Source organism: Carassius gibelio, chromosome A13 (assembly GCF_023724105.1).
Source record: "Carassius gibelio isolate Cgi1373 ecotype wild population from Czech Republic chromosome A13, carGib1.2-hapl.c, whole genome shotgun sequence".
Taxonomy (NCBI): Eukaryota; Metazoa; Chordata; class Actinopteri; order Cypriniformes; family Cyprinidae; genus Carassius; species Carassius gibelio.
Genome location: NC_068383.1, coordinates 11418508 through 11490596, shown reverse-complemented (window position 1 = coordinate 11490596; position 72089 = coordinate 11418508). Strand labels below are relative to the sequence as shown.

Here is a 72089-nt window from a genome sequence, read left to right as displayed (position 1 = left end):
CCTTCAAGACACCTATTATGCCTGATTCAGTGGGGCAGAAAGCACAAGAGCCTTTTCTGCAGTCATGTGGCCACAGTGGCATTATACACAGTTGAGTATTAGATATTTTGTGAATCATATAAACAGTGCAGAGGACTGTAAGGCTGCCTGGAGAGGTTTTGATAATTGGGAGTTATATAAGTGCCCAAATCCTCAGCGGGGGTTTGGAAGAATTTTCCCCTCCCCCTTTCTTTCCTCCTATTATGTATTTTTGAAAAGCCAAGACGGCCTCACAGTGGAGGTGACAAATCCTTTGACATAAACTGTTGTGTAAAGGTTAGGGGCAAAGCAAAGTCCTCAGGAAGAACGCTGCTAATTGCCTCGTCCGATTAGAATTTTTTTTTTTTTCGTTTTTTTTTTTTTTGTGGTCTGTGTTTTACAAATGAAATTGCCGCTTGTGTTCACTGCTGAGCCTTGTTTGGTACTTAATACTATTGTATCCACGCTGAATGGTTCACTCACTGATGTTGTTGTCAACATCCACAGACGAGGTATGTGCCGGTTGGGTGCCAGCAGGGAGAATGGAGATTTTATTAATCAGTGATGGGCAAACTGCAGCACGGTCAGCTGTCAGGAGGGGTTGTGTGGGGGGGCTTCCTTCAGGAAGCAGACAAAACACTCTTATTTTTCAAGATACTGTTGCTACAACATGGTACTCAGGAGCTTTTGTGTTTGAAATGCGGATATACGCTCTGTCTCCCTTGTGAGTTAATGCATGAACTGTTAGCAAGACCTTGCTCTTGCAATATGTGATAATGAGATTCAGATAGGTAAAGAATGCGGGTGTAATTTAGGACAGTTTTGTTATGTTCATAATGTCTCACTGGAGACGGAAGCCCCTGGTAGACATTTGAAAAACTTTTTGCATGAATCAAAATGTACTTTTCTAAAGTTCTAAAGAGCTGAGGTGGTATATTAATTGAAAACAAATTTGGCTTTTGTTGTCTGTACTTTTGTCCTATAGAGCTACTTTTAAAACATTCAGTGTATATTCTTAAAAATATAAAATATTTTAATTTTTTTGTTATTTATATTTTATTTAAACATATCTATCTATCTGTTTGTCTGTCTAGTATATAAAATATAAAAAATATTCTAAAATAAAAATGAATTTAATTTTTAATAGATTTTAAACTTAATATATACTTTTAAAATATGTAGTAAGGTTAACATTTATATTTTTAAATATTCAGTGTAATAAGATTTGAATAAATTATGTTGTAAAATGATTATGTGAGTGTGTGTTAATATAATATAATATAATATAATATAATATAATATAATAATTTTCCTTTAATGTTCACTGTCTTGTCTTGTTGATTTTCATTTCCCCTTTTCTTCATCCCCCTTCGGTTGTGGCCCCAATTATAAACAACAAGAATTTTTCCCAAAGCGGGTGCATCCTCCTGCCCTGTACAGCTGGCCGGTGTGAAGCTCTGCTCTGTAGCTGTCTATCCCCCTGCCACCCAGCTGTGAGAGAGGAGAGTGGCTGGAAAAGGACGGCAGGCCGAGGCACTCAGGCATGACCCTGACCATGTCAGGCCGTGTGTGCCGGGGGCATAGAACTGAGTGCCTCCAGCAGTGTGTTTTACCAAGCCCACAAACAGGGATTTAGTTGCCAGCAGAAACCTCTCCACCTTCTTTCATATACAGCCCTGAGAGATCTGGTTATCTCTCACACAGCTTTGCATCTCTAGCCTTTGGGATGTGACCGACAGCAACAACAGAGCCTGTTTTAAGTCCAGTATCTCTCTAACCAAGTTTTTTTTTTTTTTTTTCTTTTTTTACATTGACCGTTGAACATTTTTAGTACTTTACTCATCCACATGTCGTTTCAAACCTGTCTTTTGAACACAAATGGATTTTTATCTAATTTAAATGCAGGTCTTTTCTATACAACAGAAGTTCATAACACTAATCGTCAAATTACACAAAGGGCAAAAAACACCAAAAAAAGTGGTCAATATGACACATTTCACTATATTTTGAAACTTCTTAAGATGGCTCAGTGTGAGGAAAGCATTGGATTTAAGCCATTATTCACTAATTAATATCCTCTTTGTCCTCTCTGAAGTCACTGGCTGTATTAAGGGTTAAATACAGCAGTCTTTACACACCTTCCACACCAGATAGCGTAGAAGTTTTTAGTCATTGTCCATTTTAATTATCTGCGATTTGTGCAGTTTTCACTCAAAAATGAAAACACTGTCATCATTTACTCACTCTCAAGTTGTTCCAAACGTGTATGCTCTGTTGAACACAAAATAAGATATTTTGAAGAATGTTGGTAACCAAGCAGTTGCTGGTAGCCATTGACTTCCATAATATTTTTTGGTTGCACTTTATTTTACAGTACGTGTACTAACATGTACTTATAGTGTACTTACAGTGTATTTATCTAAGAAAATTCTGGTAATACAAGGTAACTACATGGGGTAGGGTTAGGTTTAGGGGTAGGTTCAGGGTTAGTACCTAGTTATTACATAGTTATTGTTATAATTATAATAAGTACATAGTATGTACATGAGGAACAGGACTGTAAAATAAAGTGCTACCTATTTTTTCATACTTTAGATGTCAGTGACTACTAGCCTGAGGATGAGAAAATGATAACACGGTATTCAATTTTCTATGAACTATCCTTTTAAGACTTGGATTCCATTTTGATACACGATTGAAGCATAACCGGTGCCTAACTTGCTGGTTTTCATATAACTTCTTTGGTTTTTGTAATAATACATCTTGGTAATAATTTAGTGAGTTTTATGAGGTTTATGAGGTTTTTTCTCTGTAGACTTGTCTCTGCGGGTGGTTTGTATCACCCGTCTTTGCTTGGCATGCTGGAGAGGAGGCCAGCCTGGGGCAGAGGCTACTGGTTAAGCATTTTCATGGTGGATTTGAAATCAGATTAGATATGGGTCCGCTCAATTGACTTAATGGATTTTAAGAGACTAGATCCTATTAATAACAGCGCCGCCCCTGAGGCCACTCTGCCACCAGTATCACGATAATCTAGCATGCAAATTAAATCCTACCTCAATATGCTTGTCTATTTAATGTAGTCTGTTACTTCCCCTTTATTTGTTTCGATGTAATATTGTTTCAGATAAGGGGCCCTGTAGCTTTAGCCAACCCAAGGAGCAGCAGTAATTGCTCAGGAAAATGAAGTGTGTTTTTTGGCTCAAGACGCCGAAGGACGAGCCCTGATCATCATGTAGGAGCCAGTCATATTCTGTCATTTCTCTTTCTTAGATCGACTCTCATTTTCCTTCTATTCACCACCGTCTCTCAGTGGGGATTAGGAAACGCCAACCACTTAGGACTCTAATACAAGCAAGTGCCACTGTTTGCTCTGTAACTGATCTTATCCTGTTTTTTTCTCCTTCTTCTCCTTTCTCACTCTCTCTGTCTCCCCCGTCTCGCTCTCTCTCTCTCTCTCTCTCTTTCTCCTTTTTTAACTAATGAGTGTACTTTGCCTTATTTCTTGTTAATCTCCGCCTTGTTAGGAGTCAAAGGTACACAGCCTCACATGTGGCATATACGTTAATCGGCTTTGGTCTTAATGATGATGGAGATTATACAGCGTATAGAGCTTTGACTTTCAGTCTTTGGGTGGTGTCCCAGACTCACCTGCCTGGGGTTTGAGCTGCAGACACATACTCTGATCAGAAATTAAAGTTTAACTCGGCTGGAGGAGGAAAATCCCCAGAAATGGTAGAATAAATGGCTGCACATTATCTTCCTCTTAGTGAAATGCCTGGTTTGTGCGCAATTTATTTGCTCCTTATGGCTGGGAAATTATTTCTCATGTTTTATCTGCATCACAAAGTAAGGGGTTGGTTTTTCCTAAAACACCGTTTTAAGATTTTATCCATTACATTGAATAAAGCAGTAAAAGTTAAATGAGTTGAATTGGTTCTTTAAAAATAAATGCTTAATGACTTTCATTTTGAGGTGTAATCGAACCATGTTCCTTTTGTCATTAGCCATTAGTAGAAAGTGACTGTGATAACACGTTTTGCCAATTAAGTTCTTAGAGACGTAGATGAGCTACAAAGAACTTCAGATACATTTCAGGTATTGACAGATTGAAACTGAATAATCACAGCTCCTGCACTGGTTAAAAAAAGGAAAATAATAATTATTTTCCTGTTTCCCAGATATCAACATCCGGCAAAATAAAAATAAAGAACCACCTTTCAAACAAAGGTATGCTCGAGAGTGTGCACCTCATTTCAAGCACAATTAACTTGAAATGGAGTGCTGTAGGATCAATAGTCCCCAGTTGATCCAAGGGGGCTGTCACTCTGTGGAAATGGCACACGTATGGTAATACCCCAGCTTAACAACAACTTAGAGGATTTACTGTTGCCGTTTTCAGACCAACATGAATAGCAAACAGTCGTCCACCCCCTGGGAGCCATTTTGTTTTATCCCAGCTTCAATTAATCTTTCTGGGGGAGGATACCATTTAAAATAAATAACAGGGGGAGCTAAGGAGGATGTGTTGAGGAACTGAACAGTAAAGTATGCTAATTATGAAAATGAAAACCTTTTTTATGTAAATGAAATACTTTTCTTTTAAGCTGTACTGTGCGTCCTAGTAAGAGAACGAGAGAGATTTTTCCATTGTTATGCAAGAAATAATTATTTGTAGCCTAAAGCCCTCCTCAGCATAGGGAATATTTATACCCAGGTCAGCTTATGATAATGTTTGTATATAATATTGTAGTCTTGCACTTTCCGGTCGCATTGCTTAACAAGATCCTGAATGTTCAGCAATTTAATAGCGAACAGTATTCAAAGCATTTTAAAGGTGCATTCAGTAGTTTGTCGCTAATTGAGAGAGTTTTACACATTAAGAAATAAACTGTATATTTGTGAAGACTGAATGATGTACACTCATTTGAGACTCTTGGAGAGTTCTGTAAAAAGTGTTTTAATTGTAGGTCACTCCTAAGTGTAATATTTCATGCTGAAATTACATGACACACTACATGTTGGAGAGAATCTTGATGCTTATTGATTGCCGCATAGATCCATTATTAGCATAGTGTTGTTTAGTAATGGAGCATAACTCCTGAGAAAGAAAAGCATGCTTAACCACGATAAATGGCGGTGTAGAGTCTAACACCTTTGTGGTACTACTACGTAAAGTATGATTAGAACAATGATGCTAATGCTAACTAAAGACCTACTGAATGCACTTTTAAGGTATCATACAACTGCCTCAAGTGCAAGCATAATTAAGATACCTTTTAAGATTTTAAACTGTGTAATTACATGTTTCCTATAGAAATGACATTCCCAGAATGCATTGTGACAAGCTCAGTCAAAAAAAGTTAAACCAGGATGAGATGACAGAAATCTACATCTATACCCAACCAATAACCTGCCAACACAAGAAAGCTTTTATAAAACTTTTTTAAAAAGCAGCTTATTTCCCATTATTGACATTGAAACACAAACATTTGTGTATCTGACTCTGATTATTCCATTTATTATGTGAAAAAAACTCTAAAAAACAGTACATGCATGTATTTACTGAAGAGCATTCCTAATCATTTTTGAGGTTCCATTTTGCTTAGTATGTCTCAAAAGGCAGCAGTGCAATTCACTGGGTTTTGTATAGGAGCATTGCGTAACCCAGACTGATTCTGTGTGATCTTGAAGCCAGCCCAATTCCAGTACTGAGCTGTGCTGATGAGTGCAAAAGCAGACAGGCATATAAAGAGGGAATATCACCCTGGATGATGAGAGAGCTGAGGTCAATTCCAAATTGATTTCCTTCAAGTGCTGAATTGATGCATTCCATTTGATCATGAAACTTTGCCATTGCGATTGAAAATCTGCTTCAGGGGCTTATTAGAATTGACTATGGTGTGTCGAAGTGCTCTCAAACCAGGTGTGCTATTGAGCCACGTAGTGTGTATGATCGGCTATCAGCCAATGTGCCTAACTACGCTGTCACTTGGTTTTAAAGTCATTATGTTGATATTGAGGTACTTTAAGGAGCTCAATCTAGACTGAACCAGCGAAAGTGCAGTTTTCCCTCTGTGTTTACCTGAGGCTGAAGGCCACTCTGATCTGAGGCAATTCCCTGTCTTCTTTCCCTGGGAGTATGTTAAACCAAATCTGAATTGCTACTATGATTTCCTCAGTAGCCCCTGATGGAAAGCAAGTGATGTTGGTAAAGAAATGAATAAATGAGGAGTGGTTCATCTCTGGGGCCAGTTCTCCGAGCCCTTGCCTTTCTCATGTAAATCAGAAGACCGGGAGTGGGTTAGGAGGACAATTCCCAAGCTGCCACTTGGGTGAAATGCAACTTCCACACAATGAGGAATTTATTTGGAAGATTCAGTTTTAATTTAAAAGGAGTCAGCGACTCGAGGGAACAGTTGTGGCGTATGTGCGTTAAAGACAACTAGGGCAGCCACTACCGGTTTCTCCCTAGTGCACCACCTCCAGTCCATCTATTGTGTACATGTGCACATATACAGTAATACATCTGAGGTTTTTCAGGAGAGGGAATTCATAAGGATGAAGAAGTGCATCGGTTTTGCTTATTATGTTTAAAAAAAATCATCTCCAGCTCCCTATGAGGCAAAAAAAGGGAAAAAATTGCTCCACTAGAGGAAGTACCTTGAAATTGACAGCTGTTATCTTGCTCCATTGTGCGGCACCATCTGCTGCTGATGCCAGACAACAAAAAGGGTTAATATTCTATGATGTTTTCTGTTGGCACTGCCACCACAACCAGTCAAAGTGTTGTGTTCTGTGCCAGCAGATTGTTTCAACCAATAGAATACAACTTCTATTACCTGCATGCTACTGTTGAGGATGTGGTTCACTTAAAGGGTAAGGAATGCTTGGGATGGTGCCAGAAATATACCTGAAGGTGCTATTTAGATGTCAAACATTATATTATTGGGTCTTTGCATTGGGGAACTATGTTTGAAATCTTTAATATTTGTAATATGAGTTACACAGAAAGTTATCAGCCTATCAGTGTTTATTGGGCGCAGATACACATATATTAAAACAATGGCACACAAGCTCTCTTTTTGATAATTTACAGAGAGGATGGAGCCTGCTGACATTAATAGGCTTCCTGTAGCTTAATAAGCAGTGGTGAAATAACACTAAATGTCCCCAGATAGTTTGATAGACAGGAACGGAGACTCAGAACAGCAGGTAGTTATTATACAGTGTTCTAGAGAGGGACATATTGGAGACCTCGGGTCCCACGTCAAACCCATTACAATACAGGGAATCACTTAGAGAGGGCTGAGGCCAAAGTCAAAGCCTTCAGTGTGTAATCATTTGTACTGTTTTGACTCAGAAATTGGCAATGTAAACCCAAATTGTGAAAGAACTCCAAGACAAAGTTGAGCAGAACTTTTCTTTGAGCAGAAAAAAAAACACACATATGGACACTCATTTGCCCAAAGGTTTAATGTTTGACAAAATGCTAACAAATATGTCCATAAATATGTGGTTTAGCTGGAAGACAGGCTTTTTTTAACGAGTTGCTCATTTAGCATTCTGGGGGACTGTTCACAAAATGGTCCAACATAGAAAGTGAGCAGCAGGGGGTAAATTGGAGCTCAGAGATGAATTATCATATAATCAAAATTCCAGACTGCGCCAAAAACAAAATACACAACATAGAGCGGATCACATTGCTGTTTCATTGCTCTGTTCCTCACTTTTAGATTGTAAGTTAATTTTTTTCTCCTATTTGTTGTATTTATTTACATATAAAATCTGAGGAGTGATTTGCACTCAGAATTGCTGATTTTCAGTAATCATGTTAAAGTTATTGTTCTCGTAGCACTGTTGCTATGTTACAATTGAGTGAATTCAAATCCAGACATTACAACCAACAATAGCTTTGTTTTAATTTTTTTATCATTGGTCTCACTTTCATGTTGTCAGTGTGCATGTGTACAGTTAGACCTTTACAGAGGTCGATAAACCTAGAAATGAAAATAAATAAATAATAATAATTATGGTTAGGCAGATATATTTAACACAGTAAAATATAATGTAATCCCACATTACCACATTATTTCTAGTTTCTCTTTAATCACAAATTAATGTTTAATCAAAACCAGATTATTTAAATGTCCATGACACACTGAAATGTTTTGCTTTAATCTTTATTTGTTTGTTATATTGTTCTCTGTTATAGATATACATGAATAATTTTCCCCTCAGTGGTTTATAGTACATGCTTGCTGTGAGCATTTTCCTTTTGTAATCAGTCTTAGAAATAGCAGACTGATATTTTAACATAGGCCAATAAATGGATCATTGTTTTGAAATATAAAGCAATATCTGTATCAGTCAAAATTTACATATAGTTTTGAAAAGTTTCTTTTTTGGTTACGTAAACACCAAAAATATTGCTGAAATATTGCTCATATTTGTCATTTGTCACTTTTCTCAGCACATCATGAAGGATGGTTTGGTGTTTTTCTGTACACTAAAGGTCGATGTACTGTAGGTTTTAGAAAATGACACACATCTCAAACAGTAAGTAATGTATTTGGCAGTCAAAGGGCATAATTAGTAGCCTACTCCTACTTTATTTAGAGAAAAGATTAGAAATGTGCAATTGGATTACCGTTTTTGATCAGTTTTCTGAATTTACATAAAAAAGCCATAGCCAAAAAGAGATAGCGAGGTTAAATTAGTCAAAAGCAGCAAGTAAATGTGTCCAGTGATGCTAAAAGAAGCGTTACCTGATAACTAAACATGATGTCCGTGTTTCTACAGAGTCTTCTTTATGCTATAGCTACTCTGCATTATGTGTGTAATTCGGCATTTGAAGTGTAAAATGTGGATTAGGTGCTTCTCTTCATGGCTGCAGGCTTCCGTTCTGGTGATAAAGAAAACAGCGGGGCTCTGGACGCATGGTGAGATGAGACTTGTGAGATGGTCAATAATCTATTACCACACATCGGCCTCCACAGAGTGACAAATGCCCATCGCTGAAATAGGACTGCAAAGGTCAGTGTTGGTCTGGTGACCTCAGCCCCAACTACAAAGAATGGAGGGGTTTTACATTTGCAGCCACAGTCTCCAGGGGCAAAGACAGACACACAAACAAAAGAGCTCAGTCTTTTGAGTCTGAAATTGGTGGAAAAATCAGAAAGGCTCAACTCATGTACATTATATACTATATATGGCACAATTAATACAGTCTGTTAACATTGATCATAAATTGTTTCTACGGGTTATATCACTTGCTATTTTTAGCATCTTGCGTCACAAGTGCACCAAGACACCATGTCAAGTTAAAAGCTTTATTCTTTTTTGCCTCCATCTGTAACATAAGAACACATCCTATATGAAGGTTTGTTATTAATAGCTGTCTGTGGACTAACAGAAACCTTTGTTTAATAATCGGAAATAATTTCAGTAAGAATTTAAAATAAGGTTCAATTCATTAATGGCTTTATGTATTAGGCATCAACATCATTTTTTTCTTTATTATTATTTCAGGCATTCACTGATCTTAGTTAAGGTATTATGAACAAATATGAATTATCAATAATTTATTTTATAAAACAGCATTGAGTTAATTTATACACCTTGCAATGTTGTTTCATGTTAGCTATTAACTAATATTATGAAACAGAACTATTGTAGAGCCTTACCATAATTGTTAATTATTATTACCCCCCCCCCCCCAAAAAAATATATAACAATAAAAGATTCATCATTAATGGCCCTCATGTTGTTCCAAACGTTTATGATTTTCTTTCTTATGTCAAACATGAAAAGAAGATATTTGTTTTAAAAAAATCAATAAGTCATTGAGCACTAAAACTGTTTGGTTACCAACATTTTTGTGTCCACAGAAAAGAGAAAATCACACAGGTTTGGAACAACATGAGGGTTAGTAAATGATGACAGATTTTAAATGTTTAGTGGGAACTTTTCCACCATTGACGAGTTGAGTTAGGAGGAGCTGTGGCAGATTTATATTGAAGGGAAATCTTTAAGGCTCAGTAACAGGTAGAACATCATTCCAGTGCTCGTGTACCAGTCAATGTATGCTACTAATTCTAATTCACAGCCACCCAAGCATCACCCACTGCCTCATCTTCTCTAAAACACACCCCCTTCTCTCACACACTTGCTCATGTCCCCTCCAGTGCTGTTCAATAAACACTACAAATACGAAATATTTGCCTGCCAATGTTGCATGTGCAACAAATCACAACTGTTGATTATAGTTAGCATCCATTTAGTTTTTTGTTTAGAATTTAACCTCAAGAAGTATGTGGTCAGTTAGGGCGAAAGAGTAATTAACTTACCAGGTAACAAACTAAGTCTTAAAAGTGAGATGATGCATGGATTGAAGAAACTAACAATATTTAACGGCAACCTGCAACTGTGAGCGAGATTAGAAAGGGTCAGTATGTTTTTAAGTGCATTTCAAAACTGTAATGTGTAATTAACATTAGTTTCAGTTCCTCAAGCTTCAGCGAACAGAATATGGTGCAAAAGTAATGACTGTTTAAATGGGTTTCCTTGCCACTTGTCAGCCATTGGTTGAGCCAGTGTTGTGTTGAGCTGGTTGGATTACAGAGGAATGTTTAAATAACATCACAGAGGCACAGTGTTTCGTTTTTGGGGAAATCAGATATTTACTATAGGCTTACTTCTATTGTTAAGAAATTATAAACTTAAAATAAAATTAAATGAGTATAAAACAGTAATATTGTGAAATTTTATAAATGCAAATAAGTATTTCTATTTTAATATATTTTACAATGTGTTTTATTCTTGTAATGTCAAAACGAAATGTTTAGCTGTCATTTCTCCAGTGTCACATGATCCTTTAGAAATCATTCTAATGTGCTGATTTGGTTCTCAGTAAACATTTATTATTACTATGTGTTGAATGAAAGTATTAATTTCTTCAAAAACTTTTTCTGACTCCAAACTTTTGAATAGTAGTTTGTGTGTATGTGCGGTGTATAATGTTCATTTTATTTTATTTGTATTTTTGGTTTTCAACCTACCCACTACAATAAAAAGGCTTTTATTTATATAAAGGTCTTATATTCTTTAGCTCATGCTACAATCTACCATTCAGCTTGTTTTTGCTTTGTATATATGGCAGGTTTATGAGGGGGTCTTTCAAAAACAGGATCTCAGCGAATGTAGTCCTATATATATATTCATTAGCTTATTTTCTTGTCCCAAAGAAACAGGCTGACAGAGGTCTTGAATCCAGGGGGCAAGTATAAAGGAATTAATCCAGTGTTTCATGTTGTTTTTTCCCTATGCTAAAGAGAGCACCTTGAGCCTGAACTTGTACTTTGATGTGTTGGGTCTCTGCATATTGGCATTGTGGCTTCCATGTAATAATGATAAAAATGGACGTGAGGCATTTAAGTAGCAAATCAATAGCAAATTAAATTTTTCGGCTCTAAGGCACACTTTCACAGTCACGTGTAATTAGCCCTGACAGTCCATCCCGGGCTGAATTAGATTGCTGCCTCTTGTCACGTAACCCCTTTTTTAAGTCTACTTTGGAAGGGGGCACGTAGATGCTTTATGGTGCATTTCAGTGCCTCACGACAAAAACAGTGGCATGGGTGTGTTGTTTATCAAAGCTTCAAGGCAAGAACATTTGTCCCAGTGTAAGGCATCCGCCAAGAGAACATTGACATCAACTATCAGCATACTGTAGACCAGTGATCCTCAAATCTGGCTCGCGAGATGCAGTTTCCTGCAGAGTTTAGCTCCGACTCCAATTAAACACACCTGCCTGTGATTTTCTAATGATCCTGAAGACACTGATTAGCAAACTCATGCGTGTTTGATTAGGGTTAGAGCTAAACTTCGCAGGAAAGTGGATCTCGCGAGCCAGATTTGAGGATCACTGCTGTAGACTCTTAATTAAAGGGAAATGGACATATAATCCCACTAAGATAGCTTGTTTATAAAAAGAATCGTCTTACATTTGGTGAAATGCATTTGTCAGAAGTTTCCGAACTGCATGTCTTTGAGATTTTAAAAAAACTGAAGAGACAGATTGTTCTCATTGTCATATCACATGACCCAGAATGATCACGATAGCTCTATATTCTCAAGGAGATCGCATTGGAAGGGCAAGTCTTGAAGACTCCACATGAATTAGGTTAATCAGAGAACACATGGCTCTTGCCTGGTGGTATTGGGGCAAAATGGGCTATAACCTGATTTAGATAAAGCATGATGACCCACAGGCACTCCTATATAATGAATAGTGTGACGACAGTGTCCTCCAAAATGCACTGCTTGCTGGAGACCATTCTTCATCTTGGAACTCCATATGAATAAACAGGGTCTGTCTAATTTATCTTTCCTTCATCTGTTTGTAGGGCATATGGTCCAGACTGTGCGATTGCTGAAGTGCTTATTCATTCAGTTGTTTTTTGTTTAATTGTACTCATTTAAATACATGGCTGTGCATTTACGATCTTCAACAAGCAACCAAAATGATCTTATTTTGTTTTTATAATCTTTATGCAGTCTATCCACCTATTGTTTTCTCTCTTTAAAGTAAAGTCGATGCTTTTTGAATTAACTGCACCTGACTGACACGACAAACAGCCTCAATGGGCTTGAAATCTGCAGACAAACCCCCTTTTAATAGACTTACACCTCATTTGGCCTCTAAAGCCCATTGAAGGGTCCCAGAGGAAGGGTGAAGGCAGGTCCCCTCAGAGACCGAAGGCCGCCTCTCACTCCTCTGTTGCAGGAGTGAAAAGGAGAGAGTCCTGATTAGAGCATGCATCCCAGCCAGAGGAGACTACAGCAGGACAATGCCGCATTTTCCCTTTCAAAACAACAGGCCAGCCCATCTGACCTCTGTCACCGCCAATGTGTGTCACTGTGAAGATGACACATGCACACACACATACAGAAACAACAGAGCAGAGGTAGGCCTCACTCAGTAGTTTTTGTATTATGGTAATGTGTTTTTTGAGTATACTTTGCACATTTTACTTTGCATTCGCTCCATGGTACAGTGTTTGATCCTTTTCTTTTTTGAAGTCTTCAGGCAGAAAGTTCAAACAAATGTCCCACAAACACTTACAGAGATCTTATTAATCGCAAATTACATTTGGCTCTGAAAATACCCCAAAATGTTAAGGGGGGGGGGGGGGGGGGGGGGGTGAAATGCTATTTCATGCATACTGAGTTTTTTTACATACCACATTTAGCTCCGTCCACACGTCACGCCTCCAGCCACTCGTGTTTTTCCGGGAAAAATCGGTACAGACTATATTTCTCTTATGAATATAATAAAACTAAAGACTTTTTGGAGTTATGAAGGATGCAGTACTACTCTATAGGTACTCAAGATTAACAGGATATTGAGTGAAAACGAGCATTTCACCCCCCCTTTAAATGAGATAAAATATCAAGTAGCTATTACAAAAAGTAGCTTTATAAAGAGACATTTTATTTGATTTAACATAAAATTTATTAGACATAAACCTTTAGGCTAAAACGGCCTAATGTAATCTATGCAGCATTATATCTCGAAAAACATCAGTATTTTTTGTTCAAACAATGAAACTCATATGTAATTAAATCAGTTTGGTTACCACCAATCTTCTTTTTCTTCTTGTTTATAACGTTGGAAACACATTCCATAAAAGTAACTGATACAGGTTTGAAATGACATGAAGGTGAGTAAATGATGAAAGAATTTTTTATTTTTGTGTGAACTATCATTATATTATTTTTATTTATTATTGTTATGTTTTTTAACAAAATTATACTCTAAATAAGAACGTAAAACTGCCTGTAGGAAGAGGTGAATGTAAAAAGTCATTGATTCATTCACTCTTTCAATTTGTTGATACTGCTGATTCATTCAGTTGGCTCTTGTTGAAAATTCGTTTTCTATGTGTCTCTCCACATCATCGTAGCATCATTTTGGGGAAGATCCGCTGAACGCAGGCAACGTTCGCTCTTCTGTGTCAGCCGCGCTGCACGGATGTGCTGTTTTCATTCAAATCAAAGCATAAAAACACATAGAAAACGTATCCTTGTGTTATGGCTGACACAGAAGAGCGTACACAGTTTGCGTTCAGCGGATATTCTCCAAAATGGCACTACGGTGATGCGCAGAGGCTCAGAGGAGACGAATTGTTGAATTTTTTTTTTCTTCACAAACAAAAAATACTTTTGTTGCTTCATAACGTTACGGTTGAACCACTGATGGCAGATGGACTATTCTGACAATGTCTTTCATACTTTTCTGGACCTTGACAGTATAATTTACTTGCAAATCTATGGGACAGTCACAGGCCTCCTGGCTTTCATCCAAAATATCTTAAATTGTGTTCCGAAGATGAACAAAGGTGAAATAACCCTTGAAGCTGAATTTCTATACAAGTAGCAGTTAGAGGAAAATGCTTTGTGGGAAAGACTGCAAGGAAAAGCCTCAGCCTGGCTTCCTCCTAAAAGCTCTTCTGTACAGATGTGTAGGGAATTCAATATCCATGGTGTGTGCAGTATATCACTGAGCTGGACAGAGATAGGAAATGCAGCTATAGCACTGCCGAAGAGGCTTTTGGGGGCTGAGAGTCTTGGAGTGTCACTCTGTATTCAGCCCCCAGCAGAATATCTGATAGAACCATGAGCTTTCATCGCTACCAAACAGAATACTAATGCACACTCTGTGTGGGCTTTAGCCACAGAAATCCACCTTAGATAAGGTTAGAACAGTTGTATTTTTTTATTTAAACCAACAACATGTAGATAAAACAAAACAACCAAAATTATAATAATAATAAAAAAAGCATTTGTACATTTATCAGACTCAACCAATGGCTGAGGCGATTGCCTCACTAACCCTGCTGATGTGCAGCAATATGGCAAGTTTCCACAAGTCAGGCCTGGGTGAAGTGGTCATTAGAAACAAACATTGTCATTTGGAATGGATCGTTACTCATCTGAGTATTGTTCTCTCGTATTAATATGGAGATGACCTTCTCAGGAGGGGGCTTTGCTTAGCTGCAAATTATGATGAATACCAATTGCTATTTATGATATGCCGCAAAATACTTATGCATCATAGTGTCATATTCAAATTGGTGCCCATAACCTTGCGATCCCTAAAAAGTCATATGTTATGAATTTGGGTTGGTGGCATTGTTTATGCTGCATTAATCATGCAAACATCTATTTGGAAAACAAATGGCTTGTGTGTTTTTGGAAATGATTCAAAAAGGTCTGGCTCTGGTATCGCTTGCTCAAAACACGCAGAGAAAAAAGAAGACGTGGCCGTGGAATGGCTCATATAGACACTTTATTTTTGATTCTATTTCCTTTAAAAAAACAATTTTGTATTGATAGAATCTGCTTCATGCTTTGCTGACACAAACGTGTAAGACAAGCTGTGTGAAAGACCCATCAGCCTGCTGTAAGTATAAAATAGAGTAAAGCCTGAAAGTATGGTGAAAAAATTGTCTCTTTAATCTACCCATCTTTTTTTAAAGGTCTGATGGCTTCCTATAAATATAAAATAGTATAAATCTTTCACTTTAGTCTAAATCAGTACTCATAGTACTCAAAGGCTCTGAAAGTGTGAAGAAAATGATTCCTATAAGGCTTAAAAAAAATGTGGACTTCATTTTACAGTGGTCTTCTCTGAATTTTTTTTTTTTTTGGATGAAGATTATTATTGCTGACATTATGCATGCTGTCGATTATGGGACGGCTTGACCTTAGTTACCTAGTTACCCATATTGAATGCAGGTCAGTAATTGAATACCCACAGCAGACGTGCTGCTATTTTTTAGCGAGCTCAGCTGCTGAATGAGCTGTACCGTCATTGCCGACCAATGAATAGGTTACAGAACGTCTGAATGAAGGTTATTCTTGGCTGGGACAAATAAAAGGATGCTGGTGATTTCATGAATCATAATGAATATGTGATGTGCACATTTTTGAGAGCTTAACCAAGCACAGCCTCGGGTTCCTTTCTCTCCGTCGCTCTGAAAGGTGACATCCAATGTTCTGATAAGGCACTTAATGTACATGAAGAGCCCTTGCATAGCTCATTTATTCATTGGCTGTTTCAAAAGCATCCTTTGTCTACACACGGGGCTTATTGTCTCCATATTAACTGGGGTTCTGTGAAGATTTGAACAGCATCTTGACTCCCCTAAGTTGAAGTGCGGCCGAGGTTAAGTGGTCTCCGTGCTCACAGCACCCATCTCCACTCCTGCGTGACAGCTGGGGACTAGGCCGTTGCTATGGTTATCGCTCCTTCTGTTGCATTGCTGTGCCCCAGACTGCTCATTTGAGACAGAAGCAGTCCACCACCCAGACTTGCAGATCCGTAAACTTCCAGACGGGCTGATTTCTTGCCATTTGCCTCCCTCTCTCTCTCTCTCTCTCTTTACTTTGCTTTTGGCATTTGGCTGTAACTGTACTTGCTTTGTTTTCACGCGTTTGCAACTTTTAATTGCACACAAATGAAAGCAATCGCATAAAGAATGGAAAGTCATTTTTGGAACACTAAAAGTAAATTCCATTCACTTGAGACATCCTTCCTCCAGTTTATATTGCTCTCTCTTACAGTGCACAGTATTGGAGATGGAAGCTTTCCAATTGATAGTGAGGCCACTGATCAGGAAAATCATTTCAAATAGTTTTCACCAGTACTCTCCCCACAGCATTGGCCTTTGTAATGGAGCAGGAATAGTGAGCGTGTTTAAGGATGTTCTGTGATGGGAATTTATTAAGATAATTATAAATGTAGGCATATATATTCTAGTGAAGTCCTATATAATAATATTGATAATTTGTATTATTAGTCTTAATACGTATAATATGTTTTAATTTGTTTTTATTATACTGTGACTTAGTGTATGATAATAATAATAATCATTTATTATTATTATTATTATTATTGCTGTAATATTTATAATAATATGTTGTTGTATTATTATTATGATGTATGTATGTTGTATTTTTGTTTTCTTTTGTGTGAATTAATTTAAATATTGTTTTGTAATGCAATATATTTTGAAATGTATTATATATTTGATTTGCATTAAAAGAACAGTGACAAATTAAGTTTGTCCTATATATATATGTACAATATTATAAACATTTCATTTTTATTTAATTTTTTAAATATTTTTTTTAGGTTCAAACTCAATGTGTGAAGTGCAAATGCATTCCACATTTTGCGTAATAAAAATCCAGTCTGGATTATGTATAGGGATCTATGAACAAATGAGTAGATATTAACTCGTTCTGGCATTTTATTTCTAGAAACACTGTTATTTCAGGGGGTACAAGAACATATGGATTAATTTTTGTCACAGCTGTCAATTTTAGCTCCAAATTAGTACATCCAACCTCTGTTTGTTGGAAACCCTGAGAGAGACGGCAGTCCTTATCTCAGAATCTTCTCAAATCACAGAGCAACACAAGCAGACAAACAAAACCATTTCCTCTAGTGAGAGGCTCGTCTCTTGCAGGGTGAACATTAACAGCTCCGTATGCAGCTGTGCTTGTAATTGTGTTTTTTCTTCAGAGAGTCGTAAAAATTAACTTCAAAGGCTTGGTTTAGTGCTTTACACTAAACGAGAAACATTCCGATCCCAATGCGCTCCTCTTTCTCAATTACAGTCGGTTCATGACTAGATACTTTTTAAACTGATAGGTTAGATGAGGGTTACTTTGATCTTAAGTCTCAAAAGTACATTCCAAACCTGTCCCACTGCAGACGTAAATAGAGCAAGTGGACATCATTCTGGCAATTTATAGGTCTTCAGTTACCCCAGATAGTCGTTGGCATGCCTAAACTCTGAGCCTGGCTCTAACTGTCAGCACCTGTTTGTTGCTGGGCCAAAGTGCCTGGGCCGTGGAGCATCTGGAAGTCCCCACAGCATTAACCTGCCTTTAGCACCTCCTCCGTCATGCTGCCGGCCGGCCTGCGTGAAGGGTAAATTCAGGCCGTGCGGCGGCAGGCCCCACTGGAGCCTCCGACCAGCAGGCTCACATTAGAGGACATTTGTTCCACAATATTGCTGCCTCCTGCTTTCCCTAGGCTGGGCTCGGCGCAGAAGGTAGAGGCAGATATTTGGGTTGTGGCCAAAGCATCTCCATAGCCACCTCGCTAGCACTGCAGGTGCAGAGCTGGGCTCCCCACTGCTAGCGCTCAGGGTCCAGAGCCCACACCGCCTGATGGAACAAATGCAGGCCGCACGCCGAATAAACTTATCTTGCTTGCATGACAACACACACCCTCGGGTTAGAGCACTGCGCTAGTTTTGCAAAGCAAGCGGGGTCAGGAGCACATCTTCAGCGCTAGGGGGAGGAGGAGGAGGAGGAGGGGTTCCTCCGCAGACAGAAGAGAGGATGAAGGATGGCGTCCTTCTTGCTTTCATATTTGGCTCCAATATGCATTTTTGATAAATGAGCAGATACAAAGTGGCTCTTTTTAAAGGAATAGTTCACCTAAAATGAATATATGGGCATTGTTTATATCCTTGTGTCATTCCAGACTTTTATGACTTTCATATGTGAAACCCAGAAGAAGATATTTTTAAATATTCCTCAGTGTTTTTGCCAATACAGTGAAAGACAGTGGGGTCCAAAATGTGTTGGCTTTGAATGTACATACTCAGGAAAAAAAGCTAGAAAAGCTGCCACTAGGGTGGTACGCTTTCAAAAGTACACCTTTGTACCTCACTTATCCCTAAAAGCTGTGTATTAGTATCTTAAATATACATATTCGTACCTAAAATGTACATATTAGTACTTTTTCAAAGGGTAATTTCTCGGTGAGAGGTTTTGTACCTTTTTTATGAGAGTGAAAAAACAACAACAACAAAAAAACTTGAAACATTCTTCAAAATATCTCTTGTGATGATTACATAATTTTAGATTACAATTTTAGATTATTTTTTGGGTGAACCAAACCTTTTAAAAGACACCTTGTTTCCAATGCTCCCCTGCCAGAAAACAAATGTGCACAAATTGTACTTCTCAAAGTATAATAGCGTGTCACTCAGGAAGTTAAGGGGTTAAAAAGAAAATGTTGTACCTTATCTGCCTATAAAATGTGCTTATTAGTACCGCAGAGTGATAATAAGTACTCCTTAAGGTGCTACTATGAACCTTTTAGTGGCAAATAAAGTACAAAGAAAGATGTGCTGCGTCAGTGACTGACAAGAAACACATTTTGTACATTTTTGTGTATGAAGTGTATTTTTTAATCATCTGAAATGATTAAAAATCACAATGGTGACTCCATCCTGTCAGGTTGCAGTGATTAAGTAGGTTTTAATGTGAGATCAATGACTCCAGTTGAAGTATAACAGTGTTGGCTTGGCATGTGTTGAGTTGAACGGCTCACTTCTCCCATGCTTTTAGAGCCCAATAAGATTTCATCAAGACCCTGATATAAGGGTGCCACAGGCATGATTGATCACCCCAAGCAGATTGACCCCCTAGTCCCGGCTGCGACCACCAGAGGCCAGCCGTGTTTGGGCGTAATGATTTGCGATGATCAGGGGTGAGGAGTTTGATGATGGATGAAGCTTTCTTAAGAGGTCAGGCGGTCACAGGAAAAAGAGCATTGACCATACGGGGTATTGACACGGGCCGGGGAGACTGAATAGCACTGTGCCGTATGTCTTTATCATAATTAAGTGGGGATACTTAACCCTGGAATGATGTGGTTCCTCTTGTCCATTGGGAGGCATGAGCAGGCCTCCTCAGGGGAAGCTCTCCCACAAAAGCCAGCCATATTGTCAAATAATATGCTAATGGCAGTGACCCCTGTTTCTGAGAGACTATTCCCACATCTGAGAGGTTACTCTCATGAACTGAGCCCACTTAATGAAGTTTAGGATGCCTTTTTATTATTTTCCATTTGGTTAATTTGTGTAATGGAAAATGAAAGCTATCAGTAAGATTTTATTTTGTTAATCATTGACTATACTGTTCTAAAGAAAGTTTAGGATCTTAATTTGATAAATTCCTCCCAGATCCATGTACAGATCTACAATTAAAACATCTCTTAAAGGGTTTCAATTAGCTCTCTCTCTTTTTTTCACAATATTTTTTATTACATATAATATCACTTTATATATATATTTAACACACACACACACACATACATATATATACATACATTCATATAGATACACAAAAACGCACAAATATATTATTTATATATTATAAATTGCATTTATACTTATTATAAATTGCATTCTTATAAATAAAATGCCAAAATAAGCCTTCAATCTGAAACAACATAAACAGCCATTCTTATCTTTTTTTATGTATCCTTGCTGTTCCAGATAATTCATTGATTTTCTCAATTCATACATCATTCATCATAGTTTCATTTCTGGTTTTTGGTTTAAAAAGTCATGCAGATAGCAACTGATATTGATACAGTCTGACTGTACGAGTTTTATGCAGCCGATGCCTAAGAAGAACCTTGGATTTGGAAGGGTCGTCGCTGGCACACACGAGTGCATGCATCAGAGAGCAAGAGTGCTCAGCCAGCTCCCCCAAAAAGCCTGTCCCTCGGTACGGGGAATTACACGACCTCTCTCAGCTCACCGTAACCTCCTCATTATACACACACCAATGAACTCGGATCATATTTTCCTGGGCAGTGGGAAAAAAATGGAAATGGGAGGGAGGGTGGTGCCATGCATTTGAACAATGCTTTGCTGATTTTTAAAATGACTCCGCGGAGAAGTTCAGATCCCGTGTTACCGTACAGACATTCCCATTTGCATTTTCAGTATTTTTAGAGTGCTTTTATGCCCCCAATTCTTAAACCACAGAGAATAGTGTAAAACTGGCTCTGATTAGGCAAAGTAAATGTTGCCATATTTTTTTTTTTTTACCAACTTTGACTTAAATCAAAGAAAATGCTTCTAAAATACTTCTATGTTTGTATTTTTACTTGGGAATATTTCTCAAAATAATATGATTATTTCTTTATTTTTTATTCTACATGTAAAATAGCTTCAAAATAATTAAGTAGTAAATGATTATTTCTTTATTTTTCATTCTTAATTGCACATATAAAGTAGCTTCAGTTTGAAAAGAATAACTGAAAATCATTCATCTATTTTATTTCAAATTTATTTTCGGGTTCTGAAAAGCGTGTTTGGTCATTTGAAAGCAAGAAGGCTCATTGTAGTGGACACTGTTTATGAGCCTCCTGTGCTGTCTCTGTCTGTGGTCTCTCTCTTTCGGTCCCTCCATTCATTTTCAAATTAACCTCCTAATAGACCTCATCTGTCCTTGGAGAGCCTATTAACTAAAGATCTGTTTTCATCTGCTGGACAACTTAGGACAGGAGAGACCCCTGCCACACAGACGTCCGCTCCCATGCAGCGAGCAGCGTCAGAAACCAAAATCGAATAAAAATAAAAGAGGTAATGAAAGGATTTCATTACATATAGTTAATTACCTCCCAGGCCTGGGCCAACCCTTTCCTGGTGAAAGAATTAGAGAAACTTAATTGCTTTATCACCCGGCCTGTGATTTCCGGCAATCAGGCGGCTTTCATTTAAGTCGGCTGCCAGGGGACAATGGGGTGAGCTCTACTCTCTACCTGCCCTGGAGCACAGCTGCACATGGGGTGGAGTAGTGCGAGCCCCAAACTGGCAAATTTAGTGTCTGTGAATTAATGAAAATCAACAGCGGCGTTTGACGACTGCCCCTGAGGTGCGTGTCAGTGGAGGACGCTGTGCTTGAGAAGGAGATGACTAGTGAAGGCCTGTTTCGGTGGTGGTGAGAAGGCAGGGAAAACCTCACACTGGTCGCCTGAGGATAAACTAAGTAACCGGGGGGAATTGGACAGCTAACAATATCCATGCAATTAACACAGTCTGTAAGAGGAGGAGGAAACCTGACAGTCTGTTGAATGTCAGTATGATTAAAAGGTATATATTAATTAATTAATTAAAGACATGTTGCTTCTTTATAATAAAAGGATTATCATGTTATGTCTATGAATATGTTTTACACTTAGGTCTAGTGGGAAATTATTTTATGTCTCTGTTACTGTCATAAATGTAAAGACATTTAAAGGTTTTCAAATGGCTTGACGAGAATGTTTTTGTTTGTATTTGCTGATGAAACAAGTCGAAAAATGTTTAGTCACTTTCTGAAATGTTACAATAGCTTTTTGTTTAGCAACTTATAGGACAGCATTATAGAATTCAACTTCATGTCTTCAGTTTCCTGTTTAGTAGCGATAAGATGTAAATACAGTCCGGCTGGTGTTATCCTGCACGTCTCCATTTATCCCTGTGGTGATATTAAGGCCAAATTTAAATACGAAATCCCTGAAAGTACATTTTTCTGACACTGCTACCTTTAGGTTCTGCATGGCTGTTTGAATCAAAGAGTGGTTATCTCTTATATTGAGCTGTTCTAACCTCTGTCCAGTCTGATTAAACACAACGCTGTGGATTTTCTTGTTATTCAGGACCAGGTTTCAGGGTCACTTACTGTCGAAAACAAAAATGCATAGGCTAGTAAAAGACATTACGCATGGTAAAACAAATATTAGTCCTTACAAAGTTTTGATTCAAGTTTATGGGTTGGCATTTCTATTAAAACTGGACTTTTGGAGTTACTGTTTTGTTTTAATTAGAATGTATTGCAATAACACTCTCTCATGATGTGCTCAGGGTGAACTGTTGTTACATTTATTGGATTTTAATTTATTTATTTGTGGGACGAGGCAAAGGGTTATAATTGTGTTTTTGTGCTCCTAGTTTACCTCCTAGTACACTATATATATATATATATATATATATATATATATATATATATATATATATATATATATATATATATATATATATATATATATATATATATATTGTGGAAAAAATATTTAAAATGTAACTGTTTTCTATTTTAATGTATGTAATTTATTCCTGTGATCGATTACTACATTCTTAAGTGTCACATGATCTTATTATATACCATACAATTTATTTTACATTTTGCATATTACATTTATTTATATAGTAGTTTATACAGTACAGATTATAATTTTATTATAATATATTACATATTTTTATTAATATAATAATAATAATAATAATTATTATTATTATTATTATCATTATCCTGTGGAATATATACATAAATATTTATTTACTAACCTTTTGAGTAGTACTAAATAAAAAAATAACAAATAGTATTCTCCTAATACAGTAATATTTTTTTCTTTCACTCTCTGTATATCTATTGCTTGTGGTTGTTTTGTTTTTTAATTCACATTTAAACAGAACTCATTACCCACTCTCTTCATTTACTATCACCTTCTTTGTCACCACACTAGATAACCATAGATTGTCAGTCCTTGATTAAAATGTTGACTTTTTTTACTCCGAATTAACCTGATTATTGTAATTGAATGTAAAAGCGTGTAGCTCAGCACAGAGCCTGATCAGTGGAGATGGATTAGGAGAGAAGGCTTTCAAATTGAATGCAGTTTTCCCCTCTCAGTCCAATAATTGTGCCGTTTACCACTACCTGAGTAAGTGACCAGTGCTATTTAGTTTCTCTAATGATGATGCACAGTGGGCTTGGGTTAGAGATAATTAAAAAAAGCTCTGCCTCTCTCTCTCTGCCTTTACTTTTGGCACATTGACAGCTGAGCACAAACAAAATATTGAGCTGTCCTCTTGGCAGCATCCTGAATGCCAGCATCAAGTTCTTCAAATGGTCTTTCGTTCTATTTCAAGAGATAAAAAAAAAACATAGGGGTCTCTGGTCTTTTACTCATGACTGACAGAAGTCTGTATATGCACTCTGGTTTTTGGCTGTGTACCTTTCACTCAAATCCCATGACAAAGTTTTCAAAGTTTTGAGTAAATTTTTTCGCTTTGCGTTGCATACAGAAAGACCAATCACAGCAGTTGGCCAGCTGACCAATCAGAGCAGAGTAAACTTACAATATGGAAGGGAAGAGTTTACAGACCTTAACGGGATACTCCATCTCAAAATGAAAATTTTGTCATCAATCACTTACCCCCACTCGGAACACAATTTAAGATATTTTGGATTACAACTGGGATTGTCCCATATAGACAGCCAAGTAAATTACAGTGTCATGGTCAAGAAAAGTATGAAAGACATACATAGGCGTAAGGGTACGTAGTTTGCGTTCAGCTGATGACAGATGGACTATTCTGACGATGTCTTTCATACTTTTCTGGACCTTGACAGTGTCATTTTCTTGCTAGTCAATGGGACAGTAACAAGCCTCCCGGTTTTCATCCAAAATATCTTAAATTGTGTTCCGAAGATGATATTATGCAGCATAATAATGTGATAATGAGATGAATTTTAGGAGATTGTCTTCCAACAGTAGCGACAAACTACACTCATAAAAATAAAGATCCTAAAACGGGGATTTTCACAGCAATACCATAGAACCATTTTTGTTCCCCAAAGAACCTTTTAGTGAACAGTTCTTAAAATAATAATTGTATTTATAGTGTGAAAAACAATTTGATGAACCTTTTTCCTCTCTTAAAAACCCTTTGTTCATCAGAAAGATTTCTTGGATGTTAAAGTTTCTTCATGAAACTATAGAAGCCAATAAAGATCCTTTATTTTCAGAAGTGAATAGGAAGAAGAGAAGAATCTCCTTTCCTGATGACCCTTCTGAAATCTCTCTCAATCTTTTCCTTCTGTCTCAGCAAGTGTTTTGCTATTCCACACGTGACCACAGGCTAAATGACATCAAGCCTCATTATATTCATCACATGCCACATTTGTAACCTGTTAGACGAGTAAATTGTGCTAAAATCAGCTGATGCCCCATCCCTATACCCACTCTCACAGAGATGTTCTCTGTTCTGAGAAGAGCAGCACAGGGTTAATTGGATGGCTTTGGCCCTGTTATATTCTCTGCCGTTTCTGCCATGATGCCATATCTTACACATTTCAAAGCCTGACATGAGAATACATTGCATCTGGATGAAAACTGCAGTTCACTGATCTTCTTTGCAGCAAAATGTAGAATATGACATTTATTTGTGAGAGGGTGGTCGGAGGTGCTGAACCTGATCTGTAGTAAACAGATAACATGAACGGATGAGTCTGTTTAATGAACTCATTTGGATTCCAGCAGAAATGACTTTTTAACCTGCTTTCTCTGGAGTTCTTCTCAGTGAGGGATACATCTGCTGCTATCATGTCTTCTTGTTGTTTTAACCTATAGCATTTTGTGTTTTGCTGTTAATAGTCTTTGTGTCAAGAGAAGGCCATAATTAAAATAGACTAGTATAAATGCAACCGTGTTTACCAGTGTGTTATATACATAGATCAGTAAACAGCTACAAATAACACATTTTACTACACATGAAATGCACATCAGTAATGCAACACTTTGCTTAATCTTGCCTGGTTCTACAGTAAAAATCTAAACATCTTTGAAGCATCTTTAAAGTGTGTGTGTATGAAATAAAATAAAATATTATGCTACTGTAATTGATTATAATATATTCACTGAGACCCAGTCTTATCTTTGCTATTCTGCTATTTATGTAAGATAAGATAAATTTTCAGAGAATGTATCAGATTTTTCAGATATTTTTTCATACTCCACTGGAATAAAAAAAAAAAAAAAAAAAAAAAAAATTGTATATATATATATATATATATATATATATATATATATATATATATATATATATACATTTATTTATTTGTATTTTTTTTAATAAATAAATACACATTAAGTATAATAATTTGTATGTTCACTGAAAGCAAATCTTATGCTATGCTGCTTCCCAAGAAAATGCATCTTGCTCTAAGAATGTTTTGATATAATTACTGGAGCACCCGTGCGCACACACACCACACACACACACACACACACACACACACACACACACACACACAAACAAACAAACAAACAAACAAACAAACAAATAAATACATGTTGATTTGATTATTTTAATATAAAATAATAAATGTAAAATTATACAACATCAAGAATAGAATAGAATGGATGCATTATTCATTTTATTAATATTGTATGTTTATTTTAATTTTAATATTAAATTAATATCATGCCATGATAATCTCCATATTCAGGTGTGCTGGAAGCACACTGTGTTTCAGTGAGTACAGGTGGGCATAAAAGTAAGAAAGTCTTGTCATCTTGATTTTTAAATATGAAATCTCACTTAAGTTCTCCAGAGGGGAAACATGCTTCACCCATTCTCTGCTACAGCAGAAGAGAGAGAGAGCAAGAGAAATTTATGCCGCCACCAGTGCAGAGCATATGCTGGAATAATGAGGGGGGGGGGGGGGGGGGGATCTTGCGCTTATGCAAACTTCCAATTGCCAAAAAAATAATCTGTCTCAAACAAAGGAAAGACCCCTATGGTGCTGAGGTCTATGGTTTCTGTCATACCTATTCCTTTGGGGTTTCACATGACAAAATGCAGAAAGTTGTTTTGTCCCTCTTCCTGTCATGTTACACCCCTTAACCGGAGTATTTTCCCCCTCTCTTTCTCTCTCATCCTCTCTCTCTCTCTGTCTCTCATGTTGTCTTGCTGTCTGTGCTGTCAGCCCATAGCCTGGCACCTGCTCTCATGTTCCTAATTAGTCTCATTTAATTAATTATATTCTGCTGCACATCTCCTTATCTTCCTCTCGGTTTAGTCTTTTTTTTCTTCATTAACATTATGCTAAGAAATGAGCTGCCCAGCTTTGTGTGGAGAATTTAAAGAAATGTAGCCCTTGTAACACCACTTCAAATATAAGGAAGTCTAGTGACTTTTTCGACAGTAACCCTCTGTTGCATGAATTATTAAAGCACTTGGGAATAAAATGTCTTAATGTTTCTTTGTACTTTGAAACTATTAACAATACAGTATTACATTGCACAAAATATTACTTAAACATGCATTTATGAACTATGACCCACATTACTATTTTGTTTTGCAGTGGACATATATAATTATGAGAAATACATTTTTACATATGTTTTAATTTATTTATTTATTTTTCAGTCAATAATATATTTGGAGAGTTTTCTGTCGACTGCAATATAAATTAGAATAGAAGAATATTGGTAAGGGAAACAACAAATTTTTTTTTAAAACAAAAATATTTTAGCAATGAATGACATCCAGGGGGCAGTTGCATAAACTTAACCTCTATGTTAAGACAATGTCTTAAAGGGTTAGTTCACTCAAAAATGAACATTAGCCCATAAATTACGCATCTTGAAGTCATCCTAGGTGTATATGACTTTCTTTTTTCATATGAATCCAGTCAGAGTTATTTTAAAAGTTGTCTTTGATCTTTCAAGTTGTTTGATGCCACTCAGCAGGATTTGCACTGCATCGGTTCACAAGAAGTTAAATAAAAAGCACAGCCATTTAAAAAAAAGTGTCTCACATGGCGCCGGGGGGTGAACAATGGCCTTCTGTAGTGAATCAATGGTTTTTTTTGTATGACCAAAAAATCCATATTCAAAACGTAATAATCACTTTAATCTAGCTTGCATTCACTGATGTAAAACGGAAGCAGTTCCGGGCGAATGAGGTATGAGGTCAGCGTTGCGCATGTGGTGGTGATTCTCGTGAAAACCAGTGTTTGTTAACAGGAGCATAGGAAGCAAAGCTTCCTTACTTTAACTTAGTCTCCTCTCTGCTTATATCAAAATCCTTTGACATTCTTCTTTACAAATCCACATTTTGTACATCTAATTAGTAACTGTTGTTTTGTTTTGATCTCTCCGCTGTGTTTCCACGTGTGTTACTTTCACTTTGCTCATCCCCCGGAGTCATGTGAGAAACTTTTTTTCTGTTATCAAACAGCTTTAATGAACAAAGACAATTTTTTAAATAACTTCCAACTGAATTCGTCTGAAAAAAGAAAGTCATATACTCCTAGGATGATTTCAGGGTGAGTAATTTATGGCTTAATTGTTATTTTTGGGTGAACTAACCCTTCAAAGAATGAGTTTGACCAACTAGCTGTCAGCCCAGGGGTAATCAGTCTTATTTTGGCCCCAGATTGAATTGTCATTCAGCTCAAATCCATACTGATAATGCTGTATTGTTTTGTACTTCTAAGCCTTTTTTTGGTCCCTCTAAATTTTCCGTGCCAGTTTATTCATTTGTCCATTTGCCAGTCACTTAGAGTCAATCTGATATGTGCCCTCCGTCAGCAATCCCCGTGCTCAAGGCCTCAGTGCTTCGCATTTAGTTACTGACACACTCATCCGCCGGCTCTTTACCTTACCTAAGAAAACAAGTCAACTTTAAACACGGCAAGTGAGCCGCAGTCAGGAGCGCACTTCAGCAAAGACAGTTTACCTAAACACCTTCTTTCTTCTCGGTTAGTTTCTCTATTTCATTTGTCAGATTCACTCAGCCTGCATGCCGATGTTGTCTATCAGGTTTACTGAAGGAGTAATAAATAGTGTTTTTTTCAGTGGACTGGACTGTAGAGGAGCCAGAATTCAGCCGGGCCTAATGTGCTGACTTAGACTGGCGAGGTGCCTGGGTGATCACTCATCATTTGATCTGTAAGGGATTTTGGTTAAGTTCCAGTGGAGTTAGAGTTCAGACAGATCTCAAGATCAGTTGTTGAACTCCGTTGGGAAAACAATTTCTCAAGTTACTTCATTAAACTCATAAACGACTCGATCCCGTGCTGTTGTTTTCCTGATAATCTCTATGTTTTCGACTGTAATAATGTCTTCTGCATATGGTGAAGATAAACCACAAGAATTTCATGTGGTGCTTCCATATTAGACAACCGAAATAAATGTACTCCACTGTTTGGCAGATAAGTCCTCAATATTTTCATTTAAGTGATGGCTATGGAAGACCATCCAAGGTACCTGGGTTTTCATTCTGGTGGTGGAAAAAGCTTCAAATTTCACTTCCTGCTGGTTGAGATGGGGTGTTCTACAGATGCCTGAGTCCCAGCGCCTCGGGTAGAGAAAGGGCACCATCAATAATTCAGCCTCTGATCAGACCTTCCACAATGGGCAAGAACAAACTTTTGGCATGACGGCAACCACGTCACACTGGTAGTATTTCCCATGCTTCGATAGCTTTGCATTGACCATATGGACATCATAATTACCAGTGGGATGAAGCAACAGTCTCTTGATCACCAGGCCAAAAATCACACAACAACCTTAATCAGTTCGGGCTGCTTCAGATCCCATCCTGAGCTAATCTGGTGCTGTAATGATGTTTTCTGATAGGCAGGATACCATAGGTACTAATTAATTCTAATCGATTTTTGGAAATGTGCAAAATGAAAATGAAAATGTGAGTGGAGAAATTTCAGTCTGTGACCTAATTTGAATTTTTGTTTATCATGTTTTAAGCTTTAAATTGTTTAATACGTAATTACTGAAAGTCATTTGAAAGTCAAAAAGTAGGTGTTTCTTCAGTCACAACATATATGAATAATTAAATGCAATATTTGGAATTTTCTACCAAATTTTTTTAGTTTTTCTAAATTTTAAGTTTACTGTAATGACTCCTCTACCGTTCATGAATTCTGTGCAGGTGTGTAGTATGAAAGCATTCCAGGGCTCCAGATTGTGGTTAAAATATCGCCAATTTAAAAAAAATAGTTACAGTAAAATAAAATCTAGACACCAAGGTGATAGTCAGTTAAGCTTTGTGTGTGCCTATAACAAACAACACAGCACGGGGCAGGATATCCGATTCACAAACAACTGACTCTTATGATTCTTCAAACAAACTCTTGAGTTTTGGTTTGAATTAGGTACAGAGCATGAACGACTTACTCCATGAATGAATCATTATTTGGTTCTGTCCGAAAAAATAATGAATCGGCTATAAGGGAAACTTTTTTGTTTTTCAACGGACAAATATTCTTTCAAAACATTTTTAAATGGCATCATTTTAGCACAGTACTTATCAACCTAACTAATTTTTCAACTTTTTAAATCTGGCATCTCCTCATGGAATAATGAAGTTTCGCAGCGGAAGCAGTAAAAGTCATTTGGGTATTTTTCACCTACTGTTTCATGAATCCTGTGTAGTAGAGACATTCTACTCATTTGATGTGCTGCTTTTCACATACTAACATGGTATGAAAGTAAGCCTACCACTATGTTTATATATCCTGCTGTTTTCCCAGACCTGTGATTAATCATGAAATCGAAACAATCAGCATGTAGAGTAAAAGGTTCCTCCCCTCCTCCATAAAGACATTTTCAATACATATGGCAGTGGCTGTATACATATGTAATAAATCAAAGCCTGTTTTCCAATAGAAGAGTAGTTATAGTATTCAAAACGATGGGGTGGGATTCTATTCTATTAACCTGGGTGCAGTGTTAAAGGATCTGTTATGGAGAGGAAATGACAAGAAATGGGGTTGACAGGCCTGGAGTGAGACAGTTAAATGCCCCTCGCTGCTTTGGATAATTAATAAATAAAGCACCAGGGGAGCCCTGCCATGCCTTTCTCTATGACAGGGGCTGTCTCCAGTGCGCTTAAGCATTAAATGACCAATTTCTGTCAGACTAACTTCCACCACGCACTCTCTCTTTCTTTCTTTCTTTCTCCCTTCTCTCCATGGCTTCCTCCTCCGGCTCTCTCTCTCTCTCTTTTCCAAAGTAAGCTACTTTGCTCTCTTTGCACTGAGTTTTTCAGCGACTGATGGCTCTAGTTCATTTCTGCTGAATTAATTGGTCCCTGAATGAATTCTGTTGACAGGGCAATTCATCATGTGTTTGGCCTGACAGTGACTGGGTGTTGGGGAGGGGGTGGGGGTGTAGAGAGGAACACTGAGCCAAGGGGAGGTTGGGGTTAGGAGGGACGTTGGGGGTTTGGTGCTTCTTCACTTTCTCTCCTTTTTCCGTCTTTCTCCATCTCTGTCTCGCTCTCTTTCTCTACTCAGACACTTAACGGGTGAGATGAGCCTCTGCGCGGAGTCTTGAGGACTGTAAGGGGGGATTTTGTTTTGTTTTAGCCTCTCTCTCAGACGTTAAGTGTGCCCTGGGGTTGCAAACACACAAACCCCCTTAGGTAAGGCTTTCAGAAGATCTTCACTTGATTGGACGGTCAGGTCCGAGGAAATCTCTCCGCTCTAGGCAGTCTGATTTCTCATTTCCTTAAAGGCTAGGTGACATAATCTCACAGAGAAGCAGATTGCATTAGCATTTAATTACATAATGTCTCACACAATGGCCATTAGAAGTGATCATTTAGCCAATGAAAGAAATGAGATGTGGCTGCCGATGGAAAAGATTGCAGAGGGTCTCAAATCCGACGGGTTTCTGTAAGATTCCTGTGCTTATAATACAACTAAAAAACCACCCCATTGTTTGGAGCAAAGGCCAAACCTGGTAGCTCTCAGTGCCACCCACACAGCGCTTTTTACAAAGCAAAATCAATCAGTGCTTGCTCATTAGGGCGCTCACCAACTTATGTAAGCGTCTCTTGGATGGGCTCACACAGCTTGAGTAAAAATGACCTCATAATCACAGCGCAGCCATCAAGACAGCACCTGAGCGTCACAGCCACTGCGATGATGCTAGGAATAGTGCTTTTTTTATTCCCGTCACTGCCACTTTCAATAAAGAAATTTGTTAAATGCAAATTGAAACACACTGTTATCATACTGTTTATAAAGTTTTGATTTAGTATGTATATTTTATTGTATGCAATACATAGAATAAACTCAAGTAAAACAGTAAATGCTATAAAGCAAATCTTTTTAAACTGTATTATCTTACAGCTCTCTATATAAAGCTGGATATGTACAGTATAATCAGTTCAATCACGTAATGCCATATATGCTAAATAGCGAATCTATTTATATATATATTCTTCTTCAGTTGTACAGATATGGTACAAGGATCTCTTGACAAGATTCACAGCTGTTCAGATGATTACACTCACGGATGTTTTGGATAGAAGCAGGGCATGTAAAAATATAAATAAATGAAAACGAAAACTTAAATGCATGCAGTTCGGATGTAAGTACCAATAGTGTAATTTGTGTAAGGGTTTTTTTTTTTTTTTTTTTTTTATAGCCAAAGATTAGTAAACTGATTTATACACATTTTTTTTTTTCAGAAGGTGAAATTGAAATCTGGAGAAATTACTGGAAGCTTGCTTGTTCAGAAACTTTGTGGGACTGTGTTATTTTCATAAATGTTTTAAATTGCACACGCTAAGCAGCGTGGAAAATCAGTTCTTGTCATCTCACAAACTACACTTGTACCTAAGAAAGACTCCATTCCCAGAAAATTTCATAATTAGCGGTGTCCCTAATGAGGTGGATTTGATTGACGGCCCCAGGTTGGCCTTTCCCCTCCCCAGCATCAAATATGACAGCAGTGATGATGACGAGCACATAGATGGCTGACAGGACTTAACAGTGAATGCTGTCCAGTGCAACTCCTCTGGTGCTCCTTCTCTCTCCAGTGTGACACCCCATGACAGATGATGCTGTTTTCTCCCCATTCAAGCCTCAGAAAACACTAGACATTTTTCCATTTCTTATGAATAATGTGTCTACAAATCTTTATTGTATGTAGGAAATTTACATAGGACTACATGGGCACATTTGCCGTGCGATTACCAATGTGACTAATGCTTGATGAGATGCAGGCAATGTCACGCAAGCCTGATAAAGTGAATGTTTCTATGTCAGTGATCAGGTTATTCTTGTAAGACCTGAGTAATACATAGTGCCATTGAGGATTGTCAGATAATAGCACTTGCATGTGCATACATGGAGTAAGTTGCTTATTTAGGACTGAGGGTTGCATTTTACTAATTAAAGTGTATAATACTGTGAGAATTTTATTGAATGATAATTGTATTTATTAATTTCACAAGTGCATATATATATATATATATATATATATATATATATATATATATATATATATATATATATATATATATATATATATATATATATATATATATATATGCACTTGTGAAATTAATAAATAAAATAAAATATATATATATATGCATTTATATAAAGTGTAAACATATAAACATTGAAAAACTATGAACTGGTATTTAAAATTCACTTTCCAAAATTAGCTCATGTAACCTCAAATTTCAGTTAAGAATGAGACTAAACCGTCATGCAATTGTTTGTATAGTTATCTCCAGCAGAACTGAGCTCGGGCCCCTCGCAGTGTTTGAGGAGCCGAGAGGATGACAGGTGCTTTTTGTAATGCCTTGCTGATGAGAGCCAATCAGCTGATTCCATTCTGCTGCTTTTTTCCCCCATCTCCCCTGTTGTCATCTGGCATGCTAAAGTAAAGATGAGCCTGATTGACAGATGCATCCGGGTTCACAGTTTATTGGTTCCAGCAAAAGAAGCAGATATGCCAATTTAGACAGGGGAGTGACAAAAAAAGTTTCCATCTAAATGGAATAATTTTACCACTGGGAATTCTCAGCTGGGGGAAGAACAGAGGCAGGCCTTTTTTCGTTATTTTAACAAGGGCTGCATGACAAACATATACGACAGTAAGAGGCTGACAGAACAGCAGCTTTTGATGCTTCACAGGGGAGCTATGAAATAAACAATAGGCAGAAAAATTGAATTACAGCAGGGTAGGATTGTCTGCTCGGGCAGGAGGAGAGCTGCTGCAGGCAGCAGTCAGCTGCAGAGGGAACCCAATGCATCATTAAATAGTCCACACTCTGCTTTACACCCTCACTGTGACTCCTCTCTGCTTCCGTTCATACGCTTTTTCCATTCCTTGCTTACGATTTCCCTCTCTCTAAGACTCTCTTTCCTCTTGTTCTTCCTCAATTGAACTTTTAGGTTTGCTCCCCGCTGTTTCGTTCTGCCTTAACCATCTGTTTTTACACTATTTTATTGTATTTCTTTTAGTATAAAATAAATTGTATATACATTAATTGTTTAAAATCAATAATGTATGTTTAAAATATGAGTTTATCAAATAATTTGGATTATAAATTGTATATTATCAAACACATGAGAAAAATATGCATATACAATTTACTTTATATTAAATAAATATTAATAAAATATATATATATATATATATATATATATATATATATATATATATATTTGTTTATACACACATTGTTTGTTTTTTATAAATAATATCAGTTGTAATAGAATTTAAATTTTTCTATACACATTTTTGTAGTATATATATATAAATACAAATATATGTAAATAATGTAATTTTTTAAATATTCTTAATATTTTTAATTCCCTGCCATCTAGATTTTACTGTAATTTCATTTGCTTTATATTAACCAGTGTGATATGTTCATAACTAGTGTTAATACTTACAGCTCAGCGTATCCTTGAACTCTGAATGACTTTTTCACGAAAGGGTTAATAATCACTACTACGGTCAAAGGCTGACATACAAAAAAATTTATTTCTCATATGCACAAAAAAGAAGAAAAAACTAACTGGACAGACAGGTGGAATAAAGGTAATGGCTGAGGCCATATTGATTTTTGTTACATATTTTTGTCATTCTGTTTTGCCCGTAACAAATGATGTTTGTGATCCAGGACATACAGTTTTAGAGAAGAGAATTGTCTGTGATTCTGCTGCTGTGGGCTTGTTTTAAAATGAATTCTGTCAAGAAAAGATTTTCAGAATTCACAAACAAATGAGGATTGCAGTGAGTGGGTAACAATAGCTTCTTTCTAAATGAGAAAAGAGCAAAATCATTTATTTAGTTGTTTTTTGTTATTGTGTGAATTACAACTTGTCCTGTGTGTGCATAGTTATCTGTTGACTTTGATCTGGTTTCGATCTTAGAATCTGGTCCTGCAGTAAAATAACTTTAACTTGATATTGGCAATAAAAAGCTTTAGAATTATGAAGTCATGTATTGAGTGCAGGGGGCTTCAAAGTACAAAAACAATCCACGAAACCAGGCATGTGAAATGTATTTGTTCAATTCTACAGGCTTATTAGGGATCATTTAAAATGAAGGGTAAAATTGAACGCAGTAGTAAAGGAGAATACAGAATACCATTTTACTTGATTTGCATAGAGACTTCAACAGTATTAACTAGTTAAGTAAAAGTGAGCCAAAACAAAACATACAAACAGCTGCACGTGGTGATATCATCTGAAACCCAGCCACCGATGCAGGACGGGTTTCAAACATTTTGTTGTGCATCTCTGCAAAGCACAACACATTGAAGACACAAATGTAATGTCAATTTTTTTTTTTCCCTTTCATTTCTCATATCTACAAATGGAATCAGTAAATTAGTAGGATTCTGTAACGGTGAAATGTAAGTGATCTTATATACACAGAAGAACTGTTTTCACATTATACACAAATCATTCTACAAAGCAGCATTTTGTTGCAAATGACATAGGTTTAAGTTACAGAATTCACCTTTTTGTGTACATTGCTGTGGGGCTAAGATGGATCTTTTCCTTTTCGTTCACCATTACCACATACAATCAGTATTGACTACTATTGAAACATAATACTGTTTTATTGACAGATACAGCAAATAAAATATTAAATATCAAACTAAGTCTTTGGCAAACGTGGTATAAAGTACATTCACTTTACATTTCCAGGAGTGTATGTTTGGACCGTTTCCATTTCTATCCTCGGTGTCCCAAATAACATTTGGAGGAACGTTTGTTCATCCACACAGAAGGGTTACATGCATGTCTACCTCTCAGGACCATAGCCAAACCATAAAAAAAATGAAATTAAAAAAGCTGTAAGGCATTTGTTGAACTTGTTGTACAACTGACTGCTAATAATTACATTGGTACTGAGCCAGTCAGAGTCGTTCTGTCTCAGTCACCCGATACAAAAATGGTCCTTTTGAGGAAGTTTTTTAAGGAATCCACACAAAAAAATGAATATACTAGTTTCTAGCATATAGCAAATGTTTTTTGTCCCATGTTGTGGTTGCTTTGTCAATTCGAGATGACCTTTTTACTTAAATAGAACATGTAATCTGACAAACTTTCAGAGATAATTGCAATTCATTGTACTTATAAATCCAGTAATGCAAAATAGTGCAAACGAGAAAAGAGCGGCACCCATCATGATATTGGAGTTTACACATGATAAAATGGAATATCCCGAAAAGGTATGACACACAAATGCACACACAAACCATCAGCTAAACCAAAACAATAATTTAATATACGGTTTTCTTGTCAGGTCATATACAGCAACAGTTTACAACTTCTTCAGTGTCTGACCTGTTTTATCTTTTTTTTTTCTATTTTCTTTCCCCCATTTTGATTGTGTATCACAGAAAATGTTAAATCATGTTGGTAATTTCATACCACGAGTCAGAGATGGCTTCTAAGACTGTTACACTTGTCTGTTTGACAGAAGATGGAGCAATACTGCAGTTTTCTGCTCAGCTGACACGTCGCTGTTCCGTCCGTGAGAGGTAAGACACTAGTGAAATGGTGTAGGACAAGGGCAAATTACATTAAAGGCCTCAGGCAACCTTGCTTGTGTTTGATCTGTTAGTTATACTAAATACAGTATGTAAAGGAATGTATTGATTGATTTAAAGAGAGAACAAAAACAAAAAAAACAACAACACATCAATTGTTACTTCGTACTTCTTCACACGGTTCGACTTGTTTTATATTTTGTATAATATATATCATTTTGTAGAATCTTTCAAAGTCTTTTCAGGAAATAGTTCAGTCATTGTTCAGTGATTTAGAGAATGAGAGCCTTAGTGATGATGCTGCGTGAGGGGGGTATAGTCGATGTCTGGGAGGGGGTCGGGGGGGACCCACTGTTGCTTGACCCTCCTAATCCGATCTCGGCCCTGTGAAACTGAAGATTGCGTAGCCATCTTCAATCCCTCTGACCTTAACGCCATTCAGACTGGTACGATTTGGAGGCCGCGGCCATGGTCCTGCAGTTTGATTGGGTTGCCATGGTAACTAGTGGCGGTCATAGGCAGTGGCAGCAGTGGGAGGGGCGGAGCCCCGTGATGCGGCACTATAATAATAAGGGGAACCTGGAAGTTAACAGAAGAGCGGAGCGTTTGAAACCACAACAAGAGCAACACTAACGTCCACTCTTAATTTTTTTGCTTATGTAAAAGACTGTCAGACTATTCTATTAGGTCAGAAACTCCCTCGGCATGCACAAAAGCACTTGCGAAGGGCTTATGCACGTCTTAATTTTGAAATGCAGTGTGTTATGACCTCGCTAATCAAAAAGAGAAATAAAAATGTAGCTAGTTTAGTAAAGATGTATGCAAATAATGTCATTGTAAAATGTGATTATATTAATCCCACTTTAAAGCGACTAATCCCATAAGGGATAAGCAAAAAGGGTTAATACTCACTTAATAACGCGGGGTTGCTGAACCGCCAAGCTTCATTGTAAGTTGTGTACTGCGGGTGAGAGTAGGGATTTCCTGAAAAGTCGCTTCCTGAAATCAAACACAAATGACAGGTTAGCAATGAAGCAAACTGTGTATCTTAAAGGCAAATTCATGCGTTCGGGATAAATTAAGCTCAAACTGTCAGCATTTGTGGAATAAAGTTGATCACCACAAAAAATATATTTAAATAAAATAAAAGGCAAAAATCAAAGTTATGATGCAGAACTTATGTAAATATTTTTGAAGCCAATTTGATTTGAAAGAATTTAGCAATTTCTTAAAAGTACTGCATTTGAGTTTAAAGCTGTTCAAATCTTTTTTTTTTTTTTTTTTATCTCTTTAACACACAGAAAAAAAGTGGTTTAGGATTTACTTTGAAACAATTTCTGAAAAAATTGCTTGTAAATTTCTCAAATAATTTACTCCCCCTTTATCCCAAAGAAAGCAAATTAAATGTATAATTCTGAAGTGAAAAGACTGAAAAAAAAAAAATTCTTTGTAAAATCTACTCCAATAATGGTTGTTGTTTTTTTTTTTTTACAATTTCAAAACATACATTTTTACAGTGTAATTCAAATTCAAAGGAGGCACAAGTAGAAATAAATAAATAAATAAATAAAATAAATAAACTTTTACTGAATTAAAGTAATGCTACGCTTGAAACATTGCATGGTATTAGTTTAGCACATCAGAACTAAAGGAACTGGCATTGTTTCACAGCACTAGCTAGGCAGATGGCTCGCCCTGTCCTCTTTCCTACGCCCTGGTGCTTGGCCATTTTGGCTGAATTTGTTACATTAATCCTGAGCTGGGTTTTGAAGTTTCCTCTCTTTGATTCTGCTTTTGCGCTCTTAAGATTCTCTATTCTTTGGCCGCACCAAAGCCTGTCTTCAAAAACCCTCCCCGATGGATTCATTCTCACTCACACTCGGCCCTTTTTATTCCACCGAGTTCTGCTTTCAGGAAGCGGCCCTGTCCATGTCAGTGAGCAATGCTGTTGGTCCCCCACGTTTCTTTCTTTTATGAGACAATAATGGCTGGGTTTTATACGAAGCTGGTGAGGAATGGCTTTTGCTTTAACAGTGTTTGGGGTCTGTCACTAAATCTTAGTCGTTCGAGGGCCAGATGAATGGAAGTGCACACAAAACCCATGGCTCTAGGATTTAAGAGGATTTCTCAGCCTGTGTGACCAATGAAAATGAATCTTTGATGAAAACATATTTGATGTACCTGTAAAGATATGTTTGCCCAGCAAATGAATCCTGTCACTGAATTAAATTTGCCCCTGCGAACTATTCATGTTTGTGGGCTGTGGAAGCCCAAGACAGACTTGAATCTATCTGAGGCACTCAACGGTGACCGAGAGAAGAATCCCTCTCTGTGTTTGATGTAAAATATTTGTTTTCCAATTTTCGCACATTGCATGTTTGTGCTTGGACTTTGTGAGCGCTGATGTTATCCCCTGGCTCCACGTACAATTGCATTTACACTTTTGCAACTTCTCTGCAGCACCTCTCTGACTGTCTGTTTGCATACGTATGTGTGTTTGTGCTGTTTGGGGAGAGGGCACCGGTCTTGCTGCCAGATTGCATCCTGTCCTGGCAGTGAAACTCAAGTCGGGTCCCTCTGAGAGATAGTGATTTAAATATTTACAGGCCTTCCCGCCTGCTGTTTTGTGACCCTTAACTGTTTGCTGTGAACCTGAACTGCAGGTTAAGTAGAAGGGAAAAGAGATACGCTCTGCAGCACTGGAGGCAGGGTGGAGAAAGCTGTGTTTATCGATGGCCTGTGTGAGCGTCGACCGGTCAGGGAGAGCGAGGGAGGGGCATAATGAGTGCTGGAACCCGAGTGGAACTGAGAGGAATTGTCCTATTTCCCGCACTTATGTCCCTGATCACTTATTGAGAGGTGCTAATTTTCTCCTCAGCTGCCGATAAACTGAGGCTACTTCTCAGGTTATTGACGAGTCGGGATCGAGATTCACGCTGCCCGCTGTTGCCTTTGCAGTCATCCTGCAATTACGGCCCCTCATTAATCTTTTTCTCATTAATATTATGCTCCTCATTAATATTATCCTGTTTAATAAACATTAGCATCACCAGAAATGTCATGTGCAATATGCTTGTCACTTCTTTCACAACTCTCATTCTTAAAATGTTACCTGGCATTCTACACTAATATATTCAAGCAGGAAAGGAAGCTTTGGGCCAATGCTAATTGAATTTTAATGCAAAAGTGCTATCAAATGACAATTTTATTTTCTAGGCGCAGCAGTGGAAATTCAAGTTGGCTTTGCATGACCTCAGGTTTCCTGAAGATGAGCAATTGCTGAGGACTGTTCGCTGAAAATATTACGAGCTCTCTTAAAATTAACGTCCTCATAAAAATAGTAATTACACTTACCAGGGACCATTCCAGCAAGTGTAGAGGTGGGGTAGCTGCCCTGCCCAGTGGGGGGAACGTGAGGTGGGTATCCTGGTAGGGTTGTGCTCGCCATGTCTCGACCTGTAAAGAAAGTCAAAAGTTGTGAAGGCAGCTCCACACAAACACCCCAAAAAAAAAAAAAAAATTCAGTGAGCAAAATTAAATTGGTGCTGGATATATGGTTATCCTAAAATCTTTATTATAATAATAATAATGATAATAATAATAGCATTAGTAGTAGTAGTAAAACGGAAGATGAAAATCATCAAGTATTTAAGATTTATATATATATATATATATATATATATATATATATATATATATATATATATATATATATATATATATTCAGTATTTCAATAGTTTCTTTCAGATATTCTGCAAAAAAAAAAAAAAAAGCTACAGTAACCTTCACATCTTTTATTACATAAAAAATTATGATACATAGAATAAAGTGGAAACCAACCCATGCATTAAGGTGTTACACCATGCACATTAATAATAAAAATAATCTGATATTTCCTTAAAAACCCAACCTTGTAACCCTTTTCAGCTTTTTTATTGTAGAAAAAATAATAACTAGAAAACCCACATGCCAAACATACAGTAGTTACTAATCACCTCTCCTTAAATTCACAACTTGAAAAACTGATGACCTTGCAGAATCTAAAAACAACTCTCTGCTTTTTTTCTCTTCCAGATCACTCTGCCTTTTAACTTCCTCTATTACACAGAGTGGCGCTGCTGGACTGTTTTGACTGAAAGATTTGAAACTGCTCGACAGAGAGAAGCACAGAATGCCCTCGGCCTGCTGGTGGCATCACTGCTGCTAAAACAGCCCAGAACATCACGGAAGTGCAAAGCACACACTGCCTCCATATTCAGTTCTGTAATTGGAGGTGACAGCTAGCAATCCTGCTGGATGTGCTGGCGCAAACTTTACAGCACGTAGGCCTTCGTCAGTCCCGAATGGGCCCTCGCAAGGTCCTGCATCATTGTTTGAAAGGGCACCAGTGAGGGATGGGGGGGGGGGGGAGCGCTACCCCAGTCCAGTTACTAATAAGAGAACCGCCAGTCAAAGTGGCGTACTAGGATGGTAAGCAATGTGAAAATCTGTGTTTTAGTGTGATATTGTGCTTCTGGTTTAATTAATAGGAACAAAGGGCAAATTACAACTGAGTTGTTGTTTTTGGTCATTAACTAAAAATATAAAATATGAATGCATGCAGGCAAGTATGACAGACACACAATCCCACACACACATTAACAAGCATGTTAGATAAATAAAATCTAAGTATTTTAGAGTAAATTAGATTTTTTAAAACTATTAATATATTTTGAAAATGTAGTATATATACACTTTCTTTTTTATATACTCCATACCTTTCAAATGTTTTGTGTCAGTAAGCTGTTTTTTTGACAATAAATAAAAATTTAATTACATTTCTTTTCTACAAAACCTTTCTAAAAATAAGTTTCTATTTTAATCTATTTTGTAAATTGTTCATGTAAAATGTCAGTAATTTCTTTGATGACAAAGCTATATTTTCAGCAGCCATAAGTCTTCAGTGTCACAGGATCCTACAGAAATCATTTTAATATGCTGAGTTGCTGCTCAAGAAACATTTCTTATTATTATCACTGCTGAAAACAGTAGTGCTACTTAATTTCATATAATTTTTTTTTAAGATTCTTTGGTGATTAAAAAGTTAAATAGAACAGCATTTATTTGATATATTGTTTTCTACTGTAAAATAATGTTAAATACTTTCCTGTCTCTTTTAATCAATTTAATGCATATTTGCTAATTAAAAGTATTGATATAATGTCTTAATTTGTGTTGGGCATACGACCTTGGATTGCCATTGCTGCCCTGCGCCATGACGCATTTGGCTGTTTCCCCCTTTACCAGCACAGGGTACATTTTCTAATCTTTCTTTGTTATTTAATTTAATTTAATTAATTTTTTATAGGGCTGTACCTGCTATAATAGGCTGGCTGGCATACTGGACGTAGCTTGGGGCATGATGGGCATAGGCACCGTAGCAGGGGGTGGAGGCATCTACCGACACGCTGGGCTGGAGGGACAGCAGTTCTGCTAGGCCCGAGACTGCCAGTGAGGAAGGGGTGAAAGGAGCCAGGGAAGCCTCATGCGGCTCCTGCTTAACGCACATGGAGGATGAATATGACTCTGCCAGGTGAAAAAATAAAACAAAAAAAGCCACACACACACAATCAGACAATGCACAATCACTCGCACTCAGCAAAAAAAAAAAAACACAAAGATGAATCATGACAGATGGAAGTACTGAATGGAAGCGGTAAAAGAAAAAGGAAAATGAAGTGTGGCTGACAGTGTTTGGTGTTGTTGTGATGCTACATTGCGTTTAGTAGGAAAAATAGGATTTATGTGAAGTCACAACTTCTGTGGTGTTCTGACTCAGTTGCTCAGATGTGTTCAGGAGTTTTAACAGAGCCTCCAGAGGCACACGCTCAGAAGACAACATTTCTACATGCACGAGGGGATTTGGTCATTAAAAGCCAGAAATTTTTTATGTATGAACCCTGATCCAAAAATAATTACATCAAAGATGCTTTATAACTTTTGTCGCCTTGCCGGCTATATTATTTATTATAAAAATATATTTAGCAATATTTCGGTAAAACTATATTTTTCTTTCTTTGACAAAATAATTATTTCTGTTTTTAAGCATATTTACAGCTGGCAGTGAAAGCATCTCTCAGGGAAGCATCACTCACACAAAAACAGGAATGTGATTTCTTTTTGTGAAATAACATCTAAACAAATTCAAAAGTTTCAACATAAATTAAATAATATGTTATAGTATTTATATGCTGTAGTCACTGATTTGATCTTCAGGAGATTTGATCCACTCATATTGTAATATCACAGTTTTTTGTCATTTGCAATTTCATCAAAGCCTAACATTTTGGAAAGTTACAGGCCATCTATATTTTACTTGCATTTTACCAACTTGGCGAGTGTTGGCGAGGCTCTTCTCACTCACACTTACAAAGAGAACATATTAAAAGTGATTTTTATTTTTAACAGATCAGATACTTCTTTGGGGTCATAGTTTTTTTTCTATACAGTTTATTCTCAGAATGGAAAGCTACATAATTTGCTCCATAACAAAGACTTTCACAGTCATTTATCAACTTTAAATTTATATCTAAATCTAAATGAAGCGACATTTTTATACAAACCCTTGAAATTATTTATCCATCGAATAAAGTGAGCAAATATGAACAGGTAAATCACTCTGAAACAATATCTCTAGAATAGCATCGGCAAACAGCAGCTTGGCTTGTAGATCAATCAAGCTCAAATACAGAGAAATTTCCCTAAGGTTTGGAGGTAAGACATCTCCAAACAAAAAGCCTGCAAACTGCGACACGGCCCCTTTGCATCGCCACTTGTAATATGATTTGGCTGATGAGGTTTGGCAGTTTTCATCTTAGCGGGTTTGCCACTGCAGCTCGAGCAATCAATGTGAGCTCTGTCTTCATCTCTCCCTCCACTCATCCTCTTTAACATCCTCTGCTGTTAACATGGTCTGTGGGGAGGGCTCTCACAGCTTCATGATAGCCTCATTAGCTGTTTCCCCACTATTGTTGTTTTACAACTGAGCTATGTGCAGAGAGTCGCTCATTAAGATAAGGCCTCCTTGTTGTCAGACTCAATCCTGACAACCCGTTCTGACCCTTACGCCAGGAAATCAGGCAACTTAACTGGCCTCTTTCCCACACAAATCAATGCCAGAATTTCCTTTCCGGGACTAACAGCCAAATCTTCATACAGCAGGATCAGGATAAACATGGCGTTTTTTAATTGAGAGACACATACAGAAACGAGGCAGATAGATGACTATATTTCAGAGAAGAAGATGACGGCAATAAAGCCTAACTTCAAAAAATAAAAAACCTTAGAGGCCAATAAAGGAGAAGAGGAAGAGAGGCTGTCGGAGGAATTAGGCCTCGCGTTTTCACGGCCTCTGCTTTGCCGCTGTAAAGCAGACAAGGGCGTCTGCTACACTGACCGAAGCCCAGTGTTCAAGATCACTGAACTCTGAAACTAATCAGAAGTGGTGTTGCTTATTGTCCTGGAAACACGCCAGACCTGCAAAAAAGGAAGGCTGTCAACCTCCTGATTACCGAGATGGAAGATAAACACTGGTCTATGTGGAGGCGCATCACATCTCAACACGAACCAGAGGTATAGAGTTCTCCATGTCTGTCTCGCGCTTTCATGAATGCACGGTTTCACATGGGTGCAGAGAGAGCGAGATGAATGACTTAAGAAAAAAAAAAAAAACAACCGCTTCAGCAAGGTCACTAGGCTTAGAGAAAACTTATTATCACAGACGCTTTAATGTTTTGTAACAGTACTGCAATCTTTGACCTCAATTCTCAACATTTTGTCACAGGCAAAATGGAATAGACTGCTTCAGCCTGATCAATTACAGCAATGTAATGTTTGGACGGCCAGATTGCTTAAATCCCCAATATAAGTTCCTAAAGTCATTCATTATCAAATGTGTGCTCAAAGGTTAGTGTGCTCTTATGAGTGTGAAATAAACATTAATTTGGGCTCTAGGGCCTGCCGGGGCTTCTGGTGACTCAAGACAGAGGCAGTTTGTCACTGGGCCACACATCAGATACCTCAGTCTAGCCGGCAGCGTGTTGTTTGCTGCTCACTGGAGAATAGCGGGCCACATTTAAAAAATGGCTCTCTGGCGGATATATTTCAGCCGGAGTTCATCAGCAGCATAAGTCGACACAAAGCAGTCTTTTCTTTCACTCTGCCTGCGTATGCTGCTTTCTTACTTTTCTTGCTTGTTTTTTTTTTTCAGACATGGAGCTCTGTTGCTTTCAGGCCCGGGTGCTCATTTTTCCTCCCTCTCCCCCCTTCTCCTCTCCTCCCATCTCTCTGAAGAGATTTGGAACAAGGGGGATCCCTTCAGCACCTGCTCAGGTTTTCAGCGGATCGGAGGGGTGCCTATTTACACGGTACCATCCTACTGGCACCAGGAAGGCTTCCATTATATGGCTCGGCAGGGACGGCGCTTAAGAATCCACACTAGTCATTCATTGTGAAGGTATGTGCAAATGGCCTTTTTAAAAGGCTAGCCATATCTGGACAGCATCCAGACTTTTTACTGCAGTTTGAATAAATCATGCCACTGTTTTTTCCCTCTACTACAGTTAATCCATGAAAGTGTGGAATGTGCATGACGCATAAGGGCAAGTATTGCCTCTGATAAGTCTGAAGGCCTTTAAAACAACAGAACCACAGATTAATCCTACAATGACTCTAACTGTACGTTCTAGGGTTTTATATTATTTATTTTAAACAATTTTATTCATATTTTAAAGTATGCATTTATTCCATTATTTAAAGGAATGGACTTTACCGCAAGTTTTTTATTTATTTAATTAATTAGATTTCATCTGGCATTATACATTTCGGTCGAATAGACAAGCTATTTTCAAATGCATTTTCCTTTAGGACTTTAAGTACAGAGAGAGCTGTAACCCCTAAAACTAATTGGCTAAACAGTTAAGACAAAAAGCACGTCTCCTATGCCTTGTAGTGCCCTTAAAATTCCAATTTCTGTTTTGTAATGAAGAGTTCATTAATCATTCATCTTTAATAGATTATGCAAATAACACGACATAAAATCAACAAGATCAATGGCAGCGTGAATTTTAATTGGCTCAGGAAAACATTGCTGGGAATGAGCATAATCTCCAGCTCTCTCCAATGAGAGGGGGTAATTTATTCAGAATTGGCTCTCTGTGTAAATGGGTAGGGTAATTTAGCACCTCCTTTAACTCTGTCCTTATTCTTATTTCCAGTTTATCACATGCGAGTACATCATAACATTGCACTATTGCATCTTTGAACTGCTTTCCTTGCCTTTTTTTATTAAATGAAGTTATTACTGTCAAAAATAATTTAGAATGCGACACGAAACAGTTAATATATAAGACTGTCATTTGAACCTCGACATTCTGAAAAAAAAACTTTCGAGCGTAATTACATATTTATTTATTTTTAAATGCTGAATTTAGGTTGCCAGGAGAAAGTACCAACACCATTGTGAAACTATTAACAACAATGTAAACTTAAACAACCATTTGGAAATCTCTACCAGAAGCAAGAGGTGGTCTGCACTATGACCCCCGGTGTGTCCCGTCCCAGGTGCAAGAAAGGCCACCTGCCATGAGGGTGCTCCCCAGACCGAGACTGCTTTCATACAAAGGACAAAAACACACCTTTCTTCTCCAGAGGCCCAACTTTCTGGAGGGAACTCTACCTCCCACATATTACAGAGGGGGGAAAAAGCCCTTTCTTTTCACATAACATTATCCAGCTATCATTTGAGAAGGGGGCACAGCAATTTTCAATCATCCTGTCCTCCGCCCACACAGAACTCATTGGCTTTGATGGCTCCTGCATAATTATGTGAATTTTATTAAAAGCTCAGCGTATTAATCACAGCACGACAGTTGACTATCAGTAAACTTAACCTTCTCTGAGGTAATAACAGCCGCAACAATGAAACAGTATTTCAATTAGCCAGGCTGACATTAACCACCGCATACCACGAGAAAAAACTAAACAAAACACTGCAACATTAAAAGGCCAAACTGTGTTAGACCGCCATATTTCTTTCTGGGAGCTTTGAGCTGAAGAAAATACTTTGGTACTGCTTCGGTGGTATAGTAGAACAATTCATCAGTTTTTGAGCAGTGACACTGGCCAACAATTCTCCATAATCACTTTGAACGCTGGCTTTTGCAAGCAACAGCGCTTGTCTGTTTTGATCGTTCCTCTCTTACACGGTCCCTCAGAGCAGGCAGCACTAATCCATCCACTATATATTAACATGTCACATTCCACTCTCACCTGTCCGCTCACTTTCCCATATAAAACAGTCACATAGTCTTGAATATGAACGTCCTGCCAGTATTCTAATAGTCAGCCGGGATGGTGGATCCAGCGCTCTTACCTGTCACTACCGGGTAGCTCTGTGACACGCTGGAGCCCAAATCTGAGCTGACGCTGGTTGACAGACTGGGCTTGACTTCATCCAGTCCAGGGTTCAGTGCTGGTAGCGTGTATTCATTAGCCTGCCAATGAGGGGAGGGGGACACTTTAAGTAGATATATCTTGGGATCCAAGCATCACTTTTAAGGTGTCCAATTAGAAAGCTTTCTGCCTCTGAGCTGCCAGTCCTATGTTATTTTATTTCTATTCTTTTTATGATATTTCTTATGATTTAAGGAAAATGTTTTACACCAGGGATTTGATATAGTGGCTGCTCAGTTACTGTGGCTTTGTAAGAGGGCACCTGAAATCCAGTTCTACTAAACTTGCACATAATTTTTATTTCCCCCAGTCAGTGCGTGTGGGTTTTGAAGGAGTTAATGTGAACTGTGTGTGCATACATTAAGGATGTGAGCGGGACAGAGAGTAGGATTTGGAACAGACTGAAAGGAAGGGGTGTCAGCTGTCTCTTTGTGCTTGACTGCAGTCATTCCTCTGACCAGCCAAGGGAGGAGACGGGTCTGCTTTGTTCGATTACCAACATGGCCTCGTTTCGAGACCATTTGTGATTGTTTTCTTTAGGATGAGAAAATGATGACACATACATAATCCCAGAACATCTTTCTATTATTATCTTGAAATTCTAAAACATTGACGCTTATATTTTCTGGACTTAAGTTGGATTAAGCTGCATGTGTGGTACTATGACTTTTTTTCGAATAGATTTCTTTGTAACGCGACAAATGAGAATAGATTTCCGGCTACCATTGTTCCTCACGTATTAAAGTGCGAGCGTACATATGTCCGTATACGTCTGAGTGTATGTGTGTGTTCGTGCATCTGCGCACCACAATAGGGTAGGTATCCCAATGGGAAATGCGGTGACCCCAGACTTGTCTGTCTCTATTCCAGATAAACTCTTATTGTCTGCTACAAATGTTCAGTTGGCCAGTAGCGGATGTTCCTCTCTATTTGGTCCGGCCTCAGATGCACAACAGCTATTTTATCATGCAGATAGGGGCAAGAGGGGCGTGGGGTTACTGAAGAGCCATCTGAAAAGGATGACCAAATGGCAGGCAGAAGTGTGGGAGGGGAGAACCCATTGAATTTAGCATTTCCAAAATGGCTTTTTAATGCCCGGCCCCAAACACCAGACATGGCTAATAGGTCCGCTCTTTCAAGAGTTAAAAAGGGGGCACGAAAATGGACCAATAAATGGGAATGTAGTCTGATTAATATTACATTAAATTAAAAGTGATTTTCCTGGACTGTTCCAGGGCTGTTTTTCCCCCCGCGTTAAGTCATTTCCAATTCGTTTTGGTATTGATCTTCCAGTAGAAATCAGTTTGGTAATTAGCTGCAAATTAGGCCCTCTACTAGGGGTGAGTGCTGTCCCCCTGATTTATCACCAGTGTAATTCTCTGCGATCGGAGAGAAATTAAAATGAACTCAATTAGGCCACTGCTTCTTCTTTATGGGCCTCTACTTGGAGTTTCAAGGGAAAAATTAATAGTTACTGGTTGTTTGATAGTATAATGAAAGTAAATAAAGCTTATATCCTGTAATAAGCCAAAAGCTTTAAATAAGAGCTTGTATATACAAGGTGGTGTTTTTTTAATCCTTTTTCACAGCATAATGTTTCATGCAACTTTATTCAGACTGATATTTGTATCACTGGATTCATTTTGATGTGCAATTATTAAAAACTAAATTAATCTGGCTTTATTGCACCTTACATTATTTAATGCACATATTTGTGATGCTTGGGCAAGATGTGTCAGTTAACATTTGTCTGGGATTAAATCGTATGGTGACTTGATTTCACTAGTTCATCTTAAGAAAAATAAACATTTGTCAGTTCGAATAACCTCTGCTGTCCACTCACACTTTGCTTTAAAATTAGCACTACAGACTGTCCAACAATCTCCTGATTGTTTGTTAAAAGTATTAGTTTGTTAGTGTTCGTCCATTTGCCTCAATATTACTAACCTGCTCTGGCTTGATGTGTTCTGACGTAGGGAAGACGTCGGGGTATGACGGCCGCTCAAACACTCGATCCAGAGCCTCCAGCTGCTGTTGAGTGAAGGCATCTGCCCTCAGGTGCTTCCGTAAACTCTCCACACTACCCTGAGAATCACTGTTTGGGCCAGAGCCATCTGAACCATCTATGAGAGGAGAGAGGGACAAGGCCACATGCTAGTACCAGTCGTTATGGTCTCGTTTCTCCCCAGGATAGGCACCCCATCCCTCCCTCCCCGCACACCACACAACAGCTACGTCTAGTGCTGGAGTGCAGCTCTCAGCACCACTAAATGAAAGATTGGAGTATATCAGCTCAAATTCAGTCAGCGCTAGCCTCAAACTGATCCTAATAGCTGTGGAAAGATAGAGCACTTGAGGCTGGGAGAGAAAGAGAGAGGGGGAAAGATGTGGACGGTGCAAAGTGGGAGAGGGAAGACCCACACCTCCCCCATCCCAGATCAGCATCAGCACCGTCATGATCTGATGGGCCTGCAGTAATTGATGGATTACCTTCAGAGCAAATATATACTTGTTGGAAACACCATGTGTTTTAGCATGAGCCAGCTTGTTCTCTTTCCCATCAGTAGGCTGGTGGAAAATGGAGAGCTATTATTTAAAAGGCACAATTTCCTTTAGAATGTAATGCTGCTCTCACTTTCAGATTGCTTTTCCCTGGAAAAATGGGAGGCTAGTCCCGGCTGGAATACAATTACACAGTTTCTACTGCCAGCTTATGCATTGCCCTCCATCTCCCTCTCTATAAACAAATGAACAGTTTCCCCTCAGACCGTGACCTCATCACCCTGCTGAAGCAGGTAGCCTTCTTTCCACAGCGCCTCATTTTGCTTTTCCGGAAGCCCTTCCGCAAACATCCCACAAACGCGGCAGTTGCGCCAAAAGCCTTGTGTCTCTGGTGGTGGAGGGGCTTTTTTGCTCCCTTACAAATCTGTCATTCTAAATTTGCAGCAGATTATGTTCTCTCGTCGGCGAGAGCATAGTGATATATGATATGCAAGGCCCCTATTGATTGCCTGATCTGGTGGCAGGAGAGAAGCGAAATGAACTTGAAATGAACATCATGCCTCAACTCATTGTGCGTATAATACTCTACTTAATCCCACATTTTTCTGTGGTATGGAATTCAATTGATCAATCATGTTCCACTGATAGTACCATTTCAGGGGCTTTATTGCCATTCTACCCGCCAGCTTGACCTTTTTTCAATGGCTGAGGCCAGAGGATGAACTGCCTTTCAGGAGAAATAGATCCACAGAGAGGTCTGATAAGAGACTGGGAGATATTATGTGTTTTGGAGTGTGTATTTAAGCTACACTGAGGTGACATTTTTTCTCTTCCTATTAATTCCAGTTGTGGTTGTTTTGTTGTGTTTTTTTCTCTCCACATTATCTGAGTCATTCCATATCTGAACGCAGGCATTTTTTATAGACAGCTCCCTTGGGGGCCTTCTATAAGGCTGCGTGTTGTTGCCGTATAAACCTCAATTGTTCTCTTTGGTACAGAAGAAAATAGAGTCATTAATTACTTTCTATCAGCTGGTCTTAGTGCAAACTGCGATCAATAAGCAGGCGTTTGTCATTTGCTTCAGTGCAGCATGTTTCCCATACTCAAAAGCCCAAAGCGTGCAGGGCCGCTAGTCGACACAGGGGATGGAGCTGCGCTTTGAGCTGTGGGGGGCTGGGCTGCTCTCTGTTATGTTACATTTAGGGAGATTTAGGTTAGAGCAAGGATAGATCAGCATTTCTGACTGGAATTTTTTGAACATTTAACAGATATTCAATGTGAATGCAGTGATGTTGTCTAGGCTATGTAAAGCTCCTGTTTACATCAGTGCTCATACTACAGTATACTGATTTCATTGGAACACTTGAGTGTGTTTGTTTTGACATCCCACTGCATTAGCACTCTGGTGCTATGGGACTAGAGCTTTGTCAGATCAGATAACCAGAGTCCATAAAAAAGGCCTCCCCTGGGCTTCCTCCTTTGGAGAGTCCAGTTCAAATAAAACTAAGAACAAGAGACAGTCAAGTGCTTATTATGGTGAACTTGTCATTGTAATACATGCACTCTGTGTAGTTTAAGTCTGTGCTTTTGAATATTTTAAAGTGAAATGTCCCAAATATGTAGAATATGTTAGGTTTTTGGAAAAAGTGTGTGTTTAGGGTTGACCAGGCAGGTGTGACATTCTTTTAAGAGAACAGTGCTGAGTTTCCTGCTTTCATCTCATCAGATAAGGCTGGCTTGGATGAGAGAGCTTTTTAAAAAGCAAATGAGGGTCTCGTGACCCTCATGACCCTTGACCTGGTATCACACATCCGCTCTTATAGGGGTAGTTTAAACAAAAATGAAACTTCTGTCATCACTTACTCACCCTCATATTGTTCCAATCCTATAAGACTTTCTTCTGATAAAAATGATTCAAGGAATTGTTTTTTTTTTCATACAATGAAAGTAACTGGGGTCCAGTGTTGTTTTGGACCTAATTGACCTAAAACAAATCATAAATGATGTAGAATTAAGTCTATTTTTTTTAGGTTCCATCAAAAAAAAAATGTTATAAAAAAAATCTGATTCTACAGTTCTATTTATTTATTTATTTATTTTTATCTAATGAAAAAGTAACATTTTTATATTTGCTCAAAAACTAGGAATTTGTGTGGGTGTGCATGAATTATATAGGCTGGAGTAGCAAAAAGAAAAAGAGGTTTGGCACTTCTATTTATGAAATTTACAGTGAGGCAAGGCTGCACAGCACATAACTAAATCAGAAGAATATGAGACAATAGGAGAAAGAACAAGAGAGAGATGGAGGGAGAGAAAGAGCCAGGTGGCAGCAGCACAACCGGGGCTGTTAATTTCCTGTTATGTTACAGCGTGTTTAAAGGCTTTATTAATTCAATTTAGTGTTGCTAAGCGGTGTGCAGGCTGCCAGTAGGAGCTGCGCTTTCTCTCCTTTTGCTTTTTTCTTTTCTCAGGCTACCACTGTCAGCATGGGTTTCTCCTCTCACCTATAACACATATTCTTTACTGTACTCACACCCGGTCCGTCATTTAGCATATCGGCCTCATGTGACGCAGCGTTCTGGAACGCGATTAATGAATGCGTATCTCCCTCGCTCTCGCTCTATTTCCTTTTAAAAATCTGTGTAATGTGCACCACATTAATTCTCAGCATCAGCATTCATAATTGACTTTTCTCTGACACGATTCCTCTTCGAGCGAACCACCCTGTGCTTAGATGTTTTTGTGCTGCAGATTTTCACATTTGAGCTATCGGCCAAGCCGGGGTGGCAGGTCTGCTTGAATGCAGATGTATCAGCCAAGCGGGGGCATAGACCTTTTGTGTCCTTTGATAAGGAGCCCGGCACCTTCTTCTCTGCCGGTTACGCTCTGCAGCCTTTCTCAAATCTGGTCTTTCTCTCACACAGAGGCCATCATCATGATGAGATCGGTGGGATGTTCTTATTCGATTTAGACTGAGGCCAATCCATTTCTTGGTTTGGATGTATTTCATTTCTATTCTTTTAAAAGGTAGAATCCATATTGACACAATAGAATCTCACAAGCCATGAAATGGAAGCATTCTAGCTGTGGGCCAAACTAGTATAAACAAGTGTGTCGTCGTTCACTCTCAAAGCAATACTTTTAGATGAACAAACAAGCTATTGTACCATGTTCTTATACCACGATGACACGGATATAATATCTTTATCGCACTAACGTCAAATAAATACGCAACTAGGCCTTATAAATCATCCCATTATAATTTATTTCATGTGAATGCATGCTCCCACAGATGATTCAAGCCTCAGTCTGTGTTTTTGCACGCAATTTATCGCAATCGGCCCACTCCCTATGTAGGATGTATTTGGTTTCATACAGATGGAAGAGAGCCGGGTCACACCAACCTGCTAATCAGCCAACGCAAGGACAGGTGAAAACGAAATGGCATGGAAATACACGACTCGTGCCTGTACTAATAATTAACTCAGTTCATTCATTTGTGTCATTTTGTAACAAAGTATTAACTTTGACAAATGAGAAATCCCAAACAGGCTTAATTTCCCTCTTTTGCCATTAATGCATTTGGCAAGAGAGGCATTCTATTTTCCATAATGAGATACACAAATAAATCTGGCAATGGATTGAAGGGCCTGTGAAGACAGCAATAAGGTTGAAGCGCATTTTCTGTGCTGGCATAATTGGTATCACTGCTTGCAGACATATAAACCAATCTTTACACAGATAGGGTTTTGTCTCTCTCTTCCCCTTTAGGCTATTTCTTTTGTCACCTCAATAGCTTGCACATTCATGATAGAGGAAGGGGGTGCTAATTTGTGAATTAATAGCTTTTCTCTGCACTATTGCAAATTCTCTTAAATGTCACTATGTTCAACTTGCGGGTTGCTATTGCCACCAAAGAACTAATCTTGGGAGGCTCCCCCCAACCCCTACCTCCCTCTCTGTCTCTCCCTCTCTGCGATGGTCCGCACCATGCCGAACGTCACCCATATCTGGTGAGTAACGTGCTACTTTTAATTTGCAGTAACACATGAAAATGACAGATTAATGACTCTTATGACACCTGTGTCCCTGAAGCTCCTCTTGCAAAGGCCTGCTGTACATAACACGTCACACTACATTATCTCCATATCAATCTTGTAATGGGGACCTTTTTTTAAAGGACACTAGCATCATCAAGTATAAAGACTGCAGAAGCCTACATCTTTTAAATCAAATGCTAACAGATTACACCCACATTTTTTCCCCATAACTGGCAGGTTTCACATATTACGTGTTTCAAAGTGCATCTGCGCAGCCCTTCCTAAAACCGGATTAGCATATTTCTGTTATGTCATCATCTAATGAAGGGAAGATTGGCTGCACCCAGCCAAATAAGGCTCAGGTAGCCCAAGGCTGCTGGGCCGCTATGAAATTGAAACCATACACTGGCTGTCGCTCTGCCTCCCTGATGTCTCGGTGTGAAATAAGGGCTAAGTTTAAATAACACAAAGCTTTTAAGACATTTGGCACTGTATCAAATTACCAGACATGAGCTCTTCATCAGGGACATGGCATGACATATGCCCTACAAATGTCTTGGTATACCTTGAGAGACCTGCTTAAGGTCGTGCGATGCCAGAGGAGGGAAACATATTGGCAACAATGGGAATATTTACTCTAGTCGTTGTAATGAAAGGTAATCCTTGCTGAAGCGCTATTAAATTTGATATTGCGCGGGCAAGTAAACTCGTGTTTTCCCGCCTAGTGTTTTATGATGCAATTACATTCAAGCCTTTCATCCACTCTTCATGTCGTGTCAGTTCTAATCAAACCAGGAATAACTACCGCCACTGCCGTTTGGCTGGGTAATCCCCTCTCGCTTATGTTATGTCCCTTCTCTGTTTTTAGGAACAAACGGTCTATGACAGTGAAAGGAAAAGCCCCACGACAGTCTCGGTAAGAGCATGCTACACTGTAGCAAATGTGATTTGCCACAGTCGCTTTCTTGCAGTGTTTATATATGATCCAGAACTCTTGCCATAAAGATATCATTAAGTGTCAGTGCTCTCCATCTCATCCCCCTCCCCTCGAAACACAACCCCACACATGCACACACACACACACACACACACACACACACACTGTCACAGAGCACTTGATCAGACTCGAGTGACTTGTGATTGAGCAAGCAAAGAGAAGGTGGGCTAACGGGAACTTACAATATCCTATTTTCCTCCCATCCAAGTGGTTGCCACTCCAGAGAACTAAAGAGATGGAAACATAAAAGAAGCAAGTAGCCCTGCTTTGATAAATGTTTTAAGAGATCATTTCCAACCACTTCAACCTCCCTCACTTTGACTACAGCACTTTCTGTGTTCCCGTTCGGCCCGGTGCCACATGGATGTTTATTCACTAGCATTCAAAAGGCGATTGTATGAAGAACCGATCAGCCATTAGGCCTTAGGCGGAATGTGCCCTCTCATTTAGAAAAGGAGAGAGAATGTTGGCATGTGCAGGTTGGCAGCCCCATTTCAGTTCTTCAAAAGCAAAAATACAAAGCTAGAAAATTGTGAGAAATTAAAATGTCAGGATATGTCTTTAGATTATTTCATTATTTTCTGCATTTCCAGTCTGTTCTGAGCACATTTTTTTGCCATTTCATAATGCATCTCTTGTATTTATGTTGCTGATTTCTTTGTCTTCATTTTGTTGACCTGTATTATTTACAACAGCATAAAGCCATATCCCTGATGCACTACCTAAGCATTATGCTGTCATGATTTGGACCGAAGGATAGCATGTAGGCATATTCTCGTTTGTGCAGAGCTACTGTATCATCAAATAAAATGTGCAGCATCCATGCAAACACCATAGTATCAAGCGGCTGAATGAAATAGTCCAATCTGCTTTACTATATAACAAGTCACTTGAGAGCGCTCTTTTTTTCTTTTACAAAATGCTTTGTCCAGTGCTATCAAAATGCCATCTTTATCTCCCCACACAAATTGGAAATTACAGGGGGCTGTATATAGACCTAAAAAAGGAGTGAAAGGGGAATAAAAGCGATGGAGAGAAATCCAGTCTCTTACCATCATCGCGTTTTCTCTTTTCGCCGTTGGAGCGAGGGATTCCTAGGATGCCATTAATAGAGTAGGACCCCACGGGGTCATTGGAAGCGCTTGACACAGGTGGGGAGGCTGTGCTGGGCACTGAAAGAGCACAGGAATAGGTTAACGTATATGGAGTGCTCTCAAGATCACCTTAAAAGAGAACGAATTAACATTAGGTTACAGGCATAATTGATGTCATTACGATTTTTTATGTTTATATGCAAAATATATGCTGTCTCACCTATAGTGTGTCCCGCTGTGGTGAGAGGCGTTCCTGTGCCGTCAGAGGATGGATGGAAAGGCTGTTGAACTTTGGTTCGAATTATCCTACGAAATGGCAGTTAAAAGAACACGGTGAGTTAAAGATGCAGTTGGTTGGCTGGATCACTTTTAGGTAATATTTTCCATAACTTTGAGCTTGATGTGACCCATTACGTTTGTAAAACTCTAGTGTTGTTTTAGGGCCTTCCTATATGGATGCACTGATTCTGTCACAAATAACCAATCTTGGTGTATTAGGACCAATTATGGAGTAGATGTGCGAGGCTGAGTGGGAGTTACCGCGGAGAGAGCGGATTCAATCAAATGGGATCCCATCTTTAGAAATATGATAAAGTCCCACTACCTTAAAGGTGTGATATGGGGGAAAGTCTTCATTGCACTTTGGTCTGAATGATCTTGCAAACAAAGCATGAAATCACATCAATTCACCTCAATGATGAGCTTCACTGCCTCGAACTAGCCTCAGCTTTAATAATCTCCCTCTCTCCATCTCTCCTTCTTTATCTATCTCAATCTCTCCCTCTATCCTCCTCCTCACTGAAGCAAGTGAAGATTGCTTGTAAAGTGTGGATAGACTTCCCAGATCCGACATTTTTTTCCTAGCACAAACATTCAGGGGTGCCAGTGCGGATGAGCCCCTATTGATTGGGACTTGGGGATAAAAAAAAAAAAAAGTTGTGAATTAGAGGCAGAGAAGAACAGATGCAAATGGAGGGCTATAAATTATATGTGACAGGAAAGCAATAGTGTCTCATTGTTTCACCAAAGCCCTCTGCAGCATCTGATGTCTTTAATCTGGGACACGCTTCAGAGAGAAGAAGCTGTCACCTTATTCCAGGAACACATTTATACTCGTTGGCTACACATTTTCACATTTGTATAAACTATAATATGGTTGTAAATTTCATTACTAAGGAAATCCTCATTCCATGTGTTTTGATGCACTTAGAAGGTTTAATATATGTATGTACATATATATGTGTGTGTGTGTGTGTGTTCCGAAATGTTTTTATTTCTTAAAATTTTTCTGCAAGCAAAAAATGCACATAAGACAAACACCATATAAGTATTTTGTGAATTCTTTAACATCCAGCCAAAGCAATGATTTAACCCTGCAACTTCGTTAGCCATACAAATTCAATAGCTTGGATCCATGTTCTCGCTATTGAATGAGCTATTCGGAATGTGTGAATTAATGGCTTGCCAGGGTGCTGAGAATTCCCTGTAGAAATATTAAAATATGAATCGATGCTATTGAAAGGACGCTTAGGATTCAGGGCTCAGAACTGGTTGTGTGCCAGTGACTTCATGCTGTGAGGAGGACACAGAGAACACCTCAGACACTGTGTAATCTTTAATAATTCATGCAGAGAAAATGTGCTTAAAGCTGGGACATCTTCTAATGTCAACAGAGCAGAGGTCAACCTCTTAAGCGCTCAGTGCATGAGGGTCCTGTCTCTGAAGTCTGCTCACTGGTTAGGGAATACTTTTTGACAGGGTACAAAAACACCTGTTTGAAATTGTACAAGGCTTACAGCTTGATAAGGCAACTGCGGCCTGTGTTAAATGTTCTGTTGTAATTACAGGAAATGTTAAAATATTGTATTTGCATTTTGCTTGCACTTTGCTTGTACTTGCCTGTTTTCAGTGTAACCCAGTTCACTTAAAATACATGCCCTCACTGATGTTTACTGTAGCAAATCCAATTTTATTAAATAATACGGGCAAGTTTTGAAATTATTAGCTCAGGTAGGCTAGTTTTATCCATTATGTGTTGCCTGGGCATTGAAAACCCAACGCTGTATGATTCAGAATAGCAGTCAAAATAAATTCCTGTTACATCATTATACATATTAATTTTATAAATAACAGAAGTCCTTACAATGTCCTCCTCTGAGATGACAACTTGAACAACACTGGAAACGAAGGTGTATTGGCTCTTCTTTCATGTCATTAATGCAGATTAAAAATTTACCATATACATGTGTTGAGACCTGTTCAAATTGCCCTTTTTAAGCAGCCATAGTGCATGAAATGAATTTTTTTCAGCCTCTCTCTACCCTGTTTTTTTTTTCTTCTAGGAAATGTCTTGTGTGGGTCGCCCATGATCTCTCTTCAGCTCATTAAAATGTAATGCTGCTGGCCAGCTCTATGGAACAGTGCCTCCTAACCAAAGTTCATTACTCCTGCTTGCAGGTAGGCCTTTTTCACCTTGTTCTTCCGCTCTTCCACCCCACTCCCACCACCACGACTCCATCTTACTTGGTACAGTCTTGCTAGTCTTTGTATTTTAATAAGAAATAAGAAAAATAATGGAAACTAATGGTTAGGACTCTTCATTTTCAACTAACTGATTTAATGTAGGTAGGCATATAAGTAAAGTGGGGTTGATTATGATCTCCCTACAAGAACTACAAGACCTGTTTGTTAGTCCTTGTTAAGTTTAATAGCACACTGAAATTGCTGAGGTAGTAGCACAGTTAGTTACGCATCCACCAAATATTCCATAATTTTACTACACTATTCTTCTTTAATCATTATTATTTTAATACTTAAAATAAGTTGAAAAAAATAATAATAATAATAATAATTGCCTCTTTTCAAACCCGTTTCAAAACTTTAACTTTGTCTTGCATACTGTACTTATTTAGAACTAGGTACTGAGATTTCGTATAAGGCAGTGATGTCTTGTCGCGTGTTTCCCAGTGCTACTGGATCTTGTTACAGAGTATTGATTGGTTTTCATCGAGACAGATGTGATTTTCGCGACCTCGATATAGATCCTCTGCTGCCTGTGGACAGATTTGGGATTGAATTGCACATTTTGAGACCACCCCGAGAGCAAGAATTAAAAAAGCAAAAAAAAAATAAAATAAAAAAATAACCTTCTGCCATTGAATGCGCATCGTCAAATGGAAACGATACGTAGTTTTCTGTGGGCTACAAGGCCTCTGAAGGGTTTTCAAATTAGCTGATGATGTTGACAGTTTGGCCGCTAGTGTTAGGATTCGCTGTTTTAATAACAGTAGGCTACTGCTGAAGTTCAGTAGAGAACCGAGTTAATAGTTCTGTTCTGGTATGACATCATTCTTTTCAAATAAATTTGAAATTTCAAAAGTGAAAATCGAATTTCAAACGGCTTTACCTGTTTATAGATGAAACACTTGGTACTGTGTCGTTGTCACAAACGCCCTCGGCCAGGAGTCGGTCTCTGATCTCCCAGGCGAACATTGTGGGATTCTGCCGCTTGTAATCTGCGATTTTATCCACAACTTTGGGTGTTGCCACTTTCGGTTTGGACCCCCCAATAACTCCAGGTTTAATACTGCCGGTTTCATAGTATCTAGAAAAAGATGAACGATAATTCGTTATTTAAAAAATTCCTTGCATGTCCGTTTTTTTGTATGTTTTTTTGTTACTAGTGTGGGGCATTGAGCATATTTATAAACAGTGCATTATGAATAGGCTACAGGCCAAAATAGTTATATCATCTGTTTATTTAATTATTATTATTATTATTATTATTATTATTATTAGCCTATTAGTTTCAAATTATAGCTAAATGTGATTTTCCCCAAACCCTTATGTGTCGGGAAATGTGCATTATTATTGTATTATTATTATTATTATTTTAACACCTACTTTTAATATGTTTTGCGTGTTTAATTATGAACATTCGTATGCTGCGATCTAAAATCGGGATCATCCATTTATCAAACGGCTTCTTTAGCGACTGATTTATGTCCCATGCACCCCACGATTAATACATGCCACCAACACATATCTCATATTTTCTAAGGAACATTTAAAGTGCAGAATACCTTATAAGATCCTTTTGATAGCTGAAAAAATATTTCAGAAAATTCAAAAATCTATAACAGTTTCCTAGAAAACATATCCTTTCTCTTCCACAATTAATTTAAGGTCAGAAATGTGTAATATTAGACCTTTCACTAAAAGGGAAAAAGATACTAACACGACACATAACAGTACAATAATGTTTAAGATGTTTATTTACATTAAGCAATGACATGTCATTACTATTGTTATTTCTACACGGGTATAACTGGACAAATTCACCACATCTGTTCTTTTTCGTACCTTCCGAGAATTTTGCTGACACAGCCATGGCTGACCCGTAGTTGTCTTGAGATGTCACAAGGTCTGACTCCTTGGTGCGCGAGCTCCACGATTCTTTGCCTGACCACGTCAGGTAGGGGTCTGCCATTCACAAACACCCCTCCTAGCTGGTTCACACCGCCGTGCCCTATATGGGATACAACAACATAGACACAAAAAGCATAACATTACATACATACAGAAGATAGGCTGCGCCGTTAACATGGCTACCACACAAAAGCGTTTAATTTTCTCTTTCTCCCCTCACCCTCGCGCTCTCTTTCTCCCTTTAACACTCTCCGCATGGAAGCGCGCGCGCGCGTGCACACACACTCACACACACTACCTGTGTCCATGTGGACAACGATAAACAATACGATAGTTAGGCTGTAATGTATATATTAGTTAAGAAACATGATGCAAAATATATCCGTAAAAGGCCTTGACGTCTTATCTTTTTTTTTTATTTTTTTTTTTTTACTGTTTTTGTACTTTGACAATATAAAAAATAGCCTGTATAGTAGCGTATATATATAATCAAAATGTCCATAGGGCTGCAGTTAATGTTTTCCTCATACATCTAAAACTAATACATTTTGCACGTTTGACAGTAGTTTTTAATGTTTAGCTATAGCTCAGTTAATTTCTTTGTGCTTATAGATAACTTTTGTCAGCACAATATAGCATGATAAATAACTGCTATTGTCATATTATTAAATTGCTGTATTGATAATAATAATAATATTCCACACATAACAATTTTTTATACACACTCAATGATTGTAAACAATGGCAAACGTCATGTGCTATTCTAACCACAAGACCCGCTGCAGTTAGGTAGTATTTTCCTCTACTATTCCATTGCAGCCAAACACATGTCGCATAGATTATGTTTCAACCTGTTTAATTTTCCTTACACAATTATTGTAAATAATTAAAAAGAGCTTTGATAACTCATATTACAACCATGGAGTAGGCTACTGCAAAATAATTAATAATTAATTATTTAAATTAAACCCAGGCCTTTCGTCATCTTGTTACAATACGGTGTTTTCAACAAATATTGCACAAACAACTATTTTAAATAATTATTATTATTATTATGCCAAACAGCAAGCATTTTCTCTCTGATTTTCAATATGTAGATTTATTTATTTATTTTCATTAAAAATGTATCGCTTTAAAATGCGTTTTTAAAGGCAGGTGTTTTTTTTCATAATTTAATATTTTGCAGTTCATCTGGTATTACTGCTTTGACACATATTAGACATTTCTGGCTATTTTAATTTATATGTATATTCTTGCTGTAACTATCTACATTTCTTTCCAGCCCACATGTAGGCTATACCAGTTATTTTTCGCACTGAACATAAACATAATAAATCTGTTGTTTGAAATATTCACCAAGCATTTACGTTTTACATAAAGGCAGAATAGTTTATTTTAAATCACGCTAAATATTGTAATGATTTTTCTGAACGACAGTTTGTCGGAACAAACGATTTAAAGGCCGCTACATATAAGAAGCGATCATATTTTATTATTATTTTTTTCCCCGCGGGACTACTTTTCTTATTCGCTTTACTAAGCTTGAAGTATAAAACATTTAAACAATCATTTATACATTTCTTGTAAAAGCTTTAGAAAACTTAGTAAGAGTAAATAGCTTAATTCGCACAGGTTATATAGTCTTACAAAGCCATCTCAACCGAAACGATGAACAATTAAACTTTATTTATTCTAACCAAGGTAGAGGTTTTTAAGGGGAAAAAAAATTATATTTTACTCACGGTGCATCGCCGAGAAGGGGTCTGCTTTGCAGTGAATATCCATGGGATAGCAAAGAAAGGAAAGATAATCGACTGAGGTCGCCGTCTCGCCTTGATTATGTAGCTTTAATTTGAATTAATAAAGATCGCTATCCGTTCAAAGCGAAGTGCTTCCGATGCCAGTGTGCAGAAGTTCTTCAGCGCGCGACGAACTTTATCTCGTGCTGATCAGTCCATTTAGTGAAGACAAGAGTCTGGTCAGGTGCAGATCATGTCCTGCACTGGTCTCTCAAAAAAATATTTTACGCAGGAACGTTAGCGTAAATCGGTCGTTCAGTTAATATTTGTTGGCTACATATTTAAGGGAACGCAAGCATTAGTGGTTGCGTCTCCTCCAGTGTCCTCTGATGAAACTGCAGTGTAAATTCCTCGATATGGAGAAGCGTTTCTGCTAAAGTCTGAGGGGTACAGTCAGATTCGAGCGGGGATGACAGGAAAAAAAATGGACACGGCGAGTGTCTCTCGGTCCCCCTCTCTTCAAGAATGGGATGTGCCTGTTAGAAGCTTTGGGCTGAGACTGAAACCCCTCTTCTCAGTGTGTCTGTTTCTAAAAGCTGCAGTCCACCGCCCCCCTCCTTCCCAGATCCCCCCTCGCATAGAGATGGATGACATGTCAGACAAAGGCAATAGATTCCAACACTTTGTGATTCGCCAACGCAAAAAGCTGGAGCACCAAATGAGGAGGTCTCTTCATCTGACACTTCGGAAGGGGAGGGATGCAAACAGGGAAATGAGGAGAGATGGGTTAAAAAAAATCGAGGAAATTAAAAGAACAAGTGGAAAGGAAGCGGTATCACCAGCGGCCCAGGCATCGTGGTATTTCTAAACTGTACGTTGTCAAACATGAATCATGTCTGAATCATATATGTGACCTAAACGTAGACTGAATGTAATAATTAAGTTTTTTATTTTTTATTTATTTATTGTGTGCGTGTTTTGTTGATGGGAATAATGTTGTCAAAATGAGATAAGTTGAAGATGAAGGAAGGTCTTAATCTTTACAACAATATTTTACATTTTTACTGTTTTCTTTCAATGAGGCTAGGTCTTGTCGGGTGTTTTTACGAGCATCGATTATAATGTATTGGCGTTAAATTGTTAAGCAATATTTTGCCATTTATTTTCTAAAACAGGACAAAGGTTGATGCATTTCTTTTCGAAAACAGGATATGTAAACAATAGCTTACTATGAAGTATTAAAATGCGCAGTGTGCAGATAAATTGGCCTAAATGTTCACTCTTAATTTCTGACAAATAGGCCTATTTGCTGCATTTTACTGCAACATATGTGACAATCGCGGATTAATGTATTATCATTGCTTCCGATACTATAACAACACTACTAAGTTCGCTGGCCTGTCACATGTTAGTCAAAGGATTGTGTCTTTGACCATGTTGTTTAGGCTGCTGTATTGTATGTATTTCTGTAGATGGCGCTGCTTAGTTTGCTTTATTTGACTGAGGGAGGCTCTTGAAGGTGTTTTATGGCTCTCCAACTAAATTCTTGATTGTTGACAAGTGGTGAATAATCTTTGTTAGTGAGTTATAGTTTTATTGATGTTTCTACTCATTTTATTTATTTATTTATTACTTATTTATATTTACTCAGACGTATATTAAAAAAAAAAAGTTTTGTAAAACTGAGATGGATGTTCATCGTTGACTCGTGGTCTTGTCAGTTTATTTATGCTAGTTTATCACTGAGTGTACCCATGTGCTTCACTTGTCGCTATTTTGTTTGAACTTATTTTTTCGCTTTTTATTTTAAAACGATCTATCTATCTATCTATCTATCTATCTATCTATCTATCTATCTATCTATCTATCTATCTATCTATCTATCTATCTATCTATCTATCTATCTATCTATCTATCTATCTATCTATCTGAAGGCTACATTTCTAATAAATCGATATAGGCTTAAATGTTTAAATATTTGTCTCAGAAAAAAATGTTTTTCAGAAATGTTTTTAGATCCTGGAACATACTCTGATCCTGTTTACTTTTTATCTCTTCTAAAGCATCTTTTTAGATTTCATAATTTTTCTGAGAAAATGTAATATTATTATTTTTTATTATTTTAACTTAAAATTTAAATACAATTGTATGCACTCATTTTACGTATCGCACGTAATTATAATCACACTATTATTGTTGGTGCCATTATTATTATTATTTTTATTTAACTTTTTATTGTTATTCTTTTTTTATCAAATGGAACGTAGGCACAAATCTGAATTTAAGCACCCTTAATGCTGTGTTTAAAAAACAAAAATGCTTGTAGCAATTAGTAAAAAGTGCAGGCTTTGGCTTGACAGAAGACGGCTCTTTACACATTTATGAAGTGTTCGCACTGTGACCGTAGGTTCGGCTAAAAGAACAGGGGGCTATGTTATGTTATGCCTCCTGGCTAAATTTGGGGACGATTCTTCTTTTTGTTAGTATTTTTGGAGGGAGCTTCTGGTACAATATGTAACACCATGGGCTGTAATTTCACACTCGACTACACATTTCCCTTAAAGCTGCTTTTATTTCCCCGCAAGACCCCAGATTTTTGCCTCCACTCCCATTTACTATATTAGTTACTTCCTCTGTTAAATGATAGGAAAACTAATTGCAACTGATCATAGTGGTCATTGAATACTAAAGGTGGGATACTGAGAGTGTTTCTATGTTACAATATAGAATTATATTTCATGCGGCTCCTGCATTATTATTTATTATTTATTATTATTTTGTTTTCTTCTTTTTACATTTTGTATTCTTTTCTTTAGACCAACCCAGGAGGTTTTACTCTTAAGAGAACGATTGGGAGAGAGTGATCGAACGTGTCAAAGGGAGAGAAAGAGAGAGAAGGTGCAGTGGTGAAGTGCATCTGTTTTGACAGCTTCTGCTGTACGCTACATATAAGTTTGTTAGTCAAAGTGAAAAGCCATGATCGTCCAATGAGAACGTAGAAAATCACTTCTATTCCTCTATCCAATATTTCTATTTCCACTTTTAAGAAGTCCATAATTTAAATCTCATTCACTGTAATATTCTCAACGTCACCAATCGATACTTTCCACTCCACTAGACCTGCTGTCCACGTTAGTGTGCTATAGCTAAAGCAAGTATCCTTAGCTTTTACAGCACGAGTATCCCGTTACGGAATTTTAAGAAGTCTGCTTAATCGCTTAATGCGATTTTAAGTCGCAGGACTGTTTGAAAATAGCGTATTTAGTTATCACAAACACTGAAAAAATAGAGAAGTCGTTTTTTTGCCCAGTGTGGCCAACTGTTTTACCTTGGGGAAAAAAGTTACAACTGAGAAGTTTAAACAATCTCTAGTCAAGTTTAGATTATTATCACAGAAATTGGATAGGTTACATTTTGCAAATAACACTGGCATTAGCTATTATTATTATTGATAATTTTATGTTTCACAAAATACCTACAAAAATAATAATTAACAAATTTTGAGATGTTTTAAAATCCAAATACTTCAATAAACCAAAATACGAAGTTTCCAAAAATGTGACCGCTGTAACCAGAACAACAAAACTGCATTCACAAAGCCAGTCATGATATCAGCTGTGTCTTTTGATTACCCATTCATGATGTCTACAGAGTGAACAGATGGACCATCAATTGAGTTCAGTCCACAGCATCAGAGATTGATTTTGTACTTGTTTTTAATTTTTACTATAATTATTTAGATTATTACAAGTGTTATATTGATCTTCACATTTACACCCAAAATAGAAAGGTGAATTAGCATATGATCCATGTTTTCAATTAACCGAACAGCATAAACAACGAACACCACAGTATGAATGATAACAACGACAGTAGCCTATAGTAGCCTAATAATAATAACAAACATTGGGAATATTAAATTATGTTATGTAAATATTGCCATAAAATAATGCGATCGCAGAAAGGCGGAGTGTTTGGAGGAAATGAATATTTGATTGACGAAATGGGAGATCCCGCAGTAGCTAATATGGATTACAGTGAGCAGTTATGTCCACACACGGGCCCAGCTAATAAACGCATAATAACATAATGCCAGCGTGAATCAGTTGCAACTCTCAGTAAATACAGATTGACGAGGCAAATGTCAGATTTTCAGCATGCAAAGAACTAACGTAAGAGCATACTGCGCTTGCAACATTAAAGGGCGGTCAATAAAGGCTAGTCGCTGGTCAAGTTTGCGTTTGTAAAGTACACCTACTGTATGTTCTTACCTGAGCTGACGGCGACTCACCCCTACCGCTAGAAAATAAACACTCACACTGTTTGGTGAGACGAAAAGAGAGCCCTGCGCTTACCTGATCGACCAGAATTGTGAGCCATGCTTTTCCCTGTCTAATGGTCCGTTTCGTCGATGCAGCCCACTAGATCTGTCCGGCCTCCTGCGTTCCCTCCTCGGCTGGGCGTCCTGCCTCTCCCCGCTGCTTTTCACAACCTTTGACCGATCATCCAAAACTAAACGGGTTAGACGACGACAAAAAAAGGAGAGCAACCTCTGCTCCACTGAACTAGATTGATAAAGGAGGGAAAATAGCAATCAAAGCAAATAAAGCGTTGCAGGTGTTTATATAAAAAGAATAAAACTTGTCTGCTGGAAGTAAAGTGGGGACTAAGAGTATGGAGATATGCTAAGATCCGCACGCAGGCGTTTACGCTTGTAGGAGACTTAAAGGTAGGACATGCCGATGAATATTCATGATCATTTGAAAATATATCTATATGCTTATGTGTGCACTTATCAGCTTGAAATTTTCCGATCGTGAACTTGTATGAAGTTTGCTGAGAAGTTCGCGTAAGGGCTGTGTGAATGGTTGTGATTCGTGCTGCTCATTGGCTGAACTTTAAGGTGAACCTGTTCTCAGTAGGAGGGTCTGATTAAATAAACGAACTAATACGGAATTCTAAATTATGTTAATATATACGAGGTCAGATTAATTACATGTTGTTATATTAAATGGCTAGTTTTGACGTGTTTTGTAGAGATTAGTGATCTCAATTTTTTGTTTATTTATTTTTTTGTGGGAGGGGGCGTATATATATATATATATATATATATATATATATATATATATATATATATATATATATATATATATATATATATATATATATATATGTATTTATATATACATTTCCTAAATGTGGGAATTGTAAAATTGATACACTGTTGAATATTTTACATATTAATTAGAAGGTTAATGATAATGCAATTAATGCATTGATGTTTACATTTATTACTGTACACTATATTTAGTTACCCATGAATACGTCACGTCAGTGTTTGTCTTTGAAACGGGTTAAGAGACTACAGCCACCTTACAGCACATTAATCCGTATCCATACCAGCCTCACCAGCCCGCAGAAAAAAAGGAAAGGCCAAACTTTTCAGTTGAGCAGTCAAAGGTGTGCTCCCCCCTGTCATGGAAGCAAGCAAATACTCTTTTTACTGGGGAAGGTAGTTGGTTATATTTTAAACAATTCTAACGTTTTCTGCTTTGCTCTACAATAACACTGCAGTTCGTAGCCTACATCATTTACAGGTTTGTTGTATGATTATACATATTGTTAATATCTTAATAAATATTGTACTAAAAGTCAGTAAAAATAAAAAAATCTGGAAAAAAAATTGTAGGCCAACTCCGCATGGATAATTTTCAAAGTTTAAAATAACATGTGTCGCTAAGGGATTCGATATATATATATATATATCATCTTGACAGTGCAACATCTGTATAGCCTTAAGTCTATTATTTTAAGTCTGAATTAAACCACAAGTCCTTTCTTTCTGTATCTGGGTTTATTGCCTGAAACGTAATAATAGTTACACATCTCTGTCACGTAATTAACATTCAGGACAATTAAATTAGTCTGATGTAGGGCATTGCACATGTAACAAGGCGTCCACCCATGTTTTAATGAAATCGATTTCTCGGGCCCTCTCTGACTTCCACAATTCTGACGTTTTGGATCCCTAAACTCAAACAACAGCTGATTCACAGAAAATGTGTGTTAACTAGGTGAAGTTGAGGCCATAATAATTTAACGCACAATTTTATGGCTTTTCTACGCTCTGTCGTACTTTTAGATATTGTAATACGACATATTTGCAAGTTACTTGTCTGTTAATGTTCCAGTTAGACTTTATCATCCCTTTCCTCTTTTCTCGATTGCTCGCGCTGTTAAGCTCTGGCTGAAGTTTCCACGCATCCGCTCTACTTATATGTGCATTCGTGATGGGGCTATACATGCATCTGCATCGAACATTTGAACCACATTGCTCACAACATAATTCCGTGTCATTCTGCTACTTTAATGTACTGACGCCTTGAGTGGCCGCGCAACTATTCTCCTCGCATAGCTGGTATTTTGCAATAAACCACATCTATGGTTTTTATGTCGAATCAGATGAATACCCGTGTTATTCGTTGTAAGAATCTTTCAGTGCACAGCTGATCTAAAGAAATAAATACATTCCAAAAGTACCGAGTTTATTATGTAGTTTAGACATAGATACAATTATTTTTCAGTAACGGTTGATCAGGTACTATTATTTATGGATAGTATAGCTTATGAACTTTTTTATTTTCTTTACTTTTCTCTTCTTTTTCCTTCCCTTTTCTTTTCTTTTGATTTTTCGTTTCTTTTCTTTCGGTCTTAATGATGGGATAAAGCAAACGCAAAAATCATATTAATTCATGTTTTTGTTTTTGATTCTTCTTTCGATTTTTGAAATGAGTGATTTTGGGATATGTGTGTGCTTTTGTGAAACTCATAGTGGAATATTAAAATATTGTATTGTTTGTAAATGAATGAAAAATTATATTAAACATATTTTCCTTTTGATTTATGAAACTATGTGTGTGTCTTATATATGTACATACATGCATACACTTTAAATGTGTGAGGAAAATATGAAAAAGAAAAATACCTAAAATATATAATTTCTCATTAATTTACTAACAAAGTATTTTAATATTTCTATATAATGAGTTTCCAATTGCCATTTGTGTGTGTGTGTGTGTGTTGGACCCTGAGGCAGCCCAGGGTGCTCTCAAGCCAGCTGCCACTGTTTAAAACAGACAGGAAACAGCTTCCACTAACATGACTGCAATATGGAAAGCAGCGACCTCCTCAATGCACCCCATGGCATGATTCTAATATCCCTCCTCTTGTTCTTCAAGCACACACTCACATACATGACTTTTGTTAAATGCGGTGTTAAATGGTTTAATATCTTACCTTGTTTTGTCATTTATAGTTTGAACAGTATCGTATGGTTGATATTTTGGAGATAATTCACCTTGACCTGTTTCGGCTGTTTCGGCAATAACTCAGAAGCATTTTGTAATGTGTGCCTGCAGTGTGATAGAAGAGACATTCAGATTTCCCTATGCCATAGAGATGCTTTGTTTCACTGTAATTGTGTGTGTGTGTGTCTGTGTGAGTGCATATCTATTATCCTTCTGAGAAATACAGAGCCTCTTGGCTCCCAAACTGGCCTCTGATCATTGCCCTGTAAATGCAGCCTGTCACCTTCAGTGGTGTAATGATCACAGAAACAGTGACCTTGATCTATGGCAAGCCATAACGGAGAAGAGAGAGTGTCTCCCACACTCCTCACTATGATATAACAGTGAAACACTGCATACAGGGAAACCAAAGGAGGGTTCAGAACAGGGCCATTTGATTGGCAATAAAGGTTGTTGGAGTGTCTGTAATGGATGTGAGATCTCTCCTGTTATCATCCATTTGGATAGGGCATCGACTGAAGGCGACGTGATTCCAGATTGAAAACTCAGGGAGTGGCTGATTATGGTTTTATTGCATAGTCCATTACACTGGTCAACACTACACACTGTTTCTCAAAGCAGTGACTGTGGTGGATTAATGGGGCAGCTCTTCTGTTCTCTCCAGCCCCCTCGGACATACAGTCTTTTCCTTCCCTTCAGCAAGGCTTTTTGAATATGTCCCAGTTCCTGCCACATTTAGCTTTAAATAAGTTTCACCCTCCCTTCTTTTTCTTAGAAGAAGGGCACAGTGGGTTCACGCACCCTATGAGTTCAGCACTCATCATTTATCATCCCTCTCTTTTTGGAAACGATGAACAATACAGTGCCATAGACTCCTCTTGTGATGCAAAAGGAAACTTCTGGAAACTGTATGTGAATCTTATTCCATGTGAGAATTTTATTTTAATAATATTATTATTCTTTTTTTTTTTGGTAAAGGCTGTATAGAATTTGATGAATGTTAAAGGAATAGTTCACCTAAAATTAAAATTGTCAACATTCCAAACCTGCATGTTGACCTAGTTATTTTTTTGAATCTATTTATTGTTTTATTAATTTACGTTTGGTGAGCATAAAATACTACTACTAATAATAATAATGCTTTATTGTTTTATTAATTTATGTTTATGGAGCACAACACATAATAATAATAATAATAATCGAACATTTCTCTTTTTTTATGTAAATCACAAAAGAATAAATAAATAAATATATAAAAACACATAAATAATGATTGAAAATGTCTCTTTTTTTTGTCCATACAGTTTACTGTATATACATTTATTGAGATTAATTTAAATTCTTTTTTCTAAAGAAAAGCATCAAATGGGTTTGGCATAACAGTCTATGATGACAGTTAAAGGTAAACCGTCACTTTTTATGTATATTTAGTTTTAATAACATATGTTAATATGAAGATATTGTATTCAGGGAAATTCAATATCTCAAAATCAGACATGGTGACGGAGTCAGCAAGATGTAACCCGGTAACCCAGCAGAACGGTGAAGGGCACCAAAAACAGTTGTAAGAGAAAAAGAAATAATGTAGGAAATTGTAGAAAATTCTCCCTGTGGAAATCTGGACGCTTTTGTGAAATCTGGTCCCCACAACAGCGAGCCCCATCAACTCATCTCCCCTTGCCAGCTTTTCATATTTAAAGCCAGTACGGGTTTAATTACCAAATGATGACAGTGTCATATGGTGCCATGATGGCACAGGATATGTGCGAGACACTGACTGACAGTGGGAAGCTAGAAAGCAAAACGGGGGAGAAAAAAATAGCTGAGACAGTAAAACATCTGTAATTTGCAATTCACTGGTGTTCAGTGGTTGCTCATGGATTAAAGATTAAAAACTATTGTCTAGCAGATGGAAGAGAGAGAGAGAGAGAGAGAGAAATGGAGAGAAACATGGAGGGAGGGGGAGCTTCTAAGCAGCCCATTTACATTTGTATATAAGCAGCACTGTTAGGATAATCACATGGAAAAAATAAGCTGTCTACATCACACACCCAAGGCAATGCCTCCATTAGCCCCATCTCCAGATGCAGATGCTTCTGTTTTCAGATCGATTTGTGGTGACAGCATGTTGCCCTCTGTAACAGCTTGGCATATAGTTTGATGCGAGTACAGAGATTATCTTTTAGATATTGTCTGAAGGATGCCACTGTAGTAAATGCTAAATGCAACCATCTACACTCTTAAAATAAAGTATTTTTCATTGGCGTTAATGGTTCCATGAAGAACCTTTAAAATCCAAAGAACCTTCCAAGGTTCTTTCTAGTGGAAAAAGATTATTTAGATTATTAAAATGTTCTTCACATTAAGAAAAAAAAAAAAATATTTATGATATTGCTCTGACAGCAACCTTCCTATATTATGCAATACTTGAACGTGTCTGGTTGACCAGTGTCTAGAACACAACGTTAGTTTTTCTCTGTTGGTGATTGAAGACAGCAGCTTCACCTGATCTTTTTATAATTGTAATTAATTAGTGTTTTGTTAGTCTTGCTGTGCCTTAATTAGTTAGCACTGCCCAGTAGAGAGAATGAGAGGCAGTTCCTGCTACACAGCAAATAATTATCAGAAACCACTATAAGCTAATGCTGTGAAGTTGACCCTACTTTGATATGCTCATAGGTTCCTTTTGATGCATTCCGGTGTATGGGGGTAATGGGCAGCCTATTGGAGCATGGCAGACCACCTGAGAGTTGTTTTCTGGACTCTGGGAGGTCACCTGACACCAGTGCTCTGGAGAAGGTGCACCGCACTGGATTTCATGTGAGTTAAAAGACCTCTTCAATAAAACATCACCAGCTTTCAATGGTGCATGCTTGAGCTGCTTGTGTAATTGACTTTTTGACTTTTTTTCGGATTTGCATGGACTCTCCAATAGTAGCTCACCTGGCAATTATCACTCTGGTCCGGAATTACAGTAG

The 72089-nt window shown here is 37.8% G+C and overlaps 1 protein-coding gene across 16 annotated transcripts; it reads right to left on the bottom strand.

The window, feature by feature from the left end:
• Positions 1 to 35078: 35078 nt before the first annotated feature.
• Positions 35079 to 66261, bottom strand: LOC128026148 (paired box protein Pax-2a-like). Of its 16 annotated transcripts, none has more exons than XM_052612912.1 (12): positions 66160 to 66261; positions 60000 to 60165; positions 59044 to 59241; positions 55858 to 55943; positions 55596 to 55766; positions 54726 to 54770; positions 48952 to 49127; positions 46925 to 47045; positions 41869 to 42078; positions 39867 to 39968; positions 37425 to 37511; positions 35079 to 37072 (listed from the first exon to the last, which is right to left on the bottom strand). In XM_052612912.1, the coding sequence occupies exons 1-12, from the start codon at positions 66182 to 66184 to the stop codon at positions 36951 to 36953; spliced, it is 1509 nt and encodes a 502-aa protein (XP_052468872.1). In that variant the 5' UTR covers positions 66185 to 66261; the 3' UTR covers positions 35079 to 36950. The 16 variants fall into 16 exon arrangements, with proteins under 16 accessions (XP_052468872.1, XP_052468887.1, XP_052468876.1 ...); XM_052612927.1 differs by having other exon boundaries at positions 35079 to 37091; positions 55596 to 55715; XM_052612916.1 differs by having other exon boundaries at positions 55596 to 55715.
• Between the last annotated feature and the right edge of the window lie 5828 nt (positions 66262 to 72089).

Bases quoted from the DNA above. Each gene is read 5' to 3' on its own strand.
- LOC128026148 (XM_052612911.1), bottom strand. From the start codon at position 61,850: ATGGATATTCACTGCAAAGCAGACCCCTTCTCGGCGATGCACC. The intron at 55,944-59,043 runs GTAAAGCCGTTT...GCCATTTCGTAG, and splicing joins AGTGTTTCATCTATAAACAG to GATAATTCGAACCAAAGTTC. The intron at 54,771-55,595 runs GTAAGAGACTGG...CCATCTCTTTAG, and splicing joins AAAGAGAAAACGCGATGATG to TTCTCTGGAGTGGCAACCAC.